Source organism: Malaclemys terrapin, chromosome 7 (assembly GCF_027887155.1).
Source record: "Malaclemys terrapin pileata isolate rMalTer1 chromosome 7, rMalTer1.hap1, whole genome shotgun sequence".
NCBI classification, from domain to species: Eukaryota; Metazoa; Chordata; order Testudines; family Emydidae; genus Malaclemys; species Malaclemys terrapin.
In genome coordinates, this window is record NC_071511.1 from 11094383 (window position 1) to 11166471 (window position 72089).

General features: G+C 42.2%; 1 protein-coding gene and 1 non-coding gene across 3 annotated transcripts; one reads left to right on the forward strand and one right to left on the reverse strand.

Moving 5' to 3' along the window:
* Positions 1 to 514: 514 nt before the first annotated feature.
* On the forward strand, positions 515 to 42303 carry PPP4R2 (protein phosphatase 4 regulatory subunit 2). Of its 2 annotated transcripts, XM_054034331.1 has the most exons (10): positions 515 to 670; positions 1063 to 1213; positions 1387 to 1468; positions 26571 to 26741; positions 33431 to 33524; positions 35489 to 35526; positions 37345 to 37419; positions 37753 to 37896; positions 38643 to 38911; positions 39926 to 42303. In XM_054034331.1, coding segments are annotated over exons 3-10 (1107 nt in total). In that variant the 5' UTR covers positions 515 to 670; positions 1063 to 1213; positions 1387 to 1466; the 3' UTR covers positions 40240 to 42303. The 2 variants fall into 2 exon arrangements, with proteins under 2 accessions (XP_053890306.1, XP_053890305.1); XM_054034330.1 differs by lacking the exon at positions 1063 to 1213.
* Positions 36675 to 36768, reverse strand: LOC128841389 (small nucleolar RNA U13). The gene has a single exon (XR_008445830.1). It is a non-coding gene; the product is annotated as a small nucleolar RNA U13 (small nucleolar RNA).
* Positions 42304 to 72089: the final 29786 nt, after the last annotated feature.

The window sequence follows — 72089 nt, forward strand, 5'->3', positions numbered from 1 at the left end:
CCCAATCTGAGTGTGGCATGTGAGGGGGGTTGGGAAGCCCCCCAATCTGAGTGTGGCATGTGAGGGGGGTTGGGAAGCCCCCAGTCAGAGTGTGGAAGGTGTATGGGGGGGGAGGTTGGGAAGCCCCCAGTCAGAGTGTGGAAGGTGTATGGGGGGGAGGTTGGGAAGCCCCCAGTCAGAGTGTGGAAGGTGTATGGGGGGGAGGTTGGGAAGCCCCCAGTCAGAGTGTGGAAGGTGTATGGGGGGGGAGGTTGGGAAGCCCCCAGTCAGAGTGTGGCAGGTGGGGGGGCAGGGGTATGCCTGCGGGCCCCCTAGCCCAGGCCTGGCCACAGCCGCCGGAGGGTTGCGTTTTGTGCCGATACACCGGCCCCCGCCTAGCGCAACCCCCTCGCCCCCCCCCCCGTCTGTCTCTCAGACAGGCAGGCGGTAGCAGCCTGGGCCCCGCCCCCGCGCGCGCTCCCGCCCCGGTGGGAGGGGGCGAGCCGCCGGGGGCGCGCACGGTGACGGCCCGGGCGCCATGTTGGAGGCTTGCTAAGCCCGCCGCGGTGTGTGTTTGTGCCGCTGCCGGTGCCTGTTTCCTGTGCGGGGCGGGGGGCAGGAGGCGGGAGCGGCGCAGAGAGGGGGCAGCGGCGGACCATGGACGTCGAGAGGCTGCAGGAGGCGCTGAAAGGTGGTGGCCGGGCTGGGGGGGGGGTCCCCACGCGGGAAGGGAGCGGGCGGGCGAGTTCTCCTCCCCGGGGGCGGCAGGACCCCCTGCGGGTGGATCCCTGCGCTGAGGGAGGCCATGGCCCCACTGGGGCGGGCGGTGGGGAGGAAAGCCCCCTCTCTCCCCGCCCACGGGCGGCAGAGCCCCCTGGGACATGGGGGAGGGGAGATGCTCTCCCCCCCCCCCCGGAGGTGTCCTGGGTTTCAGGGGGGCTGCTGGGGGGGTAGGGCCCCCCTGCTTTTCCTCCCCCTCCTCCCGCTGATCTTTCCCCCCCTCCCCTTGCCCTGCCGGAGCCGAGTGCCCCCCTCCTCCCGTGTGCCCGCCCCCCCTCTCACCCCGTCCCTTTCTCTCCCCAGCCCCGTTCGTGCTAGCCTCGTCCTGCCTCCCTGGACGCAGCCGGAGTCCATCAGCCTCTCTCTCGCGGCTGTAGCCGCTCCAGAGAAGTTGCAAATCAACTTCGAGTGACTTACTGCCATTCCGATGTAGACGGTTCCCTCCTCAGAAGCAGTAAGAGGCTCGCAGGGCCCTAAGGCTGCGGCTCGAGTGGGGTGGAAAGGGGGTGGCTCTGCTTTCCAGCACACTGGGACTTGGAAAAGCTGCTTGGGGGAGCTGCATTTACAGACCAAGTCCATTAATGTTGACTGGGATTTTCTCCTCCCCCCACCCCTTCTTACCTGCAGATTTTGAGAAGAGGGGGAAGAAGGAAGTGTGTCCAGTACTGGATCAGTTTCTTTGTCATGTTGCCAAGACTGGAGAGACAATGTAAGTCTGATCCCTTCCCCACTTCCCCCTCCTCTTCCCCAGTTGAGGTTTATAAGAACTCTCTCAATTTTGGGCCCAGAGATAGATTGAATAATGCCCAAGTTTTGTTTGCATATAGGTTGATTTGGTGAGCTAAATATATTCTCCTTCGTTCTAGTTGCAGTTCTTGATGGCTGAAGACCTCTTGAGTTTTGTTCAGTTTATTTCCTTTCACACTTAGAGTTGGTACACATTAGTCTGATGTTGATTGAGAAGTTTCTCCTTATGTTCAGGGTCATCTGTCAGGTTTCATTGATCCTATTAAATACAACGAGCCTGTTGCTTTTTTTGCATTTTATATAATACTCATATCGGTTTTCATAGCCTGAAAGAGGAAAAGTTTAATGTGTATTGTGATCTCTCTTTTGAATGTGATATCTGATAGCATGGTTCACAGAAGTGAATGACATAATTTAGATTAATTTTTGCAGGCTGTGTGTAGCATACCCACAGGCTCTCTTACATTCAGTTGCTGCTTTTTATGTGGATGGGGGAAATAATTTAGGCGCTCTTTGCACAAGAGGCATATGGGAGCTAACTTGTTACTCTGCATTTCATTAGGTTCTCATTTCCCAGTCTGCACACAACTACTCCCATTTCACTTTCCCCAGACTTTCTTTCAGAGATCATCATTAATTGGGGCGGGGGCCATTTGTTTTTTTCTTGGAAGGGGTATTGTAGTTATAAAGGAGCTGGAATATCTCTCTCCTTGTCAGGGATAATCTCTGGTGCTGCAGTGGGTGACTTCCTTGTTGTCTCACTATTTGGCAGGAAGGAGAAAGGCTTCCCTGGGTGCATTGCTGGTGAGTTGCTCTCTTTCTGGCTCCCAGGCTGCCTCCTTGTTTTTGAGGCCTAGTACAGGCTTGAGAAAGGAATATATGTCTATAACAGCGTTTTATTAGGAATCACTGATTCACAGAGTCTTTGTTCTAATTTATAATGTGTCTAAGTTGCAAGAGATCTGTTTTTAATGTAGTGTGCTATTCCTGCTTGAATTTGTGGCCTTGAAGGGAAAACTGAAGTTCTGAAATGTACTTTGCTCTTTGAATCAAAGGCTTCAGTTTAGCAGAAAAAGGCACAGCTGTAATACAGATATTTTTGCTTAATGAGTCTTTATGCTGTCTTAATTTAGGAGAAATTCTATTTTTATGAAGTGTAAAATTACTCTTTAGATATGCTAATTGCTTACATTTGTGTGAACTTTTCTTTGAGGCTTTTGTTTTCTTGTCTATTACTTTCTGTTTTGGAAACTATAAAATATTTTTAAAATTGATTGCAGGGGAAATATTTAAGAAATCACTTGTGATAGAGCCAGGTGATACAATGTAACTGTTTCTGTACTGTTAACTTTTGCTTGCTTTTTGTTTGGGAAATATGTGGATTAACTTTGTACTCAGTTACACAAACAAAGGCCTTGATCCTGCAACTGGCTCTGTGTTGTTTGAGATACAAATATTTTTCACACTTTAGACAAATGATGGCCCTGTACATTCTCAGTAGTTTCTTTCTCTTTTGTTATCCCTCTGTATTTTTCTAAATACTCAAACATTCCAGTTGCTCTAGGCTGCTTGTTAATAGTTTCACATTTGTTAGTAACAGTTCAACAAGTCTCCAGTGTTCTCCTTTGTACACAAACAAGGCAATATATGGAACTACATGTATGCAGGCTTCACCGTACATTTAATTCTGCTCCCATTAGATCTCAAGATCTGCATTATTTCTTTGTCTAATATTTTGCAAAATTTATTTACCCATTGCATATTGAAATATTCAGAGGCAATGTTTGTCAAAATGAAACTAGTTCTAAGGGTTGCTAAACCTCAGTATCAGGAACACAATTATTTAAATAATTAGGGCCCTCTTTTTAGGGTGGGTCCTCTGTTGGAGATTCTGCATATTGGCAACAGTTCTTTTACCAGTGCTATGTGGAGTTGTACATATTCCTGATGACACATAAGCTAGTGAACAAAAAGGATTTGCGTTAGTGGGGAAGGAGGTAAATGAGATAATATAACATGAGGCTATTTTGCTTTCTGTCTTGTCTCAGTTTATTGTTATGCCTCTGGTTTTCAGGTAGAAACGTTGGGGCTTTCATAATGTTTCTTTCCAAACTTTCTATATAACTTTATAAAATAAGGTTTAAAGAATAGGGTTTTTCCTTCTGTGGCCAACTGTACTTTCTGGTAGGTAAACAGTAACTAAATTTAATTAGTATGGCTTTAAAAATTAAAATGAAATATGTCAAGAAAAAATGGTCTTGAGGTTCTCATAGGAGCATGGATGTGCTATATATTGCACATTTAATAGCCTATGTCTTAATCCTGCAAACACTAACTTATATGAATTGTTCCATCTGACTCAGTGGGACTTATTCACCTGAGTAAAATTACTTGGTGTGTGTAGGATTGGGCTAGTATATAAAAATCTTATAGGTACATTGTGAAGCCTGGGTATAAATGTGCAAATGCTAAACTTGGTTTGTAGCATCTTGTAGTAAAAGCCTGATCCTGCACCGGCTCAAGCATATGCATAACTTTACTTATTGGAGTCTACGGGGCTAATCCTGTGAGCAAAGTTAAGTATATACTTAAGTGTTTGAAAGATTGTGGCCTGAATTTTTAACCAAGCACTATTGAGCTATGCAAAATAATGTTGGTTTCTTATAATTTGAGATATATACTGAACAAGAATTATGCCCAACCCACACTGTCTGAGAACTGGTGGTTGCAAGTTGTTTTTTAGTACCATCTTATTTGTAATGTGCATGTGAAACATCTTTCAGCTAACGGTTTTTGGCAGAAAGCAACTCTGCTGACTAAAAACCCTACCTGGAGATCTGTGAAGTTGCACAATTATTTTCTGCCACTCTGTAGGCCTTAAACTACATCACTCAGTAGTTATAAAGAAAAACAATCCAGTTGTATCAGTTGTGGAGCTGCACAAACCCTAATGTAATGTAGAAAAACGCTATTTTTCAGGAAGTCTCTCTAGGTGACTGGAGAACTAGTATTTATGACATTTCCAATATTGCGGAAGTAAAATCTGATAAATTGAGCAATTTTTGTTGACAACTACTTAAAACTAGGTGTGTGTAGGGAGGGGGTTGTTTAGTATTGCCACTTAATTCAAATGCCTAATAGTTGAAAGAAAGGGTCTCTGAATTAAGGATAAAATTATCTACCCCTTTAATTAATGGCAGAAGAGCTTCAAATCCATTTATTTGGGTCCTTTGAGGAAATGTAAAAACAGGGAAAGAAGATTGGACATTCCTGGTAATTCTAAGGTAGAAAAAACAAGCAGAGTTTTAAAAAAGTTTCGGGATGTCTTCATACACCCCAAAAAGCATAATTATCTTTTTCCCTCCCTTCTGTCTTAGGCCTCTCCTCTCCGCTCCCAATTCAGGTAACCTTTAATTTTGCAGTCTTAACTATAGCTTTTCCTATTGTAAAAGATATAATGCAGATGTTTTATTAGTTACCTATTTGTTTCTAGCATCCTTAAGATCCTACCAAAACCTGGAGAAATCTGGGCTCAGGGCAGGAGTGATTAATTGTAAAATAGGTTTAGGCCTTTTCTCTGCTTGGGAACAGCTATGATTCATGACCTGTGACCAGGAATTGGTGGGGTTGCAGTAATGCTTACTCTAAGTGCCTCTGAGTACATTACTCTGTGGGTACGTCTTCACTTACCGGAGGGTCCGGCGGCAGGCAATCGATGTTCTGGGATCGATCCCGGAAGTGCTCGCCGTCGACGCCGGTACTCCAGCTCGCCGAGAGGAGTACGCGGCATCGACGGGGGAGCCTCCCTGCCGCGTCTGGACCTGTGGTAAGTTCGGACTAAGGTACTTCGAATTCAGCTACTTTATTAACGTAGCTGAATTTGCGTACCTTAGTCTGAAGTGGGGACTTAGTGGGGACCAGGCCTGTGTTTATCTAGTTTTTTGGTTTTAACTTTTTTACTTTAGGCTGTGGACTGCATAGTTCGTTCTTTTCTGTAGTCAGGTTTTCCCTCCTAGATGTTCTTGTCTTCTAAGTTTTCCCAACTTCTATCTAACTGAATACATAGGAAGCTACCAAGAGTCAACCTTTCAGTTTCTCAGGTCGGCCTGCATTTGAAAAATACCTTGGAGTGAGTTTAGCATGTAGTGGTCTCTAAATGTCCAGCATATGTTCTGTGCATCTGTATTCTCCCTAAGGCAATACAGAAAGAGGCACATTTTTAACCTCATTAGTATTTTGGTCCATTTTAATATCTCTTTGTTTACTCTTGCTGGTGGAAAGTGTTTAGTTTTTAATTGAACTCTTTTAAAACTTCCTCCGATCAGTTCTGTTTTTTGGTTTTTGTTTTTTTTTTTAGTTGAACCAGAGCTTAAAAAGGGATTGCCAGTTATAAAACTGGTCTAATGATGAAAATAACTATAAATATGGACAGAAGTTCCTCTAATTTTCATTCTGGCATTTCAGCTATATATTTTGGCATTTTGTATGCTAAATTCCTTTCTTGTGTTTCAGTGTATTTAAATTTTTGTAGCAACATATACTCTAACTTCAAAGGTTCCCCCCTATAATTTAAACCTTATTTTTATGAACAATGTTCTTGTTTTTATTTTACTTTAAATTTGCTTTGCTTTATACATGGGTACGCTAGTGTAGAGCTTTCAGTAGTGTGGAAGCAGAGATAAGTATAGATAAGATCACATTTATCATCTGACTTTCACTTGTAACTTTTTGAAAAGCTCCAGGGGGGGAGGGATAGCTCAGTGGTTTGAGCATTGGCCTACTAAACCCAGGGTTGTAGTTCAGTCCTTGAGGGCACCACATAGGGATCTGGGGCAAAATCAGTACTTGGTCCTGATAGTGAAGGCAAGGGCCTGGACTTGATGACCTTTCGGGGTCCCTTCCAGTTCTGTGAGATAGGTATATCTCCATATTTTATACTAAAAGTTAGAAGTTTGGTCTCAGAATAAAATTGGATTTCTTTTGGTAGAAAAAATAAGAGGCAAATTCATTCAACTGTTTGAGTTACCAGAGAGAGATTATTTTTTCTGTTATCTTGATTTTTTTACTTCAGCTGACTAAAAAGGCAAACTTTTAAACTTCAGCCAGAGGACATTGGTAGTTCTCAGTGAAGAGTGCATGTTTTTACTTAGTCAAGTTTCTAATTAACTACCACTTAAAAATTCTGTGCTAAGTGCAATATAACACTTTCAAATAAATACGGTGCATGTGACTGTTAATGTGCACACTCTAAAAATGAAGTTAAAGTGGTCAGTCTTTCTTGATTTTCTTCGGGGATCATCCATCCTTGATTCCATACCAAAATGGGCTTATTTTTGAATGTTTGACCATCCAATAGGAACATAAGAATGGTCCTACTGGGTCAAACCAAAGGTCCATCAAGCCCAGTATCCTGTCTTCCAACAGTGGCCAGTACCTAGTGCCCCATAGGGAATGAACAGAACAGGTAATCATCAAGTGATCCATCCCCTGTCGCTCATTCCCTCATTCTGGCAAACAGAGGCTAGGGACACTATTCCTGCCCGTCCTGGCTAATAGCCACTGATGGACCTATCCTCCATGAATTTATCTAGTTCTTCTTTAAACCCTGTTATGGTCTTGGCCTTCACAACCTCCTCTGGCAAGGAGTTCCACAGGTTGACTGTGCATTGTGTGAAGAAATACTTCCTTTTATTTATTTTAAACCTGTTGCCTATTAATTTCATTTGGTGACTCCTAATTCTTCTACTATGAGAAGTAGTAAACAACACTTCCTTATCTACTTTTTTTACACCAGTCATGATTTTATCGACCTCAATCATATCTCCCCTTAGCTGTCTCTTTTCCAAGCTGAAAAGTCCCAGTTTTATCAATCTATCCTCATACGGAAGCCGTTCCATACCCCTAATAATTTTTATTGCCCTTTTCTGAACCTTTTCCAATTCCAATATATATATTTTGAGATAGGGCGACCACATCTGCACACAGTATTCAAGATGTGGGTGTATCATGGATTTATATAGAGGCAACCTGATATTTTCTGTCCTATTATCTATCCCTGTCTTAATTATTTCCAGCATTCTGTTGGCTTTTTTGACTGCTGCTGCACATTGAATGGATGTTTTTAGAGAGCTATCTACAATGACCCCAAGATCTTTCTTGAGTGGTAACAGCTAATTTAGACCCCATCATTTTATATGTATAGTTGGGATTATGCTTTCCAATATGCATTACTTTGCATTTATCAACATTAAATTTCATCTGCCATTTTGTTGCCCTGTCACCCAGTTTTGAGAGATCTTTCTGTAGCTCTTCGCAGTCTGCCTGGGTCTTAACTATCTTGAGTAGTTTTGTATCATCTGCAGATTTTGCCACCTCACTGTTTACCCCTTTTTCCCGATCATTTATGAATATGTTGAAAAGGACCGGTCCCAGAACAGACCCCTGGGGAACACCACTATTTACCTCTCTACTCTGAAAACTGACCATTTATATCTACCCTTTGTTTCCTATCTTTTAACCAGCTACCAATCCATGAGAGCACCTTCCCTCTTATCCCGTGGCATCTTACTTTGTGTAAGAGCTTTTGGTGAGGGACCTTGTCAAAGACTATCTGAAAATCTAAGTACACACTATCCGCTGGATCCCCTTGGTCCACATGCTTGTTGACCCCCTCAAAGAATTCTAGTATATTGGTGAGGCATGATTTCCCTTTACTAAAACCATGTTGACACTTCCTCAACAAATTATGTTCATCTATATGTCTGACAATATTGTTCTTTATTATAGTTTCAACCAGTTTGCCCGGTACTGAAGTCAGGCTTAAACGCCTGTAATTGCCGGGATCGCCTCTGGAGCCCTTTTTAAAAATTGGCGTTGTTAGTCATCCTCCACTCAATTCAGTTTGTGAGGTTCTGGGATTAGTACCCCAAAGTACGCTCCGGCCTACAGAGCACAGGAGGGTTGACTGAAGGAACTCTCCCATTTGTCTCTTCCCAGGTGGTAAATTGGCTCCCTGGCTGCTATGGGGTTATTGATGCAATGCTTATGCTTCAAGGATTATCTGTGTAGTAATAGTACAATTTCAGTGCTGTACCCTTAGGAGGCATCATTGCAGTGTATACAAACTGTACTGGTGTCTCCCAGAAATGTGAACTAGTGTGGGTCTTTTTTGTTTTGTGATTTTTGGGAGTGAAGGGAAAGGGACATTCGGTAGCTCACATTGTGGAATTTGGGTGTTAAGCGCTTCTGAATCTGTCCCACAGAAATTAAATGTCAAAGATACATTAATGCAGAATTAACATTTTGAGAAAAGAAATGGAGAATCCAAGATCCTCATAATAATGCTAACATGCCACATTGAAGGTATTGTGTATCAGCCTTGCTAAAGTGTCAAGAAAATTTTCCAGCCTAGGCAATAATGTACACAATAACAGTAACATCAATGTGTGTGCAAGCATATGCTGTCACATACAACTCTCTCCAATGCCACTGTATGTATTTTCTGTTATGTGAATACCAGGCCTTATAAGCTCACTTCACACCATTGCTGTTCTTCTTACAAACATCAAGCTGTTCCTCTCTCAGGCTTTGTCTACACTAGCACTTTCGTTGGTAAAATATTCGTCAGTCAGCTGTGAAAAAAACAACCCCTTGACCAACGTAAGTTTCACTGACAAAAGTGCCAATGTGGACAGCGCTATGTCAACAGGAGATGCTGTCCCACCGACATAGTTACCATCGTTTGGGGATAGTTTGCTGGCATAGAGCAACTACGTGGGAGACCTTACACCTGCGCAGCTGCAGCGGTACAGCTGCCAGGTCTGCAGTTTAGACATAGGGATGCTACACTTACTATTTAAAGCGCACAAAGTCCCTTTTTTTGCACTAAAACTGTGGGAGCATCTACACTTGTTAATGACTTTTTGCGGTGAAACACAGAAATTTCACCGCAAAAAGAAAACCACTTTCACGAGAGGCATAAAGCTCTTATCGCTGTTGTGAAAGTGAAGACACGTTCTACCACCGTAAACGCCTTTTGGCCTCCGAAGGATATCCCACAGTTCCAAAAGTGATCACTCTGGCCAGCATCTCCGCTGCTCTGATGCCAAGTAAACGGACGTCCACCCCTCCCGCTGTGAGCCCCGGGAAGTTTGAAACTCCCTTTCCCTTTGCTTGTAGATATGGCAGGGAAAGCAGCCAGACAGCAGGGTTGTTTTTTTGTTTGTTTTGTTTTTAAATGCCACGAAAGAAACAAGGAAGTAATGGGGCTGCTGGGACATGAAGCAGGGCAGCATGGGGCACTGAGCAGGGATCCAGAATGCCTTGCGCTCACCCCTCCCTTCCTACAAGACCCATGGAGAGAACTGCACTGTGGGATAGCCGCCCTACAGCGCTGCTCTCATCTAGGATGGAAGTGCTGCTAGTGACACCTTAGGCATTAAGTGAGTACACAAACCAGTGCTTTTCTTTCACTGTTTCCCTATCACCGGTGAAACTTACAGTGCCAAACCTCTGCAAGTGTAGACATACCCATAGCCTCACACAGACAACCCCCCCACCTTACCTTTGATTCACTCTATACACCAGCTAATTTAATCACACCCTGACCCAGGTCTAGTCAGTTTCCCCTTCTATTCATTCATTAACCTTGCTTCATCAATTCTGTTCCCTCTCTCCACTAATTAGGTTTCTTTTTCCCCTCAGCATCTTCATTGGTTCTTTTCTTATACTCTGGACTTATCTACACTTGAAATGTTACAGGGGCACAGCTGTAGACACTACCTGTGCTGTTGGGAGGGGTTCTGCCATTGGCATAGGTAGTCCACCTCCCTGAGAGGCAGTAGCTAAGTGGACAGTGCTAGGATGACAGAAGAACTATCTATACTAGGTGTTAGGTTAGCTTAACTAGGTTGCTCAAGGCTGTGGATTTTTTTGTACTCCTGAGGCCTTGGCTACATTGGTGCTGTACAGCGTTGCAACTTGCTGTGCTCAGAGGTGTGAGAACGCCCCCCCCCCCCCCCCCCAGCGCAGTGAGTACAGTGCTGTAAAGCACCAGTGTAATCAGAGTCTGCAGCGCTGCACACTCGCTTGCAGCGCTGTACGCTATTCCCCTCAGAGAGGTGGAGTACATACAGCACTGCAAGAGAGCTCTCGCAGCGCTGGTGGCGCGACTACACTCGCGCTTCACAGCGCTGCCATGGCAGCGCTGGGAAGTCCCGAGTGTAGCCAAGGCCTGAGTGACGTAGCTGGGTTGACCTAACTTTTTAGTATGGCCCTGGCCTCGTCTCTCAATATTGGCTCTTCAAAGATGCAGCAGCTGCTTTAGTACCTCCTTTGTCCTCCCCAGTTGGGACTTAAATTTAACTTCCCATAGGGGCTTCATTTCTGGCTACTTCTCTTGGAGTGCTACTCTCCCAGATCCTTTGTTCAGGCTGGGAGTTCTGTCCCATCCTAAATCATGCTTAGAGCACAACTGTTGTTTATCTTGCTCCTACTTAAAGAGGGATAAGCCAGCTCTCTTCTCTCTTCCTCTGTAGACCTTGGGAAGGGATTGCTGAACAGGGCAAGCCTTGAGAGAAGACTGCAGGGTGGTAGTGCAGGACTGTTCTGGTCTAGACCTCAGATAGTAGATGTTAGGGAAGGGAACAGACCTTGCCCAGGTAATTGAGTCTCGAACAAAAAGGATTCAGCAGAGGGTATTGCAGCATCTCCTCAACTTGGTCTTTTGCTCCCTCAGTTCAGCAGGAGTGGCATTCCCACCACAGACCTGGCATTGTAACAACAGCACTGGAAAAGTGATTAAAACAAAAGTATTTTACAGTCTGCATAAGTTGATTGGTGATGCTTGCTTGGAACAACTTACTGTTTGCATTTCGTGAACAGGTAAATGGGATTTTGCAAAGCCATTGTGTGTACATATCAATGTATTCAATTTAGCAATTAATAACCAAAAATGTTAAATTTCTATAATCAGTCAGCCTTCATTAGCATTTTAAAGGGAGAAGAATAAAGGATAGCTGAAGTAATGCATCCTACTTAGTAAAAAGAACAGGAGTACTTGTGGCACCTTAGAGACTAACAAATTTATTAGAGCATAAGCTTTTGTGGACTACAGCCCACTTCTTTGGATGCATCCGAAGAAGTGGGCTGTAGTCCATGAAAGCTTATGCTCTAATAAATTTGTTAGTCTCTAAGGTGCCACAAGTACTCCTGTTCTTTTTGCGGATACAGACTAACACGGCTTCTACTCTGAAACCTACTTAGTAAAATTACCTAAAGATATACTCTTGTTTGAAAATGTCTGAACCCTAATTCAGATCTTGTTTACCTCCAGTGTGCACTACTGTTCTTCACTGAAGTAAGTGGAATTACACCAGTATAAACCTTGTGTGAGATCAGAATTTGGCTTTTGATATTCAAAGGCATTTTCTTAATACCATTATAAGTTGTCAGCTTCCTTAACACCTAGGCCTTGCCTTTCCTGGCAAATATGGAACCTGCAATTCACGACCAGTGGAGCAGCACTGATGATCACCAATTTTGCCAGTATCAGAGGGGTAGCCGTGTTAGTCTGAATCTGTAAAAAGCAACAGAGGGTCCAATTTTGCCAGTGTAGATGCAGCCAGAGTGTATTCCTAATTCTTTAGGCCTGGATCTAACGTGTCATACGCCCAAAAAGAAAGCAAGGACTTTATTTACACAAATAGTCAACAAACCAAAAGAACGTCTTCTGAATTGTTGAGAAATTCCATGTTTTTTCCCCTTTAGACTTTGTCTTCACTAGAGGGGAAAAGAGTGTTAATTTATTCGTTAACATAAGGTAAAATCGTAGTGAAGACTCAACTTGTGTTAATACTACACACCGCTAGCCGGTTCAGGTAAACCCTAGATGGCCCATAGTCCACATATTTCGTGCTTCTAACTTGTGTTAAAACTACAAACTGCCTTGTCTTCACTAAGATTTTTACCTTGTGTGTGTCAGCTCGTGTTAGCTAACATAGTAAGAAATACTTTGACTCAAGTAGAACATCCCAATAAATACATAATCACGAGTGTTACATTCAGTGCTATAGATTTCTTTATGCTCCTACAGCTATCATTAGCTCACAACTTTTATTGTTAAGCCTGTAGAACTTAAGGGTTTGTTTGCATGCTGAAAACATTTAAGAATGTAATTTTCATTGATGCACAGGGGGTCTTCATACATAAATCTTATTATCATTGTTGGGAATTTCCCATGTTAATCCTCAGTGCATCGATGTTGCTATTTTTACTGTCTCCAAACCAGAAGCATTGAAATGCTTTGGTATATCAAAATAGCAAGTGTGCAGGAGAAATCAGGGAGACTAAATAATTCTTAAAGTTGAGAAATTTCAAATATTTGAATCTAGGTTTAAAAACAATATAAGATCTATTATAGACTGATAGTGGCACTCTCTTCTCACCCTAAATTACTAACTAGTTATCTCTACCTAGTACAGCAACACACTAGCTTTCAGACAGTAATTTTCTCTCCTGGTTCCTCAGCTCATTCACTAGCTTTGATGCAGCATAGGGATGACATATATAAGTATCAGGAGTGAAATTCTGGCTTCATTGAAATAATGGGAGTTTTGCCATTGACTATAATGCCAACAGGATTTCATCCTAGATATTCAGAGGCCATCGGAAAAATGTCTTTCATTTCTGCCCCATCACCAAACACTTCTGATTGTGTGCACAGTGATCCTTATCTTTTACCCCCTCCCCCCCAAAATAAAAAAACGTGGGTGTTAAGGCATTTCCAAAAATAGTAAATGGTAATTATCTGTTTGGATACTGTTTGCATCAAGGCCAGGGAAGAATACTGCAAAATATGGCTCCTAAAGCCGGTGTTTAAATTGGATGCAAGTTTGCAAGAGTGTCTTATTTCTTTGCTTCATCCTGAATTTTTAGATAATCCTAGTGATAAATCTATTTCAGCTGTGCTTTCCCAACATTTGCTAACACTAGGAGAGTGGAATTGCTCATTTCATGCTGCTACTGCCTGTACCTCTGGGGAAGTACTGTGTTCAGAAGCATATCTTTCTCCACTATGGGTGCTATACAAAGGGGTAGGAGGATGACAAACAGTGAAAGGAAGAGCTAAAAACTTTACTAGATTATTTTGCTTTGTTGTTGTATTTAAAGGCCATAGTGAGTACTGAGCAAACCCACACACAGAAATAAAAGAAAATGGACGATAAAATGCTCAGCATTCAGTTTGCTTCAAAGTCAGCAATAATAGTAACTTTGGGGAAAGCTATTAACGTAATGAACGCTCTCTCTCCCCCCTCCCCCTCCCCCCCAAATCACAGAGAATACTGAATGAAGCCTTCACCTCTCTGACTTAGTTTTCAGCTTGTCCTCTGGTTTTGAATTTTCATTTTTTATGACCCTCTTAGAGACAATACAGCTTTTTTCTTTAGGTTAGCTGGAAATGGAATGCTTGATTGTACTTTCTCAGTAAAGCTGTGTTTCAAATTTTAGTTTTTTTACTCTTCACTGGGCTAGTGTTGGGGGGGTGGGGGAAGAATAAAAATCCTCCTTTCCTATATCTGAAACAAAATTTTGTTTTGTTCTATGGTCTCAGGTTCACAAAATACAGTAGTAGGTGTCCATTGTTTCCCTTTTCGTTTTACTTTTTCTGGTATTATGACTTTTTTTTTCAGAAGAGATGGAGTCCTCTTAACATTTAAAGTAACTTGGTAATGAACTCCTTAAATTCAGCAAAATCTAAAGATTGCCATTCACCAGGACTCCCCAGACTCTAATGCTACAAGATCATGGCTAGTTCTCCAGAAGTTCAGCATCTCCCCAGGATAATGTGATTTTTTTTTTTGTTTGTTTAATTAAACCTTTAATCTGTGACACAATTCCAGAAAGACTGAGATAATTGCATACCTTCACTTCAGATTATTTGCTCTGATCTAAACCTTAATTCCCCCCCCCTGTTCAGATTCCTTTAGACCTCATTCTGACTTTCCATTCCACATATGTTACTGAAGTTTACAGTTTTATTCTACATTAAATGTCCCATGTACTGTGTGAAAACTGTGTTGATCTGTTTATTATACAGTAGTCTCTTACATGGTTAAAACAAGGTGTTAATCTTAGTGTGGACAGATCTGAAATCTGCTTTAACTGTATTCTTTGCTGCAGTTCTGTTAAGACAAGTGCTGTAACTAAATTAATTAAAACATTCTGCTGCACCTCAAGACCAAACCTTATAGTAGTGTCAGATACTACAGTGTTGTTACCATGTTTTCCAGTGTGCTGCCCTCTTTTAAAAAAAAAAAAAAAAAAATACATAGGACGGTAGGGTGTTCAAATATGTCTTGGATAGTTATCTTCAGGAACACGCCAATGGGCAGATGTGTGTTTTGTTGAGGACAGCTGCAGTTAGTGTACACTATTTTATTTATGTATGTATGTGTATATTTTGGCACAACTATCTTTGGTCTGCAGTCTGCCAGAGATCCAGCATTGGGGTACCCTTCTGAAATCCTTTGGATTCTAGGATTTTCTGCCTTTCTAGTTTTTATGCTGCCTTTTTAGAGGCCATTTGGATGCTTCATTTTGTGCCAAGTTCTTGGTTTAAACACAGTGTTGGAGGTTTTTTGACATTTTTTGTTTTTTTTTTATTAAATAGTTTTTTTTGTTTGTTTGTTTTTGTTTTTTTTTTCCTGGTCAAAAATGTGAAGTCTGGTCGTTCCAGGAAGGATAATCCAAAAGCTAGTGAGATAATTGTAAAACTTACCTGGTGCCTGCAAAATGCATTCACTGGTAGGAAATGGCTTGATACTGAATGAGAACAGATGAAAGAAGCTTCCCCCTTTCCCAGTAGTCAGGGAGCCGGGGGAAGAGCTCCCATGACAGATAGGGGAAAAGGCTAGGACGAGGGGGAGAGATGCTTTTCCCACTTCCACAAGTGTAAGGCCTCCAATTACGTGGGTGGTGGAGCAAAAAGTGGAGTCTTCCACTTCATTGTTCTCCCTTCCAAACTCCCAAAGAGGTAGGAGGAACAGTATGATTGGGCTCTTCTGTATACAGTGAAACTTTGGATTTTCTGTTTAATTGGCCAGGATAAGCTTTTGTATCCGTATGATCTTGCACAACTTGGTAATGCACTAAAAAGTGAGTGTATTTCATAAAGAACTTAATGTGCTTGTAGTTCTTGCATTAAATCAAAACATAGCACCAGATTGCTGAATGAACTACTGTTTTCTTTACGTTCTTTGAAAGGCTTGTTAATAATGCATTGCTGTAATGAAGCCATGGTAACAAGAGGAATGAAAACTTTAGCAGACAATGTCAAGCTATGGGGGAAGGCAAGCAGTGTTCCTTAGGTTGGGAAAGTATTCCTCAAATAGAACTAGTATAACTTAAAGGAACTTTGACAAGGAAACTGTTGGCTAATTTGTGCAACTTCTAAGAAGCAGTTCACCTTAACCCAACTCATCTTCATGCAGTGTAATGGCAACTTAGCTACCTTTGACTTCTCCCTTTCTTTCTTTCCTTTTTTATCCAGGTTCTCAGCGAATCTTGGTGCTTTTATATTATTTCTAAAATTCACTGTTTCCTCTCTCTTTCCAGTTCCATGCTATCGTGGTCTTTCCTATGAAGTATTATAATCTCTTCCTCTGTCCTCGCTAACTTTCTTCCCTCTCAAATACATTCAACTTCCATCAATTAAAACACATCTTCCTGTTCTGCTTTGACCATGTTATTGTTCCCAGCTCCTTATGTCTTTCCCCATAAGGGTCAAACTCCTTGCCTTCGTTGTACACAATTCTGCCCTAATCTCATCCTTTTGTTTTCCATCTCACGTCTTTATCTCTGTCCACTCTTCTTGCTCCTTTTGTCTATTCCTCACCCTCCGTCCTTTGTCTTTTTATTCTGTTCCTGCTTATAATGAATTCCCTGTCTCTGTGTGCAAGCCACCTCCTCTCCTTCTCAAATCCCACCTTTTTAGTTTGATTCACATTAGTGACTTTCCACTCTAGTGCTGCCCACTTCCGTATTTATTTACTTCAGTCTCTAGTTAAAAATTTCAACCTATGATCTACACTGGGGCGGGCAAAGTTTTTGGCCTGAGGGCCGCCTCGGGTTTCAGAAGTTGTATGGAGGGCTGGTTAGGGGAGGCTGTGCCTCAGCAAATAGCTAGGCGTGGCCCAGTCCCCCCTCCCCCCGGGGGACTCCTGCCCCATCCCCCCCACTCCCTGTCCCCTGACCACCACCCCATCCAACCCCTCCTCTCATTCCTGACTGTCCCCCCCCGGACCCCTGCCCCCATTCAACCCCCCTGTTCCCTGCCCTCTGACCACCCCAACCCCTATCGACACCCCTGACCACCATCCCAAACTCCCCTGCCCTCTATCCAACCCCCCCGTCCCCTTAACGCACTGCCTGGAGCACCAGTGGCCGGCGGCGCTACAGCCGCACCGCCTGGCCGGAAGCAGCCACACCACCACGCAGCTCAGAGCACTGGGTCAGGCCAGGCTCTGCAGCTGTGCTGCCCCAGGATCTTGCCACCCAGAGCATTGCGCTGGCGGCGGGGCAAGCTGAGGCTGTGGGGGAGGGGGCTAGCCTCCTGGGCCAAGAGCTCAGGGGCCGGGAAGGAGGGTCCTGCGGGCCGGATGTGGCCCGTGGGCTGTAGTTTGCCCACCTCTGATCTACACTCTATCCACTATAACTTTTTGTTTGTTTTAAATGTTTTTCCTTCCCCTTCATGTCTGTTTTCTTTGTGATCTGTGTCTGGCTGTTAGAGTGTAAGGTCAGAGACTGTGTGTGTGTGTTTTTTATTATTGCATGATACTTCCCAGAATCATAGTGCAATATACGTTTGGTTACTGTTGCTATGTAGCAGTAGTGATTAACAGTTGTTAAACTAGAACATTGTGTCTTGTTTGATTTGCTGAGTACAACATGAAATGGAAAGTCTTGGTTTAAGAAACCAAAGTGCACTATAACATTAAAGCAATGGTTCTCAAACTTTAACAACCTGTGAACCCCTTTCACTAAAATGTCAAGTCTCATGAACCGCCTCCTAAAACTGAATATTTCCAGGGATTTTCTCCTCTACCTGCACATAAATTATAAAAGCAGTGATCTTGGAAATATAAAATTTGTTTTTATGACATGCTTATTATGCATTATTTATTTATTATTCATTATTATTTATAATTACAGTATTTTTATTACATTATGAAAATGGCAACACACTTCCAAGATCTCACTTTTGTAGCTTGTATCACTTTGAATAAGCCTGTTATAAGACAAGTCTCCTATGTTTCATCAAGGCGTATCAGATGTGAAACAGCATGAAGGTATTTAAGAAGCCAACTCAGAGTTCCTTCTACACAAACATTCAGGTCTTGAGCAGTTCAGGCAAACAACGCACATTACAACAAAACTTAAACTTGTTCTTCATAATAATTTTAAAAATACTAGCTGCCTATTTAATTTTAAAAACAGCAAAAAATATCCACCTCCCTTTCCATTTCTTATAAGGAGTCTTGAAGTTTAAATCTCCTCAGTGTGATAGATGTGCTTGCTTTGATCTGCTTAGCTCTTGGAAGTCCAGGGACTCCGGGGTGCTGGCCCCATGCTGCCCCGGGGTCCCTAGGGACAGCGCTGTCTGCCATTAGGGAATTTTTTCCCCAAGAACCCCCTGTAACATTTCACTGCATTAAAGAATAGTTGTTTCCATGTTTGCTTATATTGCTGTACCATTTTAATACTTCAGTGTTTCAATCCTTGGGTTGCATTAGCCATTATTATTGACAGAAATGCTGCTTGTTACATATTTGCATCATATCTGGGGATTAACTTTTGTTCTTCCTATGCTGTCATTGGCATTAGATATATTGATAGAGGATGACCAAGCTATTCGAGCATTTTAGAAATGCGTAGAATTTGGGTATTTTTTAAAAGTAATAATTCAGCCTATCAAAACTAGAAAACTCTGGACAGCAACAAATATTTAAGGCCAGTTGACTTTTTTTTCATCCCGAGTATTGATTCTGAAAGTATTTGTACAGTATTTGTGGAATACTCCTAGGAATGTGATTTAAAATATTATATAGTTACACATGTAAATAAACTGCCATTCAGGGTTCTTGATAAGTTGCTAGTATAAATTCTCAAAAAGAACAAGGAGTACTTGGGGCACCTTAGAGACTAACAAATTTATTTGGGCATAAGCTTTCGTGGGTTAAAGCCACTTCGGATGCATGCAGTGAAAAATACAGGAAGATGTATATAAAACATACATACATAGTACATGAAAAAAATGGGTGTTGCCATACCACATCACGCAATCCATTGTCTACAGCCAAGCTCTAAGATACAACCGCATTTGCTGCAATCCCTCAGATAGAGACAAACACCAAGAGGATCTCTATCAAGCACTCTTAAAACTACAATACCCACCTGCTGAAGTGAAGAAACAGATTGACAGAGCCAGAAGAATACCCAGGAGTCACCTATTCCAGGACAGGCCCAACAAAGAAAGTAACAGAACGCCACTAGCCGTTACCTTCAGCCCCCAACTACAACCTCTCCAGTGCATCATCAAGGATTTACAACCTATCTAGATGGACGATCCCTCGCTCTCACAGATTTTGGGAGACAGGCCCGTCCTCGCTTACAGACAGTCCCCCAGCCTGAAGCAAATACTCACCAGCAACCACACAACAAAAACACTAACCCAGGAACCTATCCTTGCAACAAAGCCCGTTGCCAACTCTGTCCACATATCTATTCAAGGGACACCATCATAGGACCTAATCACATCAATCACACCATCAGTGTGTGATGTATGCCATCATGTGCCAGCAGTGCCCCTCTGTCATATACATTGGCCAAACCGGACAGTCTCTACACAAATGAAAAAAATGGACACAAATCAGATGTCAAAAATTATGACATTCAAAAACCAGTCGGAGAACACTTCAACCTCCCTGGTCACTCAATTACAGACCTAAAAGTTGCAATTCTCCAACAAAAAAACCTTCGAAACCAGACTTCAATGAGAAACCTCAGGATTGGAATTAATTTGCAAACTGGAAATCATTAAATTAGGCTTGAATAAAGACTGGGAGTGGATGGGTCATTACACAAAGTAAAAACTGTTTTCCCCTACTGTTACTCGCACCTTCTTGTCAACTGTTTTGAAATGAGCCATCCTGATTATCACTACAAAAGCTTTTTTTTCCCTCCTGCTGATAATATCCCACCTTAATTGATTAGTCTTGTTATAGTTGGTATGGCAACACCCATTTTTCATGTTCTCTGTGTATGTATATCTTCCTACTGTATTTTCCACTGCATGCATCCTATGAAGTGGGTTTTAGCCCACGAAAGCTTATGCCCAAATAAATGTGTTAGTCTCTAAGGTGCCACAAGTTCTCCTGTTTTTGCTGATACAGACTAACACGGTTACCACTCCGAAACCTATAAATTCTCAGTGTCAGGAAAAAACTTGTGGTACCTTATTTACCTGAACTTGCATTTGGGGAGAACTACTTCCTTACAGTGTGTAGATCCTGATCATATGTCAGTGGCAAGTTCTTGTAAGCAAATTCAGTGGGTGCATTGTCCTGAGAGTACTGTCCTCTCCATGCAGATTCCTCAGTTGTGTTTATTCACAGAGCTTGATGTGCAGGGTTTCTTTCTAAATTATTCTTTATGTAAGAACTTCATACATAAAAGCATTTTCTGTTTTTATTTCCATTCAGCTGCTGGTTGGTGGAAGCTTTCTGTTGTTCAAACTCTGCTGTTCCTCAAGGAGAAAAATTCTGTTGGTTCACAAACTCTTTCCCCCCCCCCCCCTCCTCCCCACATTGTAGCAAATAGTTATATTTAGAGGTCTTGTATTTTTGTTTGAAGAGGGTATTCTCAAGGCATTTTTGACACACTACAATGTTGCTTTACTACTTGAAACGGAAATCGGCTCATCCCCATTTTTTTCCCTTTGATTACTATGCTGACTTCTTACAGGAATGCTTCAGGTGCTGAACGATTGGCATGCATTGATCTTTTCTAAACATGACAAATGAGTGAGCCTCTGAAAAACAATAAACTTCACAGACCTATCAAACAGCCTACCTTCTTTGATAGTCTCTTGTAAATCGATGGATTTTAAGGGTCTAACTTTCAAACTTTAGCTATGCAAATTGTATGTCTAACTTGTGCATGTAAGTTCCACAGTTGAATTAATTTGATCTACAAATCCAAGTATATGTATGCAATTGACTCAGCTGGTTGATTGCATGTGAAAATTCTTCTATGTTCAGTGTTGGTATCTAAGAAAACCAAATTCACACCCTCAAACTTGTAAGTTAGACCATGAAAGTGAAGTTTGTGCTTTAGCTGCACCTACTGGTAAAGCTATTAAACAAGTTAGGCTTGAGTGAGGTGATAAAATGTTTTTAAAAAAGATTCAGCAAAGTTGTGTGTTCAGCAGTTCTTCTAAACAAGGAACTTATTTTGTTTTGTAGCATTGCTATCTAGATAAATGGCTTCTTTCAATGCCCACATGAGAAACCACTGTTCCCAACAGTCTGGGAATGACAGGCTTTCTGCCTCTAATCCTATCTGTTGGTGACTTCTCTTGTCTTTTTTGTTACAGCTAGTTGCTATCCCCCTCTGCTGTCAAGAATGGGTTACTGCACTCATCAACAGCCCTACTCTGCCTCTGTGCCAGAATTTTTGGTTGCTTTTCCTCCTTCTCCCTTCAGCCTAACAGTTTTGGTAGTGAGATACTCCTAGGAAGCTTTGAGGGAATCTGGGGATGTCTTGTCTGTGGCTTTTATAGCCATTGATCTTTCTTTACACAGGACTCCACTTCAAAGGGGCTTCGACTCCTGGCTCAGTTCTGTAAACCTGCAGCAGCTCACTGGAAAAGAATTTGTAGCTGCTGGAGGCTGTTTTTCCTGGGCCAAGACTTGGCATTTCTTGATACATAAAATCATCCTTCTTCTGAAGCTTAATCTGAATATGGCACCTATGGAGAAAGAGGAGTGAACAGGTTAATCAGAGGGGAAATCTCTGGAAAAGAATAACAGGAGTACTTGTGGCACCTTAGAGACTAACAAATTTATTAGAGCATAAGCTTTCGTGGACTACAGCCCAGTTAAATCTGGAGAAGATCAAGTTCTCTTGGGTCCAAAAGATCAACTTCTCTCCCATCTCAGCCAAGATTGCTAAACAGAAAAATCTTGATCCTGGTAAATGAAGTGAGAATTCTTGATGATTTTATGGACATGAAAATTAATAGTATCATAAAAGACTGAATTTTCCTCCATTACCAAGCAGCTGTGAGCTGTATAATTTCATCTTGAACATGCTTTCCACTATCTGCTCCTGTTTCATCCAGAATTCTGCAAGATCCTATAGACGTTTAAAATGAGAACAGGGCTTCTAAGAGCATAGCGTGTGATGTTATCATGTGTCTCGTCTGATCTGTGGACTTAACAGAGTTGCTGTTGGTCCTTATCAGTCTATTGCAGGAGTACTCTCCAAGGGTACCACTACCTGGAAAAATGGCTCCATAAAGTTCAAAATGGCAGATCTTCAACAGGATTATCTAAATTCCAGCATTGTCTAGTGTTTAAATCATCGTATTAGGGATCAGGAAATTTAGGTTCTATTCCTAGTTGTACCACTGACCTGCGTGCCTCTTGGACCAATTACTTAGCTTTGCTTGTTCTTCAGTCTGTAAAATGGGAACACTACTTTCTGCTTGACAGGTATTTTGTCAAATGTTTTGAGATCTTGGATGGAAGATGCTGTTAAAACTGAAATCAGCATTATAGCCTGGAGAGGTGCAGTGTATTAAAGTAACTTAAAAATAAACTAAAACCAAGTAGATTTCAGATTCAACTTGTAGGGATAATTTCTGCCTTGTGCTTTGAAAATGTGATTCCCATATGCCCAGGTGGCACCAATATTTTCTGTGGTTTCAGACATTTTAAAATGACACAGGACACTGTTTTCAACCCTCATGGCAGTAGACTTCCACTATAAACCTTCATACTAGACAGTACATATTAGACCACATGGATCTAATATCTGTCTACAAATAATTGAGAACCAATGATATTGTGTGAAAGGATAAATAGTAGTATTTAGGAAGAAATAATAAATTGAATGAAAATGAGTAAGAGGAAACTAACCTAGGTTAGAAGTAAGGGGAAAAATCTTAATGGAGCTGTGAAATCTTTAGTGCAATATTGGAATCTACTTTCATGGGCGTTCTACGTTCTAGAAAGTGTAATCCAGCACTAGCATGGAGGTGATTAAATTTGCTCACTTACTATAAACATATACTATTTATTCTGAAATCTTCTGTCTCCTTCAGTCTGTCATGGTTACAGTTTTGCAGAATCTGATGATGCTAGCATTGAGGGTTAAACTTTAAAAAAAAATAAAAAATATAATACATTGGAAATGATATACTTTTGCTTTAGTATTATGTAGCTAATTAGAGTGGTAAACACAAACAATTATTCTGTTCAGTTTATCTATGCCTTGTGATTTTGGGATTTTCTGTTTTTCCCTTATTTCTGCCCGTTTATCTCTGCCCTCATGTTTTTGGTATGGGTGTTTCTCAATCCCACCTTTTTTCTTGTCTAGTTAAGTTTCCATCCTCCCTTTTTTTTGGGGGGGGGGGTGAGGGAGTGAGGGGTAAAGTGTCTTTTCAAGGTATGTCACTCACTTTTAAACCCAGTTTAGCCCCACTGTTATATTTTAAATAAAAGAACCACACATTATTTCAAACTTTGAATGTTGTTGCACCTCCATTTTTTGCCCCTAATCATATGTTTTAAAAAGACCAATGCCTCATATCTGAATCTCTTTGGGAGGGGAGCTTGAATTATATTCTCCCCTCTTCAAACCCCCGCCCCCTTTAGTCCTATATTTACTTTGTCTTAATTTCCCTTTTGTCCTTGAAGATTATGTGGAATCCCTTTTCCAGCTGAAGAAGGCTAAATGTGGCTTCATCAACTATCCAGAATCCTATAAACCACACCAGTAGGAGTAGATTGAAGTGTATTAAGATAACATTATATTAATCAGTTTCACAATTCTACCTGCACTGCTGAGGTTGTGCTGTGTTGTGAAAAGGCCCCAAACTTTTCTTTGCAGTGCAGGTTCTATGTAGTGATCAACGTAGAGAAGCTTATTCAGAACCTGCCCATAATATCTGTAGTAATTTTTTGACCCATCCTTTTCTAGTTTTTTGGCAAGCTCCAATACATGGAAATTATTCTCATTGGCATCAAATTTAGATTGAAGTTATATGGTAAATTGCACTTCAAAAGATTCTCTATAAAAGTTGTTTAAAAGAATCGTGTAAGTTTGAAAATGACTTTCATAAACACGTTTTACATCTGAATCTTTAAGCACCGACAAGTCTGGGAGACAGATGAGTTAAGGCACCAAAAAAGTGTCTGATTCGTTGTAAAGTTCTCCTTTCACAAATTAATATGGAAGCATGTAACTTAAGCCTATTCTAAAGAGACACTTAAGACCAGTAACTATATAAGAGAATAGTTATAGTATGCACATCTTTTAGGTTAGCACAATTCTAGTCTTTTAGCCATAGTCCTATCTTACCGTCAGTACCTTGTCAGATTTTGTAGACTGGAGGAGGGCTGAATAGATAGTATCTTGTGTTAGGCAAAAAGGTGAAGGCAAAAATACTGTTCACACCAACTTGGCCATTTGGAAGTAAAAGATGAATATATCCCAGCTCAACACAAATAGAAAAACACTCCCTTATTATATAGGGCCTTGCTCCATTTTAAATTGAAGTCTATAAGACTCATATCAATTTTTAATTTGAATAAAGGAAATTGTGTGCTGTTTCTAGAAGCTAGGTTGTCTAGGTTAGTTTGAATGTATATTAATTCTTTAAACTCTAAATATTCCTCAGAAGTGGTTTCTTACACAGGTGCTAGAATGATTCTTCTGTTTTAATTTTCCACATGAATTACATTATAATTATTGTAGATAGCTATATGAATTAAATATGGACAAAAATAATCAGTGTTATGTTCCATATTATTAGTGGTAAGAAGCACCTGGAAGAAAACGGAGCCCTTAATCTCTCCACTCCCTGCAAACCCTCCCACCTACCTCATTTCTTGAACGCTGTGGACAACACCACCATTCTGCCTTCCACTCTCGCTCTAGGCCCTCACATCCAGGCTATACCTAAAATCTTGCCAATTCTTTCTGCACCACATCTATAAGAGATGGCCTTTGTTATCTACTCGCACAGCTGAAACTCTCGTCTAGGCTCTCATCTCACACCTTGATTACTGCAATATCCTTCGCTCTGACAAATGAAATATTGCCCTGCTCATATCTATTCAGAATTCTACTGCAAAGATCATTTTCCTAGTCTATTGCTTTGATGCTGTCACCCCCCTCTTTGAATCCCTCTACTGGCTGCAATCTCATTTAACATCAAACATAAGTTGATTGTATTCACGACCCTTCACAGTGAACTCCCGCCCTATCTATCATCTCGTTCACTGTCTGGCAGTTGCTGCTCACCTCTGATCGAGCCATGATGCCCACTCGTTTAAAATTTCAAACAAGCATATGTATGCTTTCTCCTATGCTACCCAACACCCATGGGAGGTGCTTCCTGTAAACATCTGCAAAGCTATCTCATTATTAAGGTTACATTTTAGTCACGGGTACTTTTAGTAAAAGTCACGGACAGGTCACGGGCAATAAACAAAAATGCACGGCCCGTGACCTATTCAGGACCCACTACATATACCCCTGGTAAAACATGGTGAGCTCCTTGGGACTAGAACTTTTTTGTGTGTTCTGTTTGTACTGCATCTGGCACAATGGGGTCCTGGTCCATGCATAGGGCTCCTAGGCCTACTATAATGGGAATAATAATTGGGATTGCTGACCCTAAGTGTTCTCCAAATGTAGAATAAAATTATCCATGTAATGAAGAGCTGACAGTCTAACTGTCAGTAACTTAGTTGCACAACTGAAGAATAAGTTTGTTCAGCTCTTCTTCAGGACTGCAAAAGAGCTTTTGTAAAATTTCATATCTAAATTTATTTACAAAAGTGGTGTTGACAGCCTTCTTGTTGAAGATAAAATGTTTAATTTTGTCCTGTCTACTATCCTTGGAATAGTCTTCTAAAATGTCTCACCATTGGCTACAGTAAACTACTTGTTGCTTAAAAATATTAAATCTGTGAACTACCTGGTTATAAAAATTCATGCTCTTCTAAGATTTTTGCTATGCTCTAAACAATTATAACATGGATATTTTTCGCAAAAAGAAGAACAGGAGTACTTGTGGCACCTTAGAGACTAACAAATTTATTAGAGCATAAGCTTTCGTGGACTACAGCCCACTTCTTCGGATGCATATAGAATGGAACATATAATGAGGAGATATATATACACACATACAGAGAGCATAAACAGGTGGGAGTTGTCTTACCAACTCTGAGAGGCCAATTAATTAAGAGAAAAAAAACTTTTGAAGTGATAATCAAGCTAGCCGAGTACAGACAGTGTGATAAGAAGTGTGAGAGTACTTACAAGGGGAGATAGAGTCAACGTTTGTAATGGCTCAGCCATTCCCAGTCCTTATGGCTGAGCCATTACAAACGTTGACTCTATCTCCCCTTGTAAGTACTCTCACACTTCTTATCACGGCTAGCTTGATTATCACTTCAAAAGTTTTTTTTCTCTTAATTAATTGGCCTCTCAGAGTTGGTAAGACAACTCCCACCTGTTTATGCTCTCTGTATGTTTGTGTATATATATCTCCTCATTATATGTTTCATTCTATATGCATCCGAAGAAGTGGGCTGTAGTCCACGAAAGCTTATGCTCCAATAAATTTGTTAGTCTCTAAGGTGCCACAAGTACTCCTGTTCTTCTTTTTGCGGATACAGACTAACACGGCTGTTACTCTGAAAATGGATATTTTTCATGCATCTTAAGTCACTTGTGTTTTTTTTTTTTTTTTTTTTTTCCCCCCTTGAATTTAGGATTCAGTGGTCTCAGTTTAAAGGCTATTTTATTTTCAAACTGGAAAAAGTGATGGATGACTTCAGAACCTCTGCACCTGAACCAAGAGGCCCCCCTAATCCCAATGTGGAATATATTCCCTTTGAGGAGATGAAGGAACGAATCCTGAAAATCGTCACCGGATTTAATGGGTATGTAATTTTTAACCAAATCTTATTTGTTTTTGAATAATTTTTTTTTCTCAAGACTAGGCAATGTATCATCCTTCATATATGACCTCTTGAGGTCCCTTCCAGGCTTACTGTGATTTACTTCCACATGTTTATTCTGCTCAACGCTTGCCATAGACAACTTCAGCTACAAATAAATCGGTACCTATCAATTTAAACGTATTTTATTGTGATCTTTTAAAAACCCAAAGTCCGAAATCTGTCTTTTAATGATTACTCTAATATCTTGTGACATTTGTTAGTGTCTTCAGTTGTTTTAAAATCTGTGATTAACTTTTTCTTTAATGGAAATTGTTCATATAGTTCAAAACATAAAGCGGCATGTTGATAGAAATCGGTACTAAAAGTCAGATTTATTTTAACCCATTTTTAGGTGCTTAGGTTTTTATGAACTGTAACCATTCCGTGTTTGTCCCCTTAACTTGCATGTGGCAGTTTGGCAGCTCATTGAGAACAATGAATTCTGTGACAAACAGTACAACAAAGAGACAGTGTATCTACTATGACTGGTTAACAACCAGTAAACACATGGTTGTGTTTTTCACCTACAAATCTGAATCTGTAGTTTAAAGTATACTTTTAGCATTTGAAAGATAACTTGTTTTTCTCCAGACTACAAAGTGTATTCTTTCTTGCTGTTTATTGCTTTTGTAAAAGGACTTTTCTGAAGTTCACTTTTGTTTCATTTAAATAAAGCTCTTGTTTTTCATGGGCGTCTACTCTTATTTGCTATTTCTTTGGAATGGCTTGATAGCACTTTCTTGAGCTTAAACTCAGTCACAAATTTATTATCCAGTTAGTGTTCTGTTCATTTGCACCAACCACTTATCTGATGTATTTTCAGCTTATCAGCAAATGGACATGTTGGAGCCTTCCTCCATGTTACCCCTGAGAATGCTAACTTTAAAGGACTGTGATGACGCCTCTTGAGAGTCATATGCTGGACTTAGATCAATGGTTCTTATCACAGTTCCCTAAGACTGACATAATTTAAAACATAAAACATGGATTGTGCTTCAGAATTGACTCTATCGAAATAAATGTTTTTGCATGTTGAAAGTTTCAGGTACTTTCACATTCAAATATCTGACTTAAGTGTGATGCCAAGAATTTCTCCATGAAACCTACAAATGGTAACATGATTTCTTACATTCTGCTGGCTAGTATTAATGGTAGCCTGCTTTAAGGAAGTAAAAACTTGTCCTAATGTCTTGGCTTTTTGTTCTATTATTTCAAAGCTGTTTTTTGCTTATGTTGCATAGCTTACCTAAACTCGTAAACCACTCAGAGGAAATGAATAGCTAGGCAACCACCACATCATATAGTTCCAAGGCAACACATGACAAAACTTCTAGGTGTCTGAGCCTTTTACACTATTAAAATACTGTGACGACAAAGCAAACTTTTAAAAAGTGTTACTGTTACACTAAGGAAGAACTCCAAACACTTTCCTCATGTGTTCTTTAAAAGTGGAAACCAGCTAGTGTCACCAGTTGGAAAAACCAGTGGCCATATAATAATTGCCTTTAAACAAATGCTAAAATTCAAAACTTTTCACAACCAGGAATGAAATAATCCATGTAGCAACTCATATATAACTTTGTTATAATGAGGCTATGATTCTGAAACTTCTTAAGTAATCACAGTCCTATGGTGTGTATCTAAAGCAACATATAACACAGACAAGCTGCGGTTTGTACACTCTGATACCTGATTTGCTCATCACTATCAGTTAATTAAACTGATTCAGTTTAACAAATTCAAGACCAGTTCTACACTCAGGCCTGTATTACAACAGCAATACATACAGTTCAAAGGCTTAAAAATATGGTCTATGTATCCTGCTCCATAAAGCCCATGATTCTGATAAAGCCCATGACAATGAAGACCTTAGCAATGTACTATAAGTTTGTTGGCAAAGTAAAAAAAAAAACACGTAAGTTACTAGAGTTGTTGCATAAAATACATGTGAATTTTTGGTAATGTGACGTTAGACACTAGAACGTAAATAAAACTCAATTCTGTGTCCTCAGGTTCATCAGTCTCTATTGTTGAGCTATCCTTTCCTGCTCCTGACAACCAGGCAGCAGCAACCAATCAGATGAAGATTTCATATCACAGCACCACTACACCACCAGTATGTTCTTGTCTCTGTCAGGCTGTCCTGCAGACACCATTTCTCTTTTAAGAATGTAGGGTTTTTTCCTCCCTCATTGAGATAATGGAGCCTCTATTTTATCTATACCATTGCTGTCACTTAATGAACTCCTTTGAAAATCTTGACTCCAGAGAGCACCAGTTGCCCCAGAGCAGTTATTTCCAGGCCTTTTACCATTTTAGTTCATGTATCTTCTTATTCAGATCATTGCAGGGTAGCCTAACAGAAAATGTGGATGCTTACTGTGACCCTGACCTAACAGGTTTTCCTGGCCTTGCTTCTAGGATGCATAAGATAGGAAGAAAAAGGGCACATTTAATCTTTCCTCTTCATCGGTAAAGGAAGACATCATACAAAAGCAGTTACTAAGAGATGATTGCCTTCTCTGGGTAATCAGTGACTTTGGCTGAAATGACTTTGACAGATAGAATAAGTGTGCTTTTTCTTTCAGGTGGCTGCATAGTGACAATGCAGTGCTTGTTTAAACCCAAAATATCAGTTTGTATCCATCTGAGATTGTATGGGGGTAGGGCCAGATTCTCCTGCCACATTTAAGAAACTTAAGAAGTTTCCCATGTCCCTTTTCCCCTTTTCTAGTAAATTGTGAATACTTCCAAAACTAACCACTGGAGGTGTATGGCTCATGGAAAATTCTTTACAACAAGAAGTAAACTCTTCAGTAGTACAAATAGGGCTAATTTTCAGATTTATTCCTTGCACTCTTGCTAATCTGAGTTAGTTTCTGGCTTTTCAGCACCACTTCAATGCTCTGGTGTGTGGTGTTTTTTGTTTTTTTTAATAGAGGTAAGCTTCCTTAATCTTTGATATTTTTGGATGGGTACTGGTCCTCAGGTGTGATTATTGGGTTAGGAGAACTTTTTGCATAGGTACCTTAGAGAAATATTCATGTTAGAATATACAAACTTTGTCTTTGCTCACCTTTAGTCATGTGACCAACTAAAGAAGTTTCTCCACATCTTGTCTTCAGTCCTTTTTGCTTAACACACTATAACATGGCTGTCATGATCAGGCTCTCTTTACAGCACTCTGACCAAGGCACTGGGAAGTGCAGTTCTGATCATTTTCACTTGATTATGGAATTCCTAATCCCTTTGGTCACTTGAAGCAATCTTTGGCCTTATCATGCAGTTTGTGCATGGATTTAACTAAGAGTTTAGAAACCTATTTAGTACTGTAGGTGCAACTTCCTCAGTACGCTCACTCTTAAATTCGTTTGAATGTCTGTGCACAAAGTTGCACTTATTTTAATTAAATTGGTTTAAAGCTACACCTTTAATTTCTATAATATGTACTTGTATATGACTTTTACGTAGTTCACTGTAGCTGAGATGTCGTTGCCTCTGGAAGTCGACTAATTAAAGTCAACAAAAAACAGTAACTCAATGTCAGTTTATTGTAAAGCACATACTTTGATGCTTGGTGCCATCTACTATGCATTAAACAAAGTTCACTGTTTTATAGACGCTTTAAAGGAAACAGTGTTGCTGTTGGCCAGAACACAGATTATAGTATAGGTTAAAATAAAAAATTAGAACCTACAATTTACTTTGAAGCTGCAAATCTTACATTGTATGGGGTTTGATATCACCTAAGTAAGCTGAATCCCACTGAGTTTTATAAACATACTTCATGTATGTTAGTCTTTCAAATTGTATTCCAAACATCCAATACCTATTAAAATAACAAGATTTGACACACTTTCACTTTTTTTAATATGCTACTACTTAAACTATAGGTCTGAGTAAATGGATGTTTAAGCAGACAGGTAATTTAAATTTACTGTTTAAAGATTAGCTGTTACAGCCTTTGGTAGTATACTACTGTCCTGTCCCTCCCGACAGCCCCCCAAAAGTGCCCAACAAATAAACAGCAGTTATATCTTTATGCAGCTATCCACAGATTTAGATATGCAGCACATATATGGGTGAGTTCACAAATCAATTAAATCCTCCTGAACACTTACCAAGATTGGGGGAGAGAGTGAGTGAAACTACCAACAAGGGGAGCAAATTGAAAAATCTGTGCATGGAAGAGGTTTTCTGGTTTGACATCTCTGAGTAAAGTCATTAAACACCTTGGCCAAAACTTGATGAAACACGAGGTATAACTTAATCCATAGCAAAGATGCTCTGAGCGGTATTAACAGGAAGTGAACCCTCACAGTCTCAAGGACATTCTCATTGGGTAAATTGAACCGAAAGGAATACACAAGCTCATTTTAGTCAAACTTTGTAGGGAACCAAGTTAGAAAAAACAGTCAAAATATCTTTTGGTCAGTGGTAGGCAGATGAGGGGTCAAACACCTGGTGGAGAAGTAAAATATGCCTGCCATAACATTCACTAAATTCCTACCTTTCAACTTACTTTTTTGATACAAAAGAAATTTACAGTGAAGGTTTGTTCTGGGAATATTCTTGTCCTCTTGCTTTATCACTCCTGTCGCAAGCCTCACATGCATTTAATTCTCTGCCATTTGAAGGAGCTATGTACTGACCCACAAAGATTAGCCTGTCAGACTGACTGTCTTTTTGTTCTTCAGGAGTGAAATAAAGATGAGATTCTGTCATGGTTTAGGTGTATGATGATAAACATTGATTAATCCACAGTACAGTTGATATGCATCATCTCTGAGGTATTTGGAGGTAGAGATGTTGACAACATGCCAAACATAAGATTTCTCCTAGATTCTGTTTACAGCATACCTCTTAGTTGTTTCAGATTATGGTTTATATACCTTCCACTGTACCATAACACATGGTAGAATCTGCAAAACACATTAAAATGGGTGATATTTAGTCTGGTACAATTTCTGTTTATAGGAAAAACATTGGCACTTAAGGGCTTTCCAACAGAATTAATGCCAGTAACCACTCACTGGTTGAAAATGGTTCCTCCTGACTAAGATGGCATATTCTTGGTGAAAAATCAGATCAGTGTATGTTTGAACAAGATCCGTTTTTTATTTAATGAAGTAGGCATAAAATATGCTCTTTACCCATTGCAAACTCGATTCGTTTATATTTTTTTATAACAATTAGTAGTCTAATTTCTGAGTAACACAGTTGTAACAGTTCTCTGCAGGAATGGAATCGTGTTGCGTATAAACTGTTTTGGTGTAATTTTTTAAAAATTTCCTACATATCTAATATAGAAGTCTTATTCTTCACATTGTACTTAGCACTTTGTGTTCCAAGTGTAATGACTTCAAGCTCAGACAAATTCAGTTAGAATGCTTAAAAAGCAGTATTGCATTCCTGTACCATAAATCACAAAGTTTTGTTAGATGCTGATTATTTTGTTACAAAATAGATTTACTGTAAATGTATATTAATATTGCTACGGGAAGTGCATGTAAGATCAGCTAAACTTAAATATTTGATCCTGTTATGCGTTGCTAAAACGAAAATTTTCAGTTGATCTTGCTAGTGTTTGTGTGAAATCAATTACTAAATTGCTAGACAGAGGACAGATTGTATGAACAAAATATTATATGAGTATATATCCCTGTCCTATTTCAATGCAGCAGAAAAACTAATCACACTTGTTTTGTTTTATTTGTATATATCAGCAGAGCTGAACATGTAAATACCATATTTTTCTGAACTATTAACTGGCTGTACTATTTACAAAATTTAATGCATTTCCTATAAACTGTAAAATCAAAATAGGTCTTGAGAATCACTTATTTTTGCCTGGTGTAGGAGTGTGAATCTTTAATTGTGTTAAAGCATTTTTTACTGTTGCTGTTTCACATATTTTGTTACCCTCATAATTTACCCAATAAAAGTAATCTTAAACTGTGACTGATTTTGATTTCTTGAATTGAAATCTACATGTAACTTAATTATTGAATACAGTGTGCTTAGTGAATTGTGATTTTTTTTTTTTTTTGGAATGATGTCTTTTGGGTTTTAGTTAGTTTTTTGGTGGAGGATGTATTGCCCAAAAGTGTGCTGTGTTTCCTAAGTGTTTATGCAAAATGAGAAATGTAAATCGGAGATTAAAGCTATGTCTGCAGTTGGAGCGAAGAGTGTGATTCCCAGCTTGCATAGACATCATTGCACTACTAATTGAGCTACTGGCTAAAAATGGTGGTGTAGATGCAGTAGCGTAGGAAGCGGCAAGCAGTGACATGGGCTATCTACCCCAAGTACGTACCCACAGCGTGTGCATACTCGGGGCAGCTACCCCATGCCACGGCTGCCCATGCTACTATGGCTGCACTACCATTTTTAGCATGCTAGCTCAATGAGAACTAATGCGATTATGTCGACATGATCTGGGATTTATACCCCTACCTCCAAGTGCAGAGGAAACCATCTATCCGTTTACTACAAGCTCTTTCAGTCAAATTCTACTTCCTCTGTTTGAACCTTTTCAGCCTGCGGGGAGAGCAATAATGCAGTTGCTTCCTGGCAGCCTTTTGCCCATTAAGTACCATTTACATTTTTCTATATGTATTTCATTGCAGTATCCCCTTTACTATTCAGCGACTTTGTGAGTTGCTGACAGATCCAAGGAGGAACTATACAGGAACAGACAAGTTTCTTAGAGGAGTGGAAAAGGTATGTCTTTCTTTCAGAGGCATTGGAACTAAATTGTAACTACCCACTATATCCTATTTAAATGACTCCCAACGTTTTATTGGCTTCATTATGGCTATAATAGCAACTCCAATATGGTTATTTTTTTAAAAAGATAACTGCAAAAAGCTATTCTAAAATGTTTTTTACCCAAAAGCAAATAAATGCCAGGATTAAGGCTGTCTCTGTTAATCAGTTTGTAGTGCTCCAATATTGCAATATATATAGGATTTAATATCGCTCACTGTTCTGAGCCCCCCACCACTAAATAACTGAGCCATATGCAATGGGTGCAGCCATGTAAGTTATCAGGTCTGGGCAGTTCTTCCTTCCTCGCTTTGTGGGTTTGAACCAAACTCAAAAATCTCTCCTTTAGCTTTTGTTTTTCAGATCTTTAATTTTGTTAGCACATTAAAACCCTCATTCAGTGCATACAGAACTTGTTTTGTAGTATTTATATAGAGTGTTTTCCAAAAGCATGCAGTACTACTTCCAGAATTGATGTCAAATTGTTGTTCTCCTAGGAGGGCCCAGTTATATTTAGGGCATGTGTAAGTCATTGATCGCAAATTAGGGCCCCATAGTGCTGCTGATCTATAGTGGATCTGCCACTGATGCTTGTGGCTGGTTTCAGGGTAGATTATAGCCCTTATCTAGTAACCAAATTTTTATCTAGTAAAGCTGATGTAGGTGTTCAGCAGTGAGAGGAAAAAACATGCGTTTCTTTAGTTGCACCACTGTTTCTGCCCTTTGTGCATGCAATTACCAATATTGTGTACAATTGCAGTAATACGATGTTAGAAAATGTGGCTCTTCATCACTGATATCTAAAACTAAAACCCCATTGAAATGAATAGAGCACCCTTAAGAGTTTTTTCAGGCTAAGACAGTGCTACAGTGTTCACGTTCAGAAGGTACTTGAAATTCTGAGAGTTACAGACTTAGGCACTCAGGTTTGCAAATCTTGGCCTAGAGAGAGAGAGAGAGAGAGATTTTAAAGTGTGTATTTTACAGTCTGATTTTTATCATGGGGGATCAAGAGCAGTCTGACACATACCTTGAATCCTCTGGTAATTTGACACCTTTGTTAGCAGAAAGCACTGATTAGTTTTCTATCTGTGTTGATGTTGTGTCGAGACAGGTTCATGTTGTTGGACCATGTTTTGTGCTGTAATTAGTAGCAACCAACCAACATGCATACTGGAGTATATAACATTGCATGTTATCTTTAATTGCTAATTCAGAAATCCCTGTTGTTTGATTCTTATAATGCATACTAAAAACTGCATTGGCATAGTCATCTTGTAGATGCATTAGCTATCTTTCAAACAATAATCAGTCATTTTTCTGAAATAAAATAAAAGGTCTTATACCTTTTTCACACTAAGGTTTTTTCTGAAATGCTCACTGTTGCTGTAGCACTAGTGAAACCCTGCCTGGGCTAGGACTGATGGGAGTACTAGTATAAACCAGCAGCTGGTGATTACATGACATAGGGTAAAAACTATTATAGCTTTGCTTCACCTACTGCTGTTAAAGAGCACTGGCAGCAGCTTGGGATTTTCACAGTTCCATGTGAAGTATCAGCTTAATGTAATCAAAACATCTTAAGTTACAAACCTCACCAAAATGGCTTAAATTGCTTTGACCTCTACTGTAGCATATTGGAAATTGCAGTGTGGTGGAAGCCTTGTTTGGTTTGTAGTCTTCACAGTAGCAAAGCACCTTTACCACTGAGGATTTTAGGAGGTAAAAATTACTTCCAAGGTTGTATTTGACTTCAGAATAAGCTAACTTAAAGTTCTGTAGAGAATATTACTTTTATCAGCTAGTGTTTTTTAAATCCAGTTGTCATGTGTTAATCTTCAAGTTTACAAGTTCTGTCAGGATCAGAAATGTTTCATTTTTCTGCTTCTAAACTCTCACTACATTTTTTTGTATTCCAGAATGTCATGGTTGTCAGCTGTGTATACCCATCTTCAGAGTAAGCATAAATTTACTTTCAACTACTTAAAGATTTGGGATTATATTAGGAGGGGGGTTTTTTTTGTTTGTGTTCTCCTTGTTGCTGGCAATAATGGTGTATCCTCTTGCCAACAATAAGACATGCACTACAAAAATTCAACTTCCATGTCAATGGGTTAAACAAATGCCCTTCAAAATCTCACAAACATTGTGTGGCAAAAGTGGTGATGTCCTGCAGACATATACTGCTTGCTGGTCTACCTGTGTGGTAACTTTGGGATGAAAAACAAGCTTCTGAGACAAAATTTACAGCACGGTTTATTAATTCAAAACCATAGATGAGTGCATTAAACAATGCCTGTATTAGAATTGCATCAGCCCCACTCTTATACTAATGTTTTGTCAGTCTTTGTAATAAACTCTTTTCCTCTTCAGAAATTAATTCCTTCTGCAAAAATACGCTCTGAACAGCAACTTGGCATACAAAGTGATGCTTAGTGGCGGCACAAAGATGGGGTTAGTTTGCGTCTTTTAAAAAACAAACATTGACGCAAAAGTGAAAGGTTCAGATATTAGAATCTCATTGGAACTGAACCCAAGGGAATATAGATTCCTGCCTTCCACAACTCGTTTCAAGAGAGGATTCCCACATCACCCATCCCACTACTAGCAGGGTTGTCCTACAGTAGGCAGTTTAGTGCTCCTATGACATCTTGTGCTGTTCCATCTATTTAGATAAAACTAGATTAAGTGTGAGTGCCTGGAAGATTGCAAAGTAAAGTACAGGATCTGGAGTCAATGACGGGGCAGTGAAAGGGAGTAATTAAAAAAAAAAAACAAAAATCTACAGTTGTATGAAAGAGGAAAAACAGACTTCAGAAAAGTGGCTGTAGGCAGTTGAGTTGTCTAGAAGAGGAAGCGCCAAATTATCTTCTACCTCAGTCTGTCTTCCTGGGCCTGCAGGAGCTACTTTCCCAACTACGAGAAGCCGTCTCTCCCCTCCTCCCCCCCCCCCCCCCCACCATACTAATTTGAAGAATGTAGGTAAAGCACAGAAACAAGCTCTTGCAATGCTATTATCTTAAGATGAGGCTGTAGAATCATAGAAATGTAGAACTAGGTCATGTAGTCCAGTCCCCTGCAGTGAGGCAGGACTAAGTATAAAAATGACAGTACTGTGCCCTGTCATAACAGTTAAGCATGGCACATGTCACACAGGCATGTGAAAACCCCACTCATCACATGTCAGAACCTGAAGGATGTTGAGTGGGATCGGAGAGCGTAGGATCTGAAGGCATTCTTGCTGGATCAGAATCTATTCTGTGTGGAGAGTGTTGTTCTCCAAAGGGTGTGGTGTAATGGGGAAATTGACCTTTAATGAAGGCCTAACGTGGTGGTGGTGGTTTTATCTTTTGCATCTATCCCATAGTCACGCATGACATTTTAACATAGCCAGTAGACACGGTTGCTGCCCGCAGAGTTTAAAATCTAAAGCCCCAATCCAGCAAACACTTATGCATGCGCCTCACTTTAAATATGGGTATAGTCACATTGAAGATAAATTATGCCTTTTATTTTATTATTTAAAGGAAATTAGAGGATGTCAAGGAAGATATTCGGGTTATAAGGAGCAAAGGCAAATGACAGTGCACTTAATCACTTAATGGATATTGAAGTCAATTTGGTTGTAAAAATAAACCCAGTGTATAGGAATATGTTATTCAAATCTAGTAATCTCTAATTACTTTTAACCAAGAAGATTTTTTTTTTTTTAAATTTCCTTCTGTGAACTAAGGAACCTTAAATTGCTAAGTATAATATTTTTGATTTCTCGTAGGAAAAATAATTCCAATAGTTTAAACAGGATGAATGGTGTTATGTTTCCAGGAAACTCACCAGGTTATTCAGAGAGGTAAGTTGAGCAGTTTCAAGAGGCAACATGTGCTTGGGTGGGGGTGTGATAGGATGAAGAAATCTTATGGTTTTGGAAGCATCTGGCCCAGACACCCTGCCATAGTAGTGTATTACAGAATGCCACTGATGCTTTAAAATCATTTTTAATCCAGTTCATATACAGGTGAATTTTACTGATTTTGCTTGATAGGATGTATGTTGGATTTTGGGCTAAATAATGCAGCTTTGAAAATTAAAATATTCTAGCATGTTCCTTTTCCAGGATTTCTGAATCTAGAGTATATTTTAATTGTTTAATCAAAAAGATTAAAAAATGAATTGTATTTTTTAGATCTAATATAAATGGTCCTGGAACTCCCAGACCAGTAAATCGACCGAAGGTTTCCTTGTCAACTCCTATGACAACAAACGGTTTGCCTGACAGCACGGACAATAAAGAATCAAACTTGCAGCAAAAGGAAGAAAAAAACCACAGGTTTGGGCGGAGTAATACATACTGAATGTTTCATTATTCTCATGCTTCACATTTACAATATTGTAAATACTTTTAAAGTAAAATGTCCCTTTTGGTAAGGATTAGTTATTCAATAAGACATTTCAAAAGTACTGTGGTAAATACTCAGCTGTATTAGATATGTACTTGCTACTTTTTATTTATTGACCTGATGTATCCAAAGTGAAGATTTGTATTGGACTATGACTCTCTTCAATAGAATTGTCTAGTTGAAGAAGTTCCTCAGCTTTCTCTGCTGAGTTTTTATACATTTATAGTAGTCCAGCTCTTTTCTGATTGTGTGGATATCTAGTAAAAAAGTGTGACTGAAAAGTGAGTAATGTTAAGAGGGGATCCCTAAGTTTCCACATTTAACTACTGCCAGGATGGTACGCTAAAAACAGTACATTTAAAATCATAAATGCTTGTTACTTTATAGATCAGCCTTTCCTCAAATTATAATAAACCATAATCCAGACCCACCATTTATCAGCCCAATTATGCAGCTCCTTCCCAAATGCTGGAAAAAAGAATGGTCTTTACCTCATGCCTGAAAATTTAATCTATCTGGGCATTAGCCAATAATGAGCAGATTGAGTTCTACAGTGTAGGATCTCTCCTGGAGAATACCTTGCAAATAATGTTGATCTCAGATAAGCAGTATAAGAAGTGAGGCAAGATGTGGAATGTTTTTTGGTACTCACACATGACTTCTTTGGATCTTACAGTGAATCACCAGCATCTGAATCAGAAGGTACTCAAGGCAGTCCTGTAAAAAATAAGCACCCTGAAGATGACCCTGTGGAAGCAGAGGGACATGAGGTAAAAAGACTTAAATTTGACAAAGAAGCGGAAGCAAGAGAGACATCTAACCAAACTGCCTCCAGTGAAGTCTCTTCAGTCATGGCAGAAGAGTCTGAAACATCTTCTACACCTCAGGATAAAGAAAAAGATACTAGCTGTACCAGACAGCATTGTACAGAGGAAGAGGAAGAAGGTATTTCAGATTTATCCAAATGTGTAATGTTTTTCTAGGGACAGGGAATCCTCTAGGTTGTATCTAGATCTACTTTGGGACCTTCCTTCTCTTGAGGATGCCTGATTGGGGTGAGGACTACACTTGACAGTCAGTGTAATTCCTAAATTACAGCGAAGTGAACGTAAGGTGATGCTTGTCCTTAAAGCTGAGCATCACACAGCAATTTGTAACTCTCTCAAACAGTGCCGGGGAGCAAGTCAGAAACCTAACAGCCTTGTGAGTTGTAGTGCTGAGTACTATCCAGAAGGCCCTGAAGCTGGCACTAGTGCAGAGTAAACAAATACATATTGTATCTAGAAGAGGCTGGCACGAATACGTATCTGCAGATTCTTCCTCTCTTCCGTTCTGATTCCCTACATTCAAGGTTCACAATGTAGTTTGTAAAATATCCTGCTGGGTGGAATTGTGATGTCCACATTGTGTTCAAAACAATTTTGTGTTCTCACAACTCATATCAAGAAGACTGGCTACTCTTGGGAAAAGATATGGGAATGTGGGGAAGTAAGAAAAGCCCATTCATCGCTTAAAAGCTTCTCTGTATAAAGTCACAAGGTTTAATGGTGTCAGACTACATTCATGTTTATATTGTAAACACTGTATATAATATGGTGTTGTGGAAGTTAAAAGCAACAGAGGGTCCTGTGGCACCTTTAAGACTAACAGAAGTATTACTTCTGTTTGTCTTAAAGGTGCCACAGGACCCTGTTGCTTTTTACAGATTCAGACTAACACGGCTACCCCTCTGATACTTGTGGAAGTTAGTAACTTTAGTATTTTTAAGGTGGTTCAGAGTTTAAAATTTACATCAACTCACTTTTCTATGGAGGAAAAATAGATTAATGCATTTTTATATTCTAAATAAATCCGTTTCCTAGTGTAAATGTTTGGGTATTCAAACTAACTTAATACTATTGTTGACTTGTTTAAAAAGAATGTACTGTTAATACTGATTCATGAATTAAATGCTTTCAGAGTCCTTCATGTCCCCAAGAGATGTTTCTCCAGAAAGAAAAGATCAAGAAAAAGACACTGAATCCTTAACTGTGAATGAAGAGATCTCCGAGGAGAATAATCAAATGGAGGAATCTGACCAGTCTCAAGCAGAGAAGGTTTTATGTTCTGAAGACAGTGAAAATAGTGGATCTGTCATTAGGGGAGCTGACTGCAGTGAAACTGAAGAATTAGGATCATATGTCAGTGAAACTCCTGAAACTTCATCAGAGACCCCTATGGAAAACAGCGATGAAGCCACAGAAGCTGCAGAAGAACCTATGGAGCAAGACTAATAATTTAAATACACTTAGATGCAGTATTTTCCATAAGGCTCTGGTTTTACACTGTATAAATAATTTTATGTAATAAAGTGGACCTTTAGTTTTACAAGAGAAGCAGGTTGTAAAATAAACTTCTCCATGGATTGAACCCTGAAAGAGTCGTACATGTTAAGAACTGTGAATACCAGCTCCTTCAGGTCCTGCTTACCGCTGACTTTTTGGTTTGGTCAAATCAGTGGTTTGTGTATAGTTTTTTTTATTTAGAATAAAAGTTTTTAAACTGGAAGGTAATAATTATAATTTTGACAACCTTTTTGGAGATTACCACATTTAGTTATATGTACGCAAGAAAGCTTTTTGTCTTGTCTTTCTCTGACAGCTATAGCAGTTATTACATATTTTGGTTACAGTTTCAACATTAACATGTGAATTATAGGGTTTCATGCTGGTTTCCAGACTTTTATTTGACTACATACTATGGAACCTTAAATTGTGTGTTTAAAATGTTACTTTACACACACACATATATATACACACACACACTGTTCTAAGGGGGGAAATGTTATATTTTTTCTGTTTCTACAAAAGATGAATACAATGTACACTTTTTCTATTGGAAAAGACTGAGTTCACCTCTCAAGGCAGTTTTTTGCCTCTGAATAAACCAAATAAAATCTGGCCCATATGGAACACTGGAAATCTTAACATTGTTGGAAACACCAAGTGAAACACATTCCAAGAAAACTGTTCAGACTACAACACTTTTATATACTTCTGAGGTGCCTGAGTGAAAGGATTTCATTTATTTATGAGAAAATGTGCTTTATGTGGAGGACGGAGTAATCAAAACTTGATCTTAAACTTTTGTAGGTGGAATGTTTGCAAATCTAATAACATCTCAGAAAAATTGGACAGCTACTTGCCTTTTGAATTCTTCTCGAGCATTGTGAATATTACAGAGGAGTTTCTTTCAAAATTCTAATGTAGGCAAATGTCATTGGTATGATACACCACTGTATTGGAAGAATTAATATATTACCTTAGTTATGTACCTGAGCTAAATGACTAAACGTTTTAGGGGTGCATAGAAATCACCATAATTTGTATAACATTTTGGAAGTGAACTAAATATTTTTGAACATGCTACTTTGACAGCCAGTGTTACATTTTTTTTTTCAAGCCAGCTCAAAGCACAACTACTGCTTTAAACTCACAATGTTTTCAAATTCCCATATTTAAAGACATGCAAACTGCAACCTCCCAATCACAATTACTGGCTGCCAAATTTATACCTGTTTCTTCAACTGTATCTTTTTGATATTTAGAGTTTTTAAATTTCTGTAAAGTAGATTTTTGTAGATTGTAATGAGTGCTCACTGCCATTGTGAAACGGTATATAATTGTATAATTTCTGTGTGTAAACTGAATGCTTGGGCTTTCAATACAGTATTCATATAAAGCAATAAATATTAATGTTATAAAACATTCGAGTACATTTTTATCACAATATGAAAGGATCCCATTTTTTAGTTGATCAGATTCCTGAAGTACAAAAATGACCTCCAAAAACGCATGCTAACAGTTTCTTGTTCTATGTGGTATGCTTTATATATACGTTTGGGGAAATACAGGTTTTGAATAATACCAGAATAATTTGGCTCAGTTTGTATATTTGTAAGGTAATGTACTACTTACTGACTTTGCTTGCCCATCAAGTTCAAAGCAGACAGGATGTATTCAGGTGAGAGGCTTGTTAAAAAAATAAAATACTAATCAGAAGGATTTTTTTTTTGTTCCCTAGACAGAACGGAAATCAAACATTAACAGCTTATTTTCTTTCATTGTGCTGAAGGGTTGGATATGTATCATAAAAATAAAAGGACTGAACCAAAATGTTGGAATTAGGAAAGTTTTTCAAAAATGACGTAACATCTTACCTTTTTCGTTTTTGGAAATTTTTTTTGGAAATATTTTACCAATGAGAACAAAATTTTAAAATTAAGTTGAGAGACTTCTGAAATTTTCTTTAGAATGTTTATTTGTGAAAATATTGTCAATAAACCTATTCTTTAAGCACCTATGACCTTTTGATATGTTTATTTTAGCAAATGTTTAGTGTTGCAGAACTGTTTAAAAACTTGCTTGAATAACTGAGATGTATCCCCTTGTAAATCAGCAAATGTTGCTCTTTTGCAATGAGTGATTACTAAAGTAAACTCATGTTTGAATATACATCATACATTAAGTGTTGATTGCTTTTAAATATATCTGCATTTAAACAGTAGTTAATTACAAAATAGCACAGGTAAGTGCACACGTTGCTAACATTCTGTACATGCTAGTAATTGGTATTCAGTGGTTCCAAAGCAGAAGCATAGGCAGATCTCTAATGTGTATGACTGCATAGACAACGGTTTCCTACCATTATAAATGCATGTAATTACATGTACTCATATCTCCACACTTCCGGCTTGATTTAAAAAAAAAAAAGATGAATATCTACAAATACCACAACTGCATACATCGTGTACAAGCTATTTTAGTGTTTACATACATGAATTAAGCATGTAGCTTGTGCCATCTCTTTTTAAAAAAAATCAATCTTATTTATTGGCCACCCTCACTTATAAGGAGTAGCCAGTTAGAGTAGTCCTACTCTAGCTTTGAGTTAGCGTTAGTCTTTCATACTTAAGGCCACAAACACTGAGTCAACGTTCAGAATATAAGGTGTGTAAGATGACACACTAACTATAATTGCTACATTGCTTATTAAGTAATTTTTTTAATTAAAATGTCTGGATACTATGTAACACTATTAAAGCTTAGCCCTGGCTTCTGCGACACTTATGCTGTAACATAAAACTAACAATAGCATATGTTCATGTTTCAAATATTAATACTATATTAGGGTAAAGCTTAAGATGGAATAAGGCCCTTTAGTTTCTCTGCACTGGAATTAGAATTTGGAATGTAGGTCAGGTTCTTGGACAGAAGTCTAAATGAGTGATGGCTCTGATGGAGTGCTTTGGCATGCTCTCACCTTCAGTATTGTCCATTTATGATTCCAGAACCAGTGGGCCTACACAAATGAGTTCAGCTTTACAGAACGAAAAGGGATACATAGCTCCTTATTTCACAAATTGAATTTGTGGTAAGACCCAAACCCTTCAGTTATGCCCTTCTTTGGTTTATCTAATGTAAATTTTTTTTCTATTTTAGATTGTAAGATCTTCAGGGGGAGGGTCTGTCTTTTGCATATCATACAGAGCCGAGCACAGGTTGGATTTAAATAATTAATCCCTTTTGGATCTGCTGCTCGTCTAGATGGGCAAGGTAAAAATCGATATAAAAAATTTGGATATCAAATCTATGCCTAAGGTTCCTCAATACACAACACAAAGGCCATCTGGCTATTTAAACATTTCAGCAGGGAGTACTTAGTAATTTGGAAACTGACTTAGAACTGCATTCAGCTCTCACCTGGTGTAGATGATACATGAAACTAGCTGAAAAGTGTATTTCTTTATCTGAATCACTGGGTACTTTTTGTTGTATGTAAACTTTCAAAGTTCAGGAAGTGCACTGGCTGCAGGGATCCAAGCAAGTGCAGCACTGTGACTCCAGTTATAGAAAGGTACAAAATATTGTACTCGCCTTTCATGGGTCCAGTACAAAAGAATGAGATGCATCTCTGAAAGAAACTAAAAACAAGAACTTTCTCACTCGTGGAAGAACTTGTCCAGATCTGGAGCTTGGTCATATCCTTATTTCTAGGAGTCAGGCAACTTCAGCTTTATTCACTGAAAATGACTGGCCCATTATCATTATTAGCTGTCAATGGGAATCTATTTAATTATTTAGACACAATGGATGCATCTCCTGTCTGCAATTGAGATATATGATACAAACATTCCTTTTAAAAGTCTGGCAGTTTCCTTGCATGTATTATTCTGTGGCCAAACTTAGAAACACTGGGCCACCTCAGTGCAGGTAAAGGAAATGAGATTTTTCAGGACCATTGAACGCTGAGTTGAACAGCGGTTCAGCCTAATGTTTGGTATGCATCTTCTGTAATCGATACATTAGGAAATTCAGAGTTTAATGGTCCTTAAGCTCTTACTGTCACCTGTGTGCTGTCTTGGCTTATTGTTAGTAGGTGGAGTTTAATATAAAATAAGCATAAATACTGACTGGTTTCAGACCTGTTAAAATGATTCCCTCCCCAAGCCTTTATTAATCAGCTCTGCATAAAAGAAAAAGCTATTGTTACAGCATACGAATAAACAACTGCATGAGTGTATTACTGAGCATGCCTTTCATACTTGATCTTCCATCTGTTCAAGAAAAGTATTCCAGCTTTTTAAAAAAAGCAAAATCAAACCAGACCTGTTCATAGCTCCAGTATTGTAAACAAGGACAATCAATCCTGTTCTTACTCAGACCTGGTCTATTTATGTTCTCAGTTTGAAAGGAGGCACGGCAGCCTGATTTTTGGGAGTGGAGTTCAGGAGGGAGTCAAGGAGAGTGGTGTTGCTTTGGGAATTAGCTGCTGCTAGTGCATATTTACCATGGGTGTTGCTATACTTGTGACTACAGGGAGTGCAATCCTTGCTGGTCAAGAACTGCACTAAAGAAGTGGTTAGCTGTAAGGTGCTAACACCCTCTCCAAATTGCTGTATGTCACCATTCTTCACTGAATGTGCTTTGCTGGAGGTGTGGGTGTGGAAGAAACCCTGGAGCTGATTTGGGGGGAGGGGAAATAATGACAAGGCTTGGTGGGTCAGATTTTGAGGAGTTACTGTTTATAGCAGGGGTGGGCAAACTTTTTGGGCCAAGGGTCACAGCTGGGTGGGGAAAGTGTATGCAGGGAAGGGGGTTGGGGTGTGTGTGTGTGGGGGGGGGGGGTGCATGTGCGGGGATGCAGTGTGCAGGAAGGGGCTCAGGGCAAGAGATTGGGGCAGAAGGGGTGTGGGGTGATGGGGGCTCGGTAAGGGGTTGGGATGCAGGAGGGATGCGTCGGGGCTCAGGGCAGGGGCCTGGGGTGCAGGATTTATGAGGGGCTCAGGGTAGGGATGCAGGAGGGGTGCGGACTGCAGGGGGGGCTCAGGGCAGGGGACTGGGGTGCAGGAGGGGTGTAGAGTGTATGAGGGGGCTCAGGGCAGGGCCGGGGTGCCGGAGGGGTGCAGACTATGGGAGGGGGCTGAGGGCAGGGGGTTGGGATGCAAGGGGCAAGGAGTTGGGGGCGGGGTGCAGGAGGGGTTTGGGCTCCGGTCCGGCGCTGCTTACCTAAAGCAGTTCCGGGGTGGCAGCGGCGCGCACTGTCCCTGGCCCCATGCCGGTCCAGGAAGTGCTGCAGCCCCTGGGGGAGGGGGTGGAGGGCTCCACATGCGCTGCCCTTGCTGTGCCTCCAGGTACATCCCCAGAAGCTCCCATTGGCCACGGTTCCCCGTTCCTGGTCAATGGGAGCTGCAGGGGGCGGTGCCTGGAGGCATGATCAATGCACAGAGCCCTTTGCCCTCCCGCCCTGGGGCTGCAGGGAAGTGGTGCCGGCTGCTTCTGCAGAGCGGCGCAGGGCCCGTAGTGCCATGGGGGGCAATCCCGCTGGCTGGATCCAAAGCCCTGAGGGGCTGGATCCGGCCCACACACCATAGTTTGCCCACCCCTGGTTTATAGGGATGGGAGTGCACCTCTGGTAGCCTCTGTTTTTCCTTCTGTTCCACCAGCTACCAGTCTTTGGGTCAGATGGTGGAGTCAGCCACCACTGACCCCATGTGCATTGTGCTAAGGCAAAGCCTGCTGGCTCCTATGTGTCTCCTTTATCTGGAAGTTCTGATTGATGGTTTTAAAAAGAAAGGGATGAAATCAGTGGCAGATACAAAACTACACCGAGGGTGGCAGGAAACTTCCAGGTTATGTAAGGAAACCTTAGAACCAGGGCATTTCAGCCTAGAGCTTTCCCTCTAGAACTAACTGGTTTTAAAAAAAGTGCAATTGAGAAGCAGCTGAGGACAGTTCTTGGTTTATAAATGTGTATGTCCTGGGGGAATTTTAGGTATTTGTGCCCTGATTCTTTTAGTGCTTGTCTACATGGTGAATAGAATCAAAATAACTATTAGTTGTATTCCCCACTCTTACCTATTTTGGTGTTATTGTGTGTGTGAACAGGCTTCTTGTGGTCCAAGCACTTATGTCAATTTAATGAAGCTGGCAAGGAATCAACTTAAGTTCTATCAAAGTAGGGCACTGATCCTTTAAGGGGAGTTGGGCTCAGCCTTGCCCTGTGATGTAGCAGTTAACCTCTGGCTGATCCTGATCTGGTGCCTCAATTAAAATTAGCCATCTCAGCTGTGAAAGGGTCAGGGTGGCTACAGAGACAGGGGAGATTGCAGTGGGAGGAGCAAGGGGAATTACCTCTCTCTGGGAAGGGCCTGGTGAAGGCAGGCTGGAGAGGACTACAGGGAGCAGGTTAGGCCTGGAGAGAAACCTGTGAGAAGCTGCCGGAGTCCCTAAGGAGGGGAGGCAGTGGGGAAACCTGCTAGGAAGAAGGGCCTCCAGGGAAAAAGCCCATGGAGGCAGTGCTCAGTCAAAGGATAAAAAAAGGAAATCTGTAGTCCCCAAGAGAAGGGGTGAGGAGCAGGGAACTTTAGCATAGCCTGAGAGGAGCAAAGGATCTTCTGTTTGGAAGGGGACTGTCTTGAAAGGTGACCCAGCTGGAGGGTCAGAGACAGGCCATCTCTAAACCAAAGAAGTGGTGGGCAGGAGTGCGAGGTGAAGATCTCTGCAGTGTCATGTTGTGAAGATGGGATGCTACAGCAGAGAGTGGAACCACTTATGAGTACTCCTACTGAAATGCCCACACATAGACTGGCATTGAAATAGCCAAAGGTATGAATCAAATCATATACATATAGATTCCTCCTCACTTAAAGTTGTCCCAGTTAATGTTGTTTCGTTGTTACATTGCTGATCAATTAGAGAACAGGCTTGTTTAAAGTTGTGCAATGCTCCCTTATAATGTCGTTTGGCAGCTGCCTGCTTTGTCCACTGCTTGCAGGAAGAGCAGCCCGGTGGAGCAAGCTGATGCCGGGGGGGGGGCTTGGCACCAGGGTGGGCCGGCTCCCCTAAGTTCCCTGTGCAGCAGCCGCCCAGCAGGCTATCAATTGCTGGCAGTTCAGCTGTGTCCCTCCCCCCACTGCCATGTGCTGCTCCTGCCCTCTGCCTTGGAGCTGCTCCCGGGAGCCTCCTGCATGCTGTGCCGGGGGTGGTGGGGAACAGGGGTGTTGATGTCAGGGTGCAGGAAAAGGTGGACACCCTGACATCATCTCCACAGAGCAGTGGGGGGACAAACATGACAGAGCTCAGGATGGAGGGAGCTTGCTGGCAGCAGCTGCTGTCTCAACTTGCTGATCTACTTAAAAAGGCAGTGTACTTAGTGGGGTCAGTGTACTTAAAGGGGCAATGTGTGTCACTCACACACACACATACACTGTATCTCTGTCTCTCTCTCACACATGCACCCCCCGGCACTTTGGAAAGTGGAGGGAGTGGTGCGCTCCAGTGGGATAGTGTGGGTTCATCATCACGTTCAGTTTCCGCAGGGAATGTTTGCAGCCCATGCCATGCATCTATTGTGTCTCCTCCCTCCATTTGTGTTGTCTTGTAGATTGTGAGGCTACAATAACAATGTGTTAACCCTTGAGGGCTCAGATGAGTGCTAATTCATCATTTAGCAGCAAGGCATTCCCTGGGAAATATCCCACCCTCTGACTCCTCCACCTCAACCAAGCTTCACAATCATCATTGCTGTGTACAGTATTAAATGGTTTGTTTAAAACTTATACTCTTTGTGTTTGTATATGTGTGTATGTCTTTTGTCTGGGGTGGGGGTCTGATTTGCAATGGTGCTGTACACCACTGAATTCCCATTGGTTTTAGTGAGAGCTGCTAGATGCACTTGTGAAAATCCGGCTACTTGGGTTTCTAAACAGGAGCCAAGCCAGCTGTTCTGAACACCTTGCCTTCTATACCAGATCTATTACAGAAATTAGGGATGATGAACACACTTTGCTCAGCTGCTCCTGCCTCTGTCACAAGCAAAGGGGTTGATCTTAGAAGATGACTGCATCACTTGTTCCCTCTTATGCAGCCCTAAACAAATAGCTCTTGTCTTTCTTTGGTGTTCATATCCATTCATGTGTCTTTCTCATGGCTTAGCCAAACTGCACATATTTGGCTCGAACGCTTCCTCCTAACTGTTGATCTTTGCTGAACTCACTTCTTTATGTCAATAGCTCTCTGGTAATGAGGTCCCTAGACTAAATGTGGTGATCCAAATGCAGTCTTAGTGGTCCCCCAGAGACAGCCATGCCCTATCCTCTCCATACTCTGAGACACCTGCTCCCTAGGTAACCTCCAGTGTACTTTGTGACTTTTTTATTATATTGTGACTTGAGCGTCTTGTCATTTAGGGTTAGAAATTCTTCTGAAACCATGGTGACCGAGGAAACAAAGTTCAGAACAAAACACCCCTTCCCTCAAATTGTTACATTAAATACTAGAGATTAAGTAACTAACAACATTCCTGCGTTTCACTTGTAACATGCTACCTTGAACTCCATGTAATAGCCTAAGGAACTGATTCACCACAATGTAGTTGTGTTAAACTGCAGAAGTAAACCCTTGTTAATAGGAGGAAGCTGCTGCAGAAGACTCTTCCATTCTCTCTCCTCTCCCTCTAGCCAAAGTCCCTGGGCAGATTCAGTTCTGTTAAAGCCATGTTTGCCAGTTAGAGTACAAATGGTGTTTCATAGACAACCCACAATGAGTGATGGGGGCCCAATCCAAATCCTCTCTGAAAGGTTGTAGATCAGGTCTGAATTTTGCAGATGGCAGGACAGCGCTGTATGGGTCTGCATAGGTTACTGTGCACCTAACCTGCATTGTAGAGTATTGACCCCAAAAGGAGTGACTTATAAAAGTATAGAAATTGGCAACTTGGGCAAAAGTCTAGGATCTAAAACTTCTTGTAAAACAACAATAATAATAAAAAAGACTAGATTACAATCTGATTGTGTCTCCTTAAGCAATGCAGCTTGCAGCTGCAGGCTTTATGAAAATGATTGCCTTTAGTGATCAAATATAAGCCAGCAAGTTAAGAGGGGTTCATGGACCAATCTTATTGCATGGGGAGTCTATACCTTTTTATGACCAAAAATTGTTCCTCAGCAAGCAATTTGCTAAAGCATCACATCAGACAAGCAATTTGCTCGTCTTAGTCCATTGATACAAAAGGTTCAGTAACGAGGTACAAGAATAACTGGAGGTCTGCAAAACCTGCCTTACAATGAGAACTTTGACAAGCTCAATCTATTTAGCTTACCAAAGGAAAGGTGCGAGGTTACTGGATCAGCTAAACGTGCCTTCTGGAGAGAAGACTTCTGTGAGTGGAGGGCTCCTTTATTCTAGCAGACAAAAGCATAAGGAGATCAATGGCTTGAAAATGAAGCTAGATCAATTCAGAGTGAAAATAAAGTGCACTTTTTTGTGCTGAGGGTGACTAACAATTGGAACAACGAACTGAGGGATGTGATGGATTCTCTGTCACTTGGGATGTCTTTCTAAAAGATGTTTTCACTCTAGTCTTAAAAAAATCTCTGAATCTGAACCATGAAGCAGGGCAGTTTGGAGTGCGAGGCAGACAGCTGCTTTGTGGTGTTGGGTCCTGGGGTGGAGCCTGGAGGAAAGGGAGTGCCTGATAGTCTCTACAGCACCACCTGGAGGCGCTACTGAGAACCCATGTGGTAAAGGGGAAGGACCTGAATTGGGAGGACTGAAGGACCTTGTTCTGTTGTTAGGACTTTTGCTTTCAGTGGAGGACCAGTGCCAGGGCTGGCTTTAGCAAGTGCAGGGCCCGATTCGTACTCACCCGGCGGCGCTCCGGGTCTTCGGCCGCACTTCAGCAGCGGGTCCTTCACTTGCTCTGGGTCTTCAGCGGCACTCAAGGACAAACCGCTGAAGACCCCCGAAGCACCGCCGGGTGAGTAAAAATTAAAAAGGTGCCGGCATGGGGCCCTCTTAGGTGTGGGGCCCGATTCAGGGGAATCGGGTGAATCTGCCTAAAGCCAGCCCTGACCAGTGCCTTAAATCATCCTGCCAACCCTACCAGGGAATCCCTTGTGGGGAAACTGAGACAGTCCAGGCACATCCCCTTCCCAGACCTGGTAAGGCACTATCGGCGTCTGCATGGAAAGGAGTGGACTGTGCGTACAAGAAGCCTAAAAGGTTTCAGACTCTGAAACAAGATGTTTGTACTGAGGACAAAATGGCTAGTGGGCAGTTAGTGTAGTGATTTGGGCTGATAAGTGACCAGCTGGTTGGTAGTTAGGTTCTCAGTTTGTTTTGGAGGTGCCCTACCTTTCTGACATCTCTATTATTTAAACATCAATTGTAGATCAAATATAGTAGTTTGACAGAATGTTGAAAACTGGCTTAATCTCTGCTTCTTTCTTTCTACTTCTCTTCGGGGAAGGAACTGTGAGTATATCTACGCTTCAGCACTGCAGCTGTAGCACCATAGTATAGATCAGGGGTCGGCAACCGTTCAGAAGGGGTGTGCCGAGTCTTCATTTATTCATTCTAATTTAAGGTTTTGCGTGCCAGTCATACATTTTAACATTTTATAGAAGGTCTCTTTCTATAATATAGAACTAAACTATTGTTGTATGTAAAGTAAATAAGGTTATTAAAATGTTTAAGAAGCTTCATTTAAAATTAAATTAAAATGCAGAGCCCCCCGGACCGGTGGCCAGGACCCGGGCAGTGAGAGTGCCACTGAAAATCAGCTCACGTGCTGCCTTCAGCACGCGTGCCATAGATTGCCTACACCCGGTATAGATGCTTCCTATATTGACAGAAGGAGTTTTCCCATCCATGTAGTTAATCCACCCCTCCCAGAGGTGGCAGCTAGGTCGATGGAAGAATTCGATGGAATATTCATACATACAATATGATGGGGGCTAATTTATCTACAAAAAGTCAGGAAAAAGATCTTGGAGTCATCGTGGATAGTTCTCTGAAGATGTCCACACAGTGTGCAGAGGCGGTCAAAAAAGCAAACAGGATGTTAGGAATTATTAAAAAGAGGATAGAGAATAAGACAGAGAATATATTATTGCCCTTATATAAATCAATGGTATGCCCACATCTCGAATATTGCGTACAGATGTGGTCTCCTCATCTCAAAAAAGATATACTGGCATTAGAAAAGGTTCAGAAAAGGGCAACTAAAATTATTAGGGGTTTGGAACGGGTCCCATATGAGGAGAGATTAAAAAGGCTAGGACTCTTCAGCTTGGAAAAGAGGAGACTAAGGGGGGATATGATAGAGGTATATAAAATCATGAGTGATGTGGAGAAAGTGGATAAGGAAAAGTTATTTACTTATTCCCATAATACAAGAACTAGGGGTCACCAAATGAAATTAATAGGCAGCAGGTTTAAAATAAATACAAGGAAGTTCTTCTTCATGCAGTGCACAGTCAACTTGTTTACAATGCTCGCAACATCAGCAGTGAGCTGAGCAGGCTCCCTGCTTGCCATGCTATGGCGTCTGCCGGGTAACCCAGGAAAAAAGGTGTGAAATGATCGTCTGCAGTTGCTTTCACGGAGGGAGGGAGGGGAGAATGACGACATGTACACAAAACCACCCGCGACAATGTTTTTGCCCCACCGGGAATTGGGAGCTTAACCCAGATTTCCAATGGGCAGCGGAGACTGTGGGAACTATGGGATAGATTCCCACAGTGCACCGCTCCATAAGTCGATGCTAGCCACGGAAGTGAGGACGCACTCCGCCAACTTAATGCGCTTAGTGGGGACATACACAATCGACTGTATAAAATCGATTTCTAAAAATTGACTTCTATAAAATCGACCTAATTTCGTAGTGTAGACATGCCCTCAGGTTAGCAGCTTGAGTTGAACCGCAGGCTCCCTTAGGATATCTCTGCACAGCCTTTGGGAGCGAGCAGGAGCGAGTCTCCTGGCTTGAGTGGACGGACTCCAGCTAGTGGTGCTCAAAACCAGCTACACGGACAGCGCTTTGAAGTTGCGGCTTAGGTGGAGCTTGGGCTCGTTAGGCATCAGAGCCTAACTGTTCATAGCGCTAGTGCAAGCCCTGCTGGCCTGAGTCTGTTGACCAGGTCTGGGAGGCTCGCTGCTGCTCGTTCCAAAGGGCTGTGTAGACAGACCCCGGCAGGCTTGAACTTGAGCTGTTAACCTATGTTAAAATCCGAGTTGCCATGTCTTCATCGCTATTTTAACCGAGTTGGCTAATGGGGTTTAGCTAATCTGAGTTATGAGCACTTATTTTTTGGGGGGCGGAATTGTAGAGAGACCCAAAGTCCAGCCCACACATTCAAATTGGCATCCTTCTGGCAAGAGGCTGAACAATCAGTAGCCAGGGAGACTGAACTATTATGCTTCCCTCTGAAGTCTCCCCTCCAGAGTAGCACAGAACATGGAAATTAATGCTACTTCTTCCTGATCATCCTAGACACACAAACACATGGCTAGAGCTTCCTGTCGTTTCACTCTGTGATTTGTGAGTATCAAACTCACTAAAAATAAATGGAAACACCAAGCAATAGCAGATCACTGGGGGGGGGGGAAATGAAATGGGGAGCATTTAAAAATGCAGCTAGTGTCAGTTATCCTTGGGGTAAATGTCTTTCTCGAGGGAGTCCCACTGAAAATCTGTTAACTTTTCATCATTAGACTGTATTTCCATGTGCACAAGTGGAATACAGTAGTTGCGTCAAAAGAATTATCTTTGGCTTCTGCCAAAACTTCTTCTGCAGCAGCCTTTATACAGCAAGTTCAAGTGGGTTTGTTCTGCCACCTTCTGGCGACAAGAATGGGTTGCAGGTCTGTGGTGTGTTTTATGGTCTTAATTTTTTTCTTTTGTGCTCCATATGTTTTTAGTCAGTAACAAACTCTGAAATCTGACAGCTCAGTCAAAACAATGTAATCCAAGGAACTTAAAAGTAACCGCACCAGAGGAACTGTGGAAAACAGTCAAGTTTTCAGTACAAAGCACTCACAATTAAAGGAGCCAAGATATTTTGAAGGAATAACAATGAGCGTTAGAACGGAAACTAGGGTTAAGTCAGATGGGGAAACAAAATGGAATGAGATTAAGCACTTCAGCTGTGAAATAAATCTAACAGGATGAAAAGAAAAATAACCAGCAGGAAAGAAAGGGGAAGACTGGAACTAGCCATTCTTAATGCTGCTGGGAAGCAAGATTGCATGGCTAGCAATAGATGAAATAATCTTCTGAGGGCATCAGATCACATTCACGGTTAATCTGTTTAGTGCCCTATTGACAGACCCAGACATTTTTTTTTCAAGCAGTCTCTAAGTTTTGCATCAGCAAACAAACAGTGGGGTTTAGAAGTCTAACCAGCCAATTGCATGGCCTACTAGGAGTACAAAATTAGCAGCTAGACCCTTCAAAAATTTGTCCCCACTGTGTCTATTGCTCATTATGGTACCTGGGGGTAGCCCAGCCGAGGTAACTAATCCTGCTTAAAATCCCTTTGGATTTTGCCACATGCGGCGGAGGCCAGCAGTCCTGGGTGAACTGAATCTGTGATTGGCTAACCTACAAAATGTTAGTGTCCAGTCAGGCTTGGGGGGGGGGGGGGGGAAATCACATTGGCTGATAGGATGATGACCAGGACTTTGTGGAAAGCAGAGAGTAGGGCAAAGCGTGCTCAGTATCATGTCTGCCAAGGGTTTTGTCCTGATTAGCTCAGTTGATGTGATGCTGATCAAGCTGTTGCAATGTGGTGGGTCTCGTGGGTTCTAAAGCAGAGAAGAGCTAACCTTAAAACCACTGGAAAAGCTGGGCACAGAGGAGAGTGCAGTGCATTTCTGAGTACTTTCGCATGATACCCAAGAGTCATTGAACAGGTGTGGGTTTGAGTCGAGCCAGAGTCCTACGCTGCCCACTGAGCCAAGTGTTATCGTGAAGAGTTCTCGACAATGTAGCCTTGTCTACAATGACTGCACAGTTAACTTACAACTGGGCTAACCACTGTAACTCTTTATAGGGAAGATGAGCCCTCCGAGTTAAACTAGACAATTGTCCTGAATTCTTGCTAATTTAATTGAAACACTTTTCAAAGCCAGTTTATTCTAACTCAGTTGATGGTTGAAAAAAAATCATCCATTTTCTCTGATATAACGTCAAAGGTGTTTGGGCTGCGTAATGATAAACGGCCCTTACCCAAATTCAGGGAATAGATGAAAACTTGGGCTGCTTCCTCTCCTCTCCCACCTCCAATCCATTTCTTTTGCATCTAGGCAATCACGTAAACCAGAGCAGTTCTGTCTGGCATTTGTAATATTAGAAACAACTGCTCTCTAAGAAGTAACACGCTGTAATTTAAGTTCTTGGAATTGCTTCTGAAAACCAAGAGGTCATGGTTGGATGGAGAAGCCAGAAATATAAGAAATAGCTTTAGTTCACTTTTCTCCAAGGAGTGCAAAGAGACTGGATCTAGAGTGTGACTCTGCTTATAACAGATCAAAGTGTGTGTGCATGTCTGTGAGTGAGAGAGAGAGAGAGAAGTGCCATCAAATGTTATTTCAGAATAATAATTTGCCCATATGATCCTAACTAATCCTTGTTATGTAATTTACAAAGTGATGAGAGATCTTTTGAACAGGTGATATAGTCTCCTGCAGGTAGATCTGGAGGATTGTTGAAACCACCCACCAGCCAGATGTGCAGTGTTGGTCTTCCTTTTTATTTGGCATTTCTTTTAATACATTTTGTTTGAATTCATGATTATTTGTAATTATTTCATACCAATGCCTTTTCATTGGGTCTTCTGTTTCCTTTGGCTTGGGACTCTTGGCCAATGGGTGGAGAGGAAGGATTGTGCGGGTCAGGGAGTGGGATGCAGGAGATCGAGCTTCAATTCTCAGCTTTGTCACAGACCTCCTGTGTTGGTCAATCTCTCTGTGCCTCAGTCCCCCCACCTGTTAAATGGGGATGACACTACTTCCTTTGTGTTTGCTGTAGTTAGAGTGTACGATCTTTGGGGCAAGGACTATCACATTGTTTGTTTGTACAGTGCCTAGCACAGTGCAGCCTTGATCTCAGCTGGGGTGCTACTATAATAGAACTACGTCTCCTGCTTATGTAACCCACTGGTGACTGTGGTTCCGTGTCTCCCCCTGTGCTGATCCACAGAGGATATGACTTGTGACAGAGCTATAGCTGTTTATCTCAAGTTGTAACAGCTCATGCTCTTAGCTCTGGAGGTCCCAGGTTGAATCCCCAGTGTGTTGGCCAAGATGGGGACTGTCATACTTTGAGACAGTTTTAGCACCATTTTACCCTCTTTATGTCACTATAGACCAGAGGTGGGCAAACGGGCCACATCTGGCCGGCAGGATCATCCTGCCTGGCCCTTGAGCTCCTGGCCCCTCCCTTGTTGTCCCCCACAGCCACGCCGCCGCGTGGGCAGCACTCTGGGTGGCGTGGTTGCATGCTCCTGCCGAGCAGTGTGGCAGCTTGTCTGGCTCCAGCCGGGCGGCGCGGCTGCCAGACATGCTGCTCTGAGCAGCATGGTAAGGGGGCCGGGGCTGGGGGGTTGGGTAAGGGGGGCAGTCTGGGGACAGGGAGCAGGGGGCGGTTGGATGGGGTGGAGGTTCTGGGGGGTGGTCAGGGGATGGGGAATGTGTGTGTGGGGGTTGGCTAAGTGTGGGAGTCTCGGGGTGTGGATAGGGGTCAGGGGATGGGGAATGGGAGGTTGCATAGGCGTGGGGTCCTGGGGGGCCTGTCAGGGGGCGGGGGGTCCCGGGAGGGGGTGGTTAGGGGACAAGGAGCAAGGGGGGTTGGATGGGTCGGAGATTCTGAGGGGGACAGTCAGGGGGTGGGAAGTGGGAGGAGTCGGATAGGGGCAGGGGCTAGGCTGTTTGGGGAGGCACAGCCTTCACTACCTGGCCCTCCATACAGTTTTGCAACCCCAATGTGGCCCTCGGGCCAAAAAGTTTGCCCACCCCTGCTATAGACTATTGACAACCGGTGGATACCTGACTCTGAGTCTGTGCCTCACAGCTGATCTGCAAGTGCTTGTGAAAATGACCTTTGCTTAGAATACACGCGGGTTACAATTGATCTAATGAGCAGAGGGAGCCATCTTTGGTGTCAGTGACTCTGTTTGCCTTTCCACAGACCCTACAGTCCCCATTACTAAAGACTTGAACCAGAGCGGAACTGGAATGTAAACAGGCTAGCGCGGATGCTTGAAAACCTGCCCAGTCCATTGTTAATATTTCAGCACTTCTCAGCAGTGATTACAACTTCCTTTCAACTAATATGTTAAGACTAAACCCTGTAAATAAATGTATTAGCAACACAAACATTGGTATAGCACACCTGGAAAATGTAGACGTTGCTGATGATATGATGTTACTGACCAACACGCCTGAAAAGCTGCAGAAAGAGACAGCAGGCCAAGCAGGGCTCAGAATCAGTTGACATCCTCCCAACCCAGACATGCAGCAGCAACATCACATTAGAAGGCAAAACCATAAAAAATAAAACTAGAACAGTTCATCTACCTGGGCAGCACCAGGTTAGCCTCAAGAGGGAAGTGACAGCAGGGATAGGAAAGGCATCCACAGCATTCACTAAACTCACCCAATGTATGGAAAGCAAAGATATGCAGCACCAGAACAAAACTGAGAATTTTCAACTCCGCTGCAAGCTCAGTGCTAATGGAACACCGACAGACCCCGGTCGTCGGCGGGTGGGATCGAATTTGGAACCTCTGGAGCTAAATGCATGAGCCTCTAACTGCCATATGGCCCTTAGCTAAGGCTGTAGAGGGACTCATTAATCTTTCTCTGAGTGGTCTCGGAACCCCTAGAGCAGTGGTTTTCAAACTTTTTTTCTGGCAACCCAGTTGAAGAAAATTGTTGATGCCCATGACCTCACAGAACTGGGGCAGAGGGGTTTGGGTTGTGGGATGGGCTCAGGGCTGGGGCAGAGGGTTGGGGTGCGGTGATGAGGGCTGCAGGTGGGGCCGGGAATGAGGAGCTCAGGGTGTGGGACGGGGCTCTGGGATGGGGGTTGGGTGTGTGTGGGGGGTCAGGGCTCGGGCCAAGGATGAGGGGCTTGGGGTGCAGAAGGGGGCTCTGGGTGGGGCTCAGGGCACGGGAGGGGGTGAGGCTCTCGCCTGCAGACACCGCCCCCCCTCGGCACCCATTGGCCGGTTCTTGGCCAATGGGAGTGCAGAGCTGGTGCTCAGGGTGGGGGCAGCGCACGGAGCCCCATGGCACCCACCCCCACTTAGGAGCCGAACCTGCTGGCTGCTTTCGGGGCGCAGCGCAGTGTTGGAACAGGTAGGGACCAGCCTGCTTTAGAACTGCACCACCGCTGACAGGACTTTTATCGGTTCGGTCGGCGGTGCTGACCAGAGCGGCTGTGAGCCAGCGCCTCACGTTCTGCGACCCAGTTCTGGGTCGCGACCCAAGGTTTGAAAACCACTGCGCTAGAGGGGACAGAGCACACCCCCAGGAGGGGTGTGGGTTCCATGCTTCCTCTATCTGAGGAAGCACATCCTGAGCTTCAGAGACTTCCCAGTTGAAATCCTGGACAAGCCCCCACTTGTAACACTGACAGACCCCGGTCACCGGCAGGCGGGATTGAACCTGGGACCTCTGGAGCTAAACGCGTGAGCCCCTAACAGCATGAGCTGAAAGCCACCTGGCTCTTAGCTAAGGCTGTAGAACAGGCTCATTAATCTCTCTCTAAGTGGTCTCAGTGCCACTAGCGGGGACAGAACACCACCCTCAGGAGGTGTGTGGGTTACACTAGCATATAGCTGTGAGAGCTGGAGATCTACCAAAATGTTCAACACCACACTAGACACGTTTACAAATAAGTGCCTATCAAACATCCTGAGCACTGGATGGAAAGTCTTCATCGCCAATGAAGAGATCTGAGAAATCCTCAACCAGCAGCTTGTTTCCACTAGATTTTGAAGGAAGCTTGGGATGTACAGATGCCAACACATATTCCCACATGAAGTCATCAAGTGGAAACCAACTGATGTGAGCAAAAAAGGGTACCCAAGCAGGGCCGGTGCAAGGATGTTTCGCGCCCTAGGCGAAACTTCCACCTTGCGCCCTCCCCAAGCCCTGCGGCAGCTCCCCACACCCCCTTCCACCCTGAGGTACCCCCCCACCACGACAGCTCCCCTCTCCCCCACCCGGGGAGCTGTGTAGCAGCTCCCCACCCTAACTCACCTCTGCTCCACCTCCTCCCCGAGCATGCCATCGCGGCTCCACTTCTCCCGCCTCCCAGGCTTGCGGCACCAATCAGCTGTTTGGCGCCGCAAGCCTGGGAGGGAGAGAAGCAGAGCGGGGCGGTGTGCTCAGGGGAGGAGGCAGAGCAGAGGTGAGCTGGGGCGGGGAGTTCCCCTGCGTGCCGCCCCTGCCCCTTACTTGCTGCAGGCGGCCCTCCCCACTCCCCCCCCCCGCCCCAGCTTCCTCCGCCTAAATGCCGGTGGCGACCGGGGCAGCCAAAGATCTGGCCGCTACGGTTGCCGCCAAAGAAAATGCCGCCCCCCAAATCCTAGTGCCCTAGGTGACCACCTAGGTCGCCTAATAGGTTGCATCAGCCCTGTACCCAAGAGAAACCATAAGAAGAATATTAGCAGTGAGGGCAGGACAGTTGATCTTGACACCATAGAGCAGATGGAAGCAGCAGCAAATGTCGGAGAGGAAGGGAAGAGACTAGTATCTGTCCTGTGTGCCAACATTGGTGCAGGAAGGATGTAAAAATAAAAAACAACCTTCATGCAAAGGCTGCCTAAAAAGTACAAGCAGGATGTAAGCAGTGCTTAGGTCTTCTGCTGGCCCTCTGCGGATGGATGAATGTCATTCATATGTGTCTATGGTTTCTATGAAGCTTCTAATATGCAAGCTCAAAGGAGCCTGCAAATGGGAAAACATCCTTCATGATGCTATTTTGTCTTGCACAAATCAAATAAGTGAAAAAACAGATGAGAAAATAGATCTTCTCTATTTACAGGTTTTTTAATCACTTAGATCGATCCCCTATATACCACATGTCATTATGTTTCACCCAGTTACATCTCTACTGAGCCCAATAACTTGTATTTAATTAAATCATATCTTCCAGAAAGGCTTTTCTCTGCTAGATTAGAGAGCCTTTTAGTACCCGGTATTTTCTCACCTTTGAAGGTACTTATATAGTGTAATCAAATCACCTCTCAGTCTTTTTATAAATGAAATAAGCAGATTTAGCTCTTTAATCTCTGTCTAGAAGACATTTTCTTCAACCCTCGAATAATTTTTGTGGCTCTTTTCTCATTCTCTCCAGGTTTTCCTCATCCTTTTTAAAATGTAGAGCCAAGACCTGTAAACAATATTCCAGTAATGGTCTCACCAATGCTGCATACAGAGGTAAAATCTCCTCCCAACTTGCTACTCCCTTGTTTATACATCCAAGGATTGCATTAGCCCTTTTGTGCCCCCGCATCGTTTGGGAGCTCATGTTGAGGTACTCATACGCTTTGAACACTATATCGTTTTCAGACTCGTGTTCCAGGATAGTCTCTCCCATTCTGGAGGTGTGGCTTGCATTCTTTGTTTCTAGATGTATGGCCTTACATTTGGCTTTATTAAAATGCATTTTGTTTGAATGGGCCCAGGTTACCCAGTGGTCCAGATCACTCTGTATGACTGCTCTGTCCTTGTTATTTACTGCTCTGTCAGTCTTTATCATCTGCAAATGTTATTAGCAGTGATTTTACATTTATTTCCATATCATTGATTAAAATATTGAATAGCAACGCCCATTCAATGATTCCCCATTGACAACTACTTTTTAAAATCTGCTAGTTAACCAGTCCGTAATCTATTAAAGATGTGCTTTACTGATATTTTATAGTGTTAACCTCTAGACATACTGTTTTGTGATGCTTAGTCAGATGCCTTATAAAAGTCCAAGTATACTACATCTATGCAGTTTCCTTTATCAACCAAATTTGTGATTCAATAAAAATGAAATCAGGTTTGTCTGACGAGACCTATTTTCCATAAAACCATTAATTATATTCCCATCCTTGCTTTCTTTATTGATTGAATCCTGTATCAGTTATCCTATTATGTTGTCTGGGATTGATGTCAGACTAACCAGAGTATAATTACTTGGGTCATGGTGCTTTCCCATGTCTATATTTTTGAATATTGGCACAACATTTGTATACGTCTTCCAGACTTCTGAAATGTCCATGGTATTCCAAAATGTATTAAAAATTAACACCAGTGAGCCAGAGATTTCCTCAGTCAACTCTTCTAGGACTCTTGGGTGTAAATGATCTGGGCCTGCTGATTTACAATGTTTAACATTCTCCTTAGTTACTAATGGACTGGAAAGTAGTTACCACTGGAGGAATTCTGTGTCAAAAAATTAAAAAATTCTGCATACAATATTTAAAAATTCTGCAAAATTCAGCATATTGTCAAAATGACACAATATAATCATGCCAGTTTCAATTACTTTGGCAATTTATTTCAAATAGCTGTCAGCAAGTATATCTGTAACAATACAGACCACAAAAAAAGATTCAGGAAATGTTTTTAACAAATAGATTCCGTATTAGGCATATTAATACAGAACTTTGAGTCACAATTCATTTAAACTACAATACAGCAATGTATTTCCCACACCCTTCAGAAGCAGTGCAAAGTCTTGGGGGAAGTCAGGGGTAATGGAGAAGCTGAGGGAGAGAGAAGTAATTGCTGAAAAGAAGCCTCGGAGTGAACCTGGAGGGTTGTTGTGGGTGGGCGAAGTATGGAACAGGTTTTTTGGGGGGATGGGGTGGGGAGGGATTGTTAGGGAGTTGGGGAGCCTCCCCCATGGAGACCCTGGCTGACCCCTAGCCTCTCTCATTCAGTCAAGCATAAATGCTCCCCCATCCCCATGTGACCCTGCACCCTCACTCCAATTCAGCCCACCAGTCTGTCCCCCGCTAGCCCTTCTGAACCCCAGTCTCTGTGACCCCCCCCCAGCAGCTCCATGCGCCCTGCTCTGTCTGTCCCCCCCCATATCCCGTGTCTCCTCACCTGGCTCTGTGGGCAGGGCACTGAGGAATGCAGCCTCTCCTCTTCCTTATCAGCTGCTGGCTGCTATGGGTAGTGAGCCCTCTGTTCTGTTGCCATAGCAATACCTGGTGGGCAAAAGGCATAACTGCAGCACTTCTCTGGCAGAATGTATTTTCTGCGGAGAGAAAAAAATCTGCGGGGGATATGAATTCTGCATGTGCTCAGTGGCACAGAATTCCCCCAGGAGTAGTAGTTAATCATCCTCATGTCACATGCTTCTTTCCAGCTACAGAACAGAAATATTTAATATTTTTATTGTCTCATCTTGTAATGGGCCTACACCATTGTTAGGATTTCTTTTGTTCCTAATGTACATAAGGTGCTCTAGAGGTTGAGCTCTCAGTGGATCTGTTGATTGAACTGGGATAATTCAATAATAACAACAAATACAATCTAGGTCTGGTTCAGAAAAGCTGTGGGCCAAATCTGTCCTTGGTGAAGTCTGCAGAGTGCAATCCTGCGCTGACCTAGGGGATGGACTAATTCACCCAAAAGTCTCTTCCAATTCAGATTCTGGACTTAGATCTGAATGTCCCAGGAGTTCTGGAAGCATTCACATAAACCTTCCTCTTCCTACTAGAGAATCTAGGTTTACCGGGCTTAGGAATCAATCATAATGCAAGTGTAGCCCACTATTCAGTGTGTGTTAGGCCTGATTCAGAGAGGATATTGAGTCTGCTTCAGTGCCAGCCGTGGGACTAATTTAGCTCAAAGTGTAGAAGCTTATGCTGGTAGTTCTATGGGTCCCAGGTTCGGTCCCTAGTTATAGTCATCACATGAGCGATTTGGGTTCAAAATAAACAAGTTCTCTGAGTGAAACGGCATATGAAATGACCAAGAAACAATCAGCTGGTTCAAGCACATTATGGCCGGGGGTTCTTGGATTCACAAGCAAAGGCAAATTGTGCCTTGGCCTGTGATGCAGCTAGGGCAGAGAAACCTCTTCCTCTATGTACCTTGAGTGCAACACGGGCACGAGCCCCCACCCTTAGAATGTGCCCAGGCTGGTGCAATGGGTGTGGGTCCATGAACTCACCTCTTCCCTACCCTTTCTATGGTGGAATGTACCTCTTGTGGTGGATGTTGGAAGGAAACGTTCCTTGCCCACTGAGATCTGTTAATGTACTGACCCCTTATGGTGAGTGTGCAAGGAGGGTGGAAAAAGGCTCCTTTCACACCTATCCCGCCTTCACACCTTGTACAGGACCAGGCAGAAATTGGACCACAACTTGCCAAACCTAGGTAGCTTCTGTACATGCCATTCTCCAAGTCCCTGTTAGATACAGCAGTTTCTGCTGGTTAAAGGTAAACCCCAAATCCCATTTCTGTTATCAGTTGCTTACACAGCAAGTCCCAAATCCTGATGCTGTTGCCCAAAGAACCTGAATCCCACTGCTCTGAAGTGTCCAGAAGGAGACTGCCAGTTTCTAGGTGTACTATGTGATTTGTGCACCAGGATCCTCCAAAGCAGGCCTGCATCTCATGGGTTAGCAAAAAGCTGGAAAGCAATTTGCATACAGAAACAGTACAGCCAATGGGGTGGTGAGGCCAGTGCAGCAGAAGGCACCTTAGTTCCCTGACTTCGTTTTTAATAAGTAAAGTAAAAGCCTGTCATCTAATTAAAAATAATGGTACCATTTGTGGGGGGAGGCAGGGGAAAAGGAGTAATTTTAAAGTGGAGGGCAAGGAAAGCCTTGAGTAAGACCCAAAGAGGAATGACACAATCTGAATCTTTTGGAAATTTAGAAATAGAAGACAAATGAGAGGCAGAAATACATGAGGAGGCATGTCAAGCTGGTGACTGACCGGTACTATGGTAGTGCTGCTTCAGCAAGTCCAGTGACGATTTGGGCCAGACGGGAAGGATGGGCCAGACGGGAAGGAACAGCTCCCAGGTTTTACACAGAACCTCTTTGGGAGTTGGGAAGATGGCTGTGTGTGACCTGCATTCCCTCGAGAGACCGCTTGATGGCTCAGTGGTTAATTATTAGCTGCTAACAGAAAAGATACTTGATCTCCATAATTGGCTGATGGCTATCTGGGTTGCTTTTGTCTCTCCCAGAAGGGGACCAAACCTCTCCAGGGAGGGATGGCTTGCCATTGAAGGACACTGTAGTGTGCTCATTTAGTTTTGCAAACCATACAAAGATAGGCTTTCAAGTACATTGTATCTCCAGAAAGGCATTGCTATGCTACTTGGCGTATGGATAGCTGATGCTCCCTTGCATAACTTTCTGTATGATAAAATTGTTGGGGATGGGGGAAATCTATGGTATACACATCTCACAAACTTCTGAAAGCTGTGGAGCAGAGAAAATACTGCATCCTAATACATATAATACATGACAATGGAAGCCTATGGATCATTATATTGAGAGAGATTAATTCCCTGGCAGGAAAGTTACTCAACAGTTAGAAACAGACAGAAGGAATTTTTCCCTACAAATTAACCATTAGTTACAGTGAATGTACAACCTACTTCGAGTAATGTGGCTGGCATACTTCTATATATTGCTACAAATAAAATAAAAATAAAATAATTTCTCATAAATGTATGGATCAGCAATTAATTTTTCTTTAGAGGAGCACTAACATTATCTGTGCATATTTGTGTATATGCTTGAGTCATTCCTGGTCGCTTGTGTCTGATGTCCGACTGTGCAATATTTCTAATGACCAGTAGAGAGAGCACTATGTTTTGGAAACCAACAGAAACATACGCACATTTAGTAAGAATATTTAATGTTGATAAAAACCTGTGAATAATGTAAAAACCATAATCACCTACTATACATATGCAGAGTAGCTAATGAGATAAAGCTGGAAGCTCCCATCCTGACACTATGAGAAATTTAAGCATATACACAACTAATATGCATACATTTACTTTCTTAAATAATTAATGACAGGAGTGCAACTCTGAATTAGGTAATATTTGTAATTGGTTGGTGCTGAGATGCATATTTATCTCTTAATGAATAAATAACTATCTTGTCTCACAGGTCTCATTAGTTCTTAGTACATGTCATGAAAAGTGTTGTATACAAATATCAATTAATAACCATTTAACACACAACACTGCTATCAGATCATTATGCTCATGTATTTAAAATGGCCATTAAGAGGCAAGAACGGTACATCTCTTTCTTCTCCTTAAATCTGGAATGGATCAGAGGTGCAATATAAGTATTGGCTGTGAAAGATTAAATATAACAGGGAGAGTGGAGGGGAATGAAGTGGCCGTGAAACATTCTTTCTAGTTTTGGGTATATTTAAATTTGAAATCATCTTAATCCTTTTCCGAGTTCAGTTGGATGTAAAACTGAGCACAGCTAATTGTAGATGTTTCTTACTGGGGAAATGTTCCTGGTGTTTCATCCTACATTTTCCTTTTCTTTATTTCATCACATTATTTCTAGACATACCTCTGGGTATCCTAATAATTTTCTTAATCCTTGCAGTTTGCATCCTTCAAATATCTATAGATGATATCAAGTCTGCCCCTTTCCCTCCAGTCATCATTAAGTTAAGCAATTCGTACTCAACTCTTTTTAGCTTCCCTCATAATCCTTTCCAGTCTAGGGTTGCCAACTTTTTAATATTTAAAAAACAGACACTCCAGAAGGAGTGCTGGAACCTCCCCTGCCCCGCCTCTTCCCCACAAGGCCCTGTCCTTTGTTCGCTCCTTTTCCCCACTCCTCCCCGTCACTCTATGTTTTCCCCCTCCCTCCCTGTCCAGGTTGAGAGGGACTCATCTGCAGAGCCGGGACGGGGAGCTACAGCTGCCCGATGCAGGTAGGAGGTGGCCCTGACTGAGTAGGGGCTGGTGTGAGTGATGACCCAGCACCTCCCCCGCCTGAGGTAACCAGACTTTTGGTTTCTGGTCAGTAGATCTGACTGGACACTGTCAGGTCCCCTTTTCGACCGGACTTTCCAGTTGAAAACCAGACACCTGGCCACTCTGATAATTTCAGATGCTCCTCTCTGAACGTCCTCCAATTTGTCTACATCTTTCTGAAAGGGAGGTGCCCAGATCAGAACACAGTGTTCCTGGTAAAGTCTAACCCGAATTCTGTGTATGCTTTTGCTGGATCATATATGTAACTTGCAGAGGGTGTGTAGAAGCCAGGGCAGGTGTTTTCTGACATTTCATGTGACAATCAAAAATAAGAAATAGTTTTGTGGGAGAGAGGCTGCTATTTCCCACCTGAGCCATTTAGTTCATGGGAATTTGAGTGAGAAATGGCTGCTAGCATTTAAAAGGGTGTTGGTCCATGTAGTTACTTCACACAGAATGCTCCCCACTTAAATTTATGGTGAATAAACCACCTGACCCCACATAACCTTTTCTGAGCATCTGTTCACATCTCCCCCTCTTACCACATAGTCCCTCTTATTATTTTTTAAGAGTTTGAATGCTGCTGAGCTGTGTATTTCCTCAGAATACTACTGTACTGCATGTGCACACCGATCCCCAATATATAGTGGATTTGGAGTTGATGATGTCAATCAAACCATACCAGAAACTGAAGCAGAAATAGGGCCTGATCCAAAGTTCACTGAAATAAGTAGGACTATTTTCAGTGTCTTCAGTGCGCCCACAGAAAGCAGCCCTTAGAAGAGACAAAGCAAAACCACAACATTAATTCCATGACCCTGTGTTTAGCAATGCTTTTCCTGTGCTCCAGGTGGGAACGTGATTATCTCAGATGAGCGGTCTGATGTAACAGACTCAGAAATCCTCAGTGGGTACCAGTACACTTCCATCTGTGTGCAGGTTTCTAAATAGGCTTTGCCCTTCTCTAACATGAGTTTCTGCTTGTCTTCATCCGAAGAAGTGGGCAGTAGCCCACGAAAGCTTATGCTCTAATAAATTTGTTAGTCTCTAAGGTGCCACAAGTACTCCTGTTCTTTTTGCGGATACAGACTAACACGGCTGCTACTCTGAAACCTGCTTGTCTTCAGGAGCTTGATAGGACCTTAAGAGCCTAGGCACTGATGTTGGTGCCAGTTTACTCTTCCAAATCAGTGGGTTCTCTTATTATTTATTCATTCAGCACCTAAGAGTGCTATACACAAAATGATAATGAAAAGACAGGGTAAATTTTTCAAAATGCCTAAGTGATTGAGGAGCCTAAGTGTCATTGAAAATCAAGATGTGGGATTTAGGAGACTAAATCTGAAGTCACTTTTGAAAATGGGACTTAGGCAAGTTCAAAAATTTTACTTACAATTCTTGCCCCAAATTGCTTGTAATCTAAGTAAAGACCTGGCAAGACCAAGGAAGAAACAGGGGGAGTGGGTGGGAGAATTGGAGACAAGGTCACTAATTACACGTTTATCAATTTAGTGTTCTTGTCTTAAATTATGGGCAGTGCTGGTTGTGTCAACTATAGTTGAGGTGGCTTAAGACTTTCTATCACAAGCCACTGTTTTTAATGCCTTATAACTTTGGCAAACTGTAAACTTTTAGACTAAGATTTTCCACACTTGCCCTCTGTCTAAGGCAGAATTCAGCCCCCTTATGAGTATATATTAGGCTGCCGTAATTAACTACATGATCTCAAACAATTTGTTTTCATTGTCTCCTTCAGCGCACAGTGGGGGAGGCAGAGGGTTGTGAGAAGAGAGGCTGTTCTCTTGGGATTAATGCACTGGACTGGGAATCAGGAGATCTTGTGCTCTGCCAAGATTTCCTATGTAACATTTGACAATGTATCATAATGTCTAGGCACAAGAGGGCCTAATTAATGTTGCACAGTGTGTCAGAGTGTACCTGGTCTTTGCAGCTCCCTACAGTGAGCCTACTACACTCCACCCTAGGAAGCAGCAATGTGGGAGGAAAGGAGCAGTGAAGGTGGGTCCTCCAGGGCTGCCTGGAGAGGCCTCTCTGGAGCAGCCATCTTGGAAACTACAGAGACCTAGTCCTTCAAGGGCTAGAAGGGTTAGCAACAGCCAATCAGAACCAGCAGGCTCAGATAAAAGGAGCGGCAAGGCCTTAGCAGGGCAGTCCCTGGCTGGGACTAAAGGGGCATGATGTTCCATTCCTCTCCGGCCAAAGGAGCCTGTGCACTAGCCAAGGTTTATCTCTAATTGCACTGGCAGAACTCGGTATTGAGGGACTTGAGAACTTTGGCCCTGAGATAACGGGGCCAAGTGGGAAGAGGCCCAGGAAAGTAGCAGCAGCAAATGGAATTGAGCAGTACATTGGTGCTGTTCATAGGGTCCCTGGTTGGAACCTGGAGTAGTGGGTGGGCCCAGAGGGCAAAGTGGCATAAACCTTGGGGGAGGGGGGGACAACAAGCCTAATCTAAGCCCCAAGAAGGGGACAGGGCTCATGTGGAAGTCCAAGTGCAGAGCTAAATTTAAAGGGATGAGTAGGGTGACCAGTCGTCCTGATAAAATTGGGACCGTCACGATATTTAGGCATTTGTCCCGCGTCCTGACTGATGTTTGGTAGGGATGCAATTTGTCCCGATATTTCGCAGCACTCCATTTTTTTTTTTTTGCTCCGCCGGTGACCCCCCACCCCCGCATGTGTCCCAATATTTTTTTCCTCTCATCTGGTCACCCTAGGGCCGAGGACAGGAGCTGAAGACCCTGGTGAGGGCAGATAAACTTTATTTTTTGGACTCTTTGCTACCCAGGAAGGGGTTCATTTTGACTGTGTGGCCCCGCTGAAGGGCTGAGCCACAGAAGACCAGCAGGGGCAGGCAGATGGGTCACAGGGGATGGCAGGAGTGGGAAAAGGGATGCAATACCACACCTAGTCACAAGGAGATGCTCAAGAGGTGAGAGCCTCCCTGCACACAGACAACCCTAACATTCAGTCAGTGTGTTGAGGAGGGAAGATTATATGTAATACACAACCATATGCATGTGTTGTATTATTACAAAATGGATTTCTTTAAATGCTTATTTTCTTGGTGCTCTCTTAATACAAAATACAGCTCTGCACCAATCAGAACCTTACAGGTTTCATTCAACTTCCTCCCTTTGATTCTTTATTCCCTTTTTCATTCTGTTTGACTTTCAACTTGGCTGAAGAGCTTTGCGCCAGACTCCAAAGGCGTCTCTCTTCTGATCTCGTTTCCTGACTGTAGGTCTTAGATATATTTTAAAATATATCTCTAAAAAGGGGAGGGGTATGTGTGTGTGTTAGGATCAGGTCCTTCCTCCGGCTACAGAAGAGAGTTGTCCTGTGTGCAGCAATTTACAAGGTAACAGGGCTTGGCCAGCTCCTGTGAATTAATTTTCTACTCCTTCTCATCTCCCTGAAGCATACTATAGAGGGATGTGCTGGTCGGAGGTAAGTTTAGGAATGAGAATCAGGGAGGAATGATCTCTTTGAAACCTGCTGGAGTGGAGCAGAGCACTGGTGGCATCCTTTTCTCTCTGGGCTTGCCTGAAGAAAACCAGACCTCATAGCTTTTTGCTCTGGACTTTGACTGTAGGAAGCCCTGTCATAGTAGGACCTTCTTTACTTTTCTGTTGCACAACACAGAGGTGTTCAAATCTACCTGGGCATGCAGAATCCATTCCTGCCTGTCACACAAATCCCTGTACAAGCGGTGTTTTCTAGAACTTCAGAGAGTTGAGATTCCCTAGTTCTAGGGTTCTCTTCAGAAAGTGGATCTCTGCCTTTGGGGCCCAAGAGGGCAAAGGTCACCTGAACACAGAAGGTCCACACAATGCATGTTCCACCATTTAAGCCAAAGCCGTTAATGAAGGACTCAAATGGTTCATAGGGCCTATGCTTGCGGGTGAATGTGCCCCCCCCAAAACTGGTATGGCCATTTTGTAAACCTGACAGCTATCTGTGGACATGAAGTTCACGAGCTAAAATGTTTGGAATTAGAGTAGAAAATTGTTTCTGTGCATGCACAGTAGATAGCCTGTGTCTAGGTTTATTGTTTGTCAAACTGGAGGCAAAACCTATTAATGGTGATATTTTGATTTTTAAAGTCTTCAATACTTGCTCGATTTTTAGTTGATAAAATGATTTGTTTTTAGTATGAGGTCTTAATACGTTTAGGCTTCAGCCCATGGCATGTGTGTTCCCTCTATGTGCCAGCAGAAAACAGTGGAAGGAGTTTCCTTTCTCTTTCTCTTGTGCTGAGCGCATCCTCACTTAACAAGAACCAATCAACCACTTAAAGTCTGGATATAAAGCCCTTGGAAACTGCTTTGTAAGAGGGGGCCTAGAACTCTAACAGGGTAAACATGCCATGCTCTTGATGTTATGGGAATAAAATCAGGATGAGGAATTGTAAACTACTGTAATGACCCCTTCCCTTGAATGGGCCATCAGAAGGGTTTGAAGCTGGAACCTGCAGCATAGACATCTACCACTCGAGGGAAGAGTAAATCTGGTAGCAGTAGTAGATTCTTATTTTCTAGTCAACCAGCCACTAGAGGGAGATATGATGTACACTTTGCCAGTTGGTTACATTCTTCCCCTGCAAGAGGAAGCTTGTCCTGTGTACCTGGGGCCTATCAGAAGAAGCCAGCCCTTGATGGGACGTTGCTTTTACAATGACGCCTTTTGCATGGATCCTTAGCAGGGTTTGAACTTGGATCCTTTACTGTCACAATACAGATCTCTGTTACCTGAGCAAAAGGAGTAGCTTCACTACCTAGTAGCAGGAGCAAGTTGTTATCCTTTAGTGTACCTGCCGCTAGAAGGGGATTTACATGCAAGGGTTACACCTGATCTAAAATGAGAAAGAAAAGCCTAGAAAAACCCCAAACCTGTCTGGTTACAATAGCCCCAAGGAGACTGAAATGCAACATATATTTTAACACATTGAGTGTACAATGTGACTTTCATCAGCTCTCTGTTAAAGGGACAAAAAGTAACTAATCTGCTCCTTAACCCCTCTCCCCCCTCCCATGAGACCTTAGGAAGCAACAATGTACGGAACAACCTCCTTGCCACAATGTAGGGCTGTTGACTTAAACATAGGAATCATGCAAGAAAGAAGGTGTGAGGTGAATTCCTTGGGGAAATGAAGCACCAAAGAGGGTATGAACCATATGACTGTTACTGGATACCAAAAAATTGTTTTGATGTAGTGCAAGAAAAGTAGAAGGTACAGGACTAGGGTGACCACCCATCCTAAATTGGATGGGACAGTCCCAAAATGGAGACTTCAAGTCCTGGTCCTGGGCTGAATGACTCTAACACAGCATTTGTTCTGGATTCCCTGCAGTGCTGCTCCACACCTGCCCGAGGCTCAGGGGCGGTGCCAGCCTCTTCCTGGTGGGGGGCCCTGCTTTTCCTCTTCCCGCCCCCTAGACCACACCCCCTGGCCAGTCCAGAAGCTAGAGCCGGGCAGCAGTAAGAACCACCCAGGAAGTCTGGGCTGCTGTGGGAAGCCCCAGACTCTCCATCTGCTCTGGGCGGCGCACCCCAGTGGGTGGGGACACAGGCTGGGGGCTGCTCTCGGGCAACCCAGCCTCCTTCCCAGGGCAGGTGGAAGGTTCTGGGCTCCCCACAGCAGCCTGGGCTCCATGAGCGGCCTTTACCATGGCCCAGCTCCAGCTTCCGGCCTGGCCAGGTGGTTGGGGGAAGAGGAGGAGCAGGGGCAGGGCCACATAGGGGGTGGAGCTCCTGCATGTGTCCCACTTTTGCCTTTTGAAAAGGTGGTCACCCTATACAGGACAATGTGTCAATGAGCTGTTCCTAAAGGCTCTCTGTATGGCTTTGGTTTGGGGTTATTTTTAGTTATGTTTTAGCTAATGTCAAGTGGCAGGAGTAACTGACTCCATGTCATTTTTTGTACAGTTTTTTTTTAAATGACTTAGATCCGATACACATTCGGAGAGAAAGTGGATGTGGTTTGGGATCCCACAAGGGAACTAAATGTAAGTGTTATAGTTCCTTGGTTATTTATTTATCTCCCAGTCTCATGGGAGAAGTGAACCATGCCTCAGTGACTAAAACGATCCCTGCACAATACCTCATCCAGAGATGGAGATTGATTTATTTTTTCTACCTCCTGCAAATACACTCTTTTCCAGGCAGTTGCCTGTCTGTGGGAGTGGTTCATGCATCTGCATTCTCTGTGAGGTTTCAGTCCGTGACACCCCTGTAGTGCGATTTGGTAATGAGAAGTCTTATCGACAGCATGGATTTGTTCGGGTTACAACTATCAGTGGCAGCCCACAGTGTAGCTGCCTGAGTGCAAACCCCTCATGCAGAAAAGTAAAGACACTACAAGATGCCATTTGCACCCTGATGTCAATCAAGAATAAGCTGTGGTGCTGCCAATAGCAGCTTGTACAGTTTGCTTGTCTACACCAGGAGTTTGCACTTGTGCAGCGAGGCTGGTAACCAGCCACTGGTGGCTGAATTGCCTAGTATATGGATAAGGCCTGCAGCAGTCAGGGCAGGGAAGAGGCTAAAGCAGTTGGCAGTAAACTGGCACTTTGAGTCACCCACTGACAAAGCATAAGGGATTGATTGTGCATTCCTTGCCCAGGCAAACACACTGTGTTTCTATAAGAAATGCAGGATCAAGCCCAGTTCTGAAGACAGTGCTTGGAACTAGTTACAGCTCCGCATGCTGTCTGAAGAGGTACTAAATAAGCAAAGAAAACTCTCTGCTCCAAGCAATTTCTTCTCATGAGGAACTCCAGGTCTTGGG

Coding starts and splice junctions, on each gene's coding strand:
- PPP4R2 (XM_054034330.1), top strand. CDS start 637: ATGGACGTCGAGAGGCTGCAGGAGGCGCTGAAAG. Junction 33,525..35,488: donor TTCTTAGAGGAGTGGAAAAG/GTATGTCTTTCT, acceptor TTTGTATTCCAG/AATGTCATGGTTGTCAGCTG. Junction 37,897..38,642: donor AAGGAAGAAAAAAACCACAG/GTTTGGGCGGAG, acceptor TGGATCTTACAG/TGAATCACCAGCATCTGAAT.